The following is a 72,089-nucleotide window of genomic DNA, read 5'->3' as shown; positions in this document are numbered from 1 at the left end:
TAGGAAACGAGTTCGTTGGTTGATTTTATTTATTACTTTAGAAGTCATCTTTTCACTGGAAAGATTAGCTTCAAGGATACATCCTAAGTAAGAGATTTCGTTTTTGCGTGTTATGACCTTGTCACCCACTTTGATTGTGAAGTTATCGACTTTTTTGAGGTTATGATTTGGTCCAAAGAGGATGGACTCGGTTTTTCCTAGGTGAATTGATAATTTGTTGTCATTAAGCCATGTGCAGATCTTACTTAGTTCAGAGTTAAGTGTCTTTTCAACCTGCAAGTGGTCCTTGCCCGAGACTAGGAGAGCCGAGTCATCCGCAAACAGGAACAGGTTGCAGTCACAAGCAGATGCCATGTCGTTCACGTATATTAGGAACAACAGAGGTCCCAGTATGCTACCTTGAGGAACACCACAGCTTACTGGGAGGGGAGGGGGACAGGGTACCGTTAATCTCCACCACCTGTTCCCTCCCCATCAGGTAAGATTGCATCCAACTCACTGCTGCGCTGTCAAGACCGATGGCTTTTAGTTTCTCAATCAGAATAGAATGATTCACGGTGTCAAATGCCTTCTGGAGGTCCATCATGACCATGCCGCTATATTTGCCGTCATCCGCTTCGCGTTTGATTTGGTCAGTCAAATAGAGAAGGCATGTGTCAGTGGAATGAGATTTTCTGAATCCAGATTGGAACTCGTAAATCAGATTATTCTCATCGAGATATCTTGCTATCTGTTCGTAGACTATTTTCTCCATGACTTTGGATATGGAGCTAGGACCCATCCATAGCATAGAGATGTTTTGTCACATGTTCTCTCTCCTACACTTTCTATTGGTGTGGCTTCTCTCTCTTTACCTCCTCTAACTCTTCTCTCAGTGTTGTCACCTCTGTGTTCTTTACCTCAAGTTGTCTCTCAAACTCTCTGTTCTTTACCTCAAGGTGTCTCTCAAACTCTCTGTTCTTTACCTCAAGTTGTCTCTCAAACTCTCTCTGCATCGTTGTGGTTGAGATCGCAAAGTTGCCAACAATCTCAGGCAGGAGAATCTCCATGAAGGATCTCTCTGCCTCCACTCTGGCCTCTCCTTTGTACATCTCTCTCATCTCCTTTATTTCCTGTTCATGTCTCTCCTCCATCTCTCGCTTCTCGTTCTTGCTCTCCTCTTTAAACATCTTCAGTGTTCTCTCAATCTCCTCTCTTCTCTCAGTCTCCCTCAACAGCTTTTGTTTCAGCTGTCTTATCTCCCCTTCATCCCTCTCTTTTTGTTTCTGCAGTTCAGTCAGTTGATCTTGAACATCTCTGATCTTTTGTTCCAGCTCTCTTTTAAACCCTTCATCCATCTCTTTTGGTTTCTTCAGTTCAGTCAGTTGAAGCTCAATCGCACTGATGTTTCCCTCACGCTCACTGATGTTTCCCTCACGCTCACTGATGTTTCCCTCAATCTTTTTGATGTTTCCCTCATGCTCACTGATGTTTTCCTCAAGCTCTTTGATGGTTTTATCTTTCTCTTTCTGAACCTCCTTAACTTTCTTCTCATAATCCTCCTTCATTACCTCTTCCTTGTGTTTCATCTCCTCCTCCTTGATACGCCGACATTTCTCTTCTGCCTGGAGCCTTGTCTCTAACATGCTCCTGTAAAAGGTATGCAGCTCTACACTAAGGTTGCTGTCCAGCTCATTAAAGATCTGAATCATTTCTAAACTCGCGCTATTTCCCTTTTTCCGCACTATGTCAATAATAACCCGTGCCATGTTTGCCCTGTGTTTTTCCTCACTGACTGATTCATATTCATTATAATTGATAACTTTCTTAAACAGGAGTTTGTCCAGTAGACTCCTCAGGTTGGGCTCTGAGACTCTTTCAATGAACGCTGGCCTCACAGTCTCCAGACAATTTTCTGCTTCATCGATCTCAATTGCTGTCAGATTTTTCAGAGATGTGGGAGTACCTTCAAGACAAGATGGAGGATTGATTGGTTACTGATTAATATCAGTATATATTATATTGTATTTAGAACTAGCAGCCTTCTCCCGAGCTCTCTTGTGGCTAATAGGCCAACACATTAGCATGTTTGTTGACGTAACCAGAATAAATTGGTGAAATTTATAAATAATAATGGTAATAAGGGTAATAAGGGTAAGGGTAATAAGGGTAATAATAATAATAATAATAATAATAATAAACAGTAAGATGCCCTAAGGGCGAAAAGTTAGGCGAGGTCACATGGGCGTAATTAATTTGCAAGTTTTTAGAGTTTCGGAATACAGTGTATTCATAATCAAATCGATCTGAGTTAGGGTAACGCGGCTCTCTGCAGGTCCAGGAAATAAAATGGGCAGCCATGAGGTTTTCCTTATGATAAAACTATCTATTAAATACTTGTGTACATATTTTTCCAATGCATGCCAGGCCTTGTTGAGGGATTTAGACGTGGTTTCGAAGCTCTAGGTCCAAAACTGAATTAATATTTAACGTGCAAAAATCCACATTCACTCCAATTTACAATGGAGTGAATGGGGCGTCTATGAATACTGTCGGATATCGGGGCGGAGCCAGCGTTTGCGGGAGGGGTTTTGCAAGCGGTCCATTGTTTTTTCTAGTCTTTAATGTACCGGTATTACCTTCTTTCAGCTGTTGGTCTTTCTCTATCTTGATCCGCTCCAGTTCCCTCTCTCTTTGGCTCAGTGTAGCTGTGAGCTTCTTTACTTGGTCCTCCAAGTCCTCGACATGGGGTTGTAGGTCCTGGCGCATCAATGGCTCTTTTGTAGAACAAAGAACATGTATGTTTAACAGACTTAATACCATATCTATATACTCTGTCTGTCTGTCTGTCTGTCTGTCTGTCTGTCTGTCTATCTATCTATCTAAAAGGAACACCCCAAAACAAGCCCTTAGCAGTCTTGTTTCCGTTGGAGGTCCGTTGGAGGTCCTCAAATTCCTCGACATATAAAATAGAAACAAAAAAACATATATCTATATACCTGTAATACCAGTAAGACACCTAAGGGTGAAAAGCGACCTCGCCCTAAAGGGCCCTTAAAGACGAGGTTGCGCAGGACGGAATTTGCACAGGACGGAATTCATATGCAAGCGTTTCAAGCTAATGTCTGACATCAGGGTTTTCCGGAACCGGCACTGTGTCTGCATAATCTCCATAATGGGCATAATGGACACAGGCAAACAGATGGTCAAAATGGGTCCTATGACAACAGGTATAATGGGGTTTGCATTAGACAGATATCTCCATATATGGGCATAGAGAAAATGGACACAGATAGACAGATACCTCCATATATGGGCATAAAATGGACGCAGTATCACAAAGATCTCCATATACGGGCATAAAAGGGACACAGACAGACAGATACAGAGATCTCCATATATGGTTATAAAATGGACGCAGATAGACAGATATTTCCATATATGGGCATGAAATGGACCCAGAATCACAAAGATCTCCATATACGGGCATAAAAGGGACACAGACAGACAGCTACAGAGATCTCCATATATGGGCATAACATGGACGCAGATAGACAGATATCTCCATATATGGGCATTCTGACATCAAATAATGGACACAGGCAAACAGATGGTCAAAACGGGTCCTATGACAACAGGCATAATGGGGTTTGCATTACAAAGATTTCGGCACACGCGTTCCCCACCGCGGTGCCCAGCCTCGACCCGACCCGATACGCGGTCGGAATCTCTGTATGCGGAGCTGATTGTTGACATCAGGCTGTTCCGGAGGAACCAACACAAGCGCTGACTCATTGTGACATCAATTCATAAAAGGCTCTGACATCACGTACGCCACATGAGTAAAAAAAAATCTCTATGAGTGTGTATGTATGTATTTATGTAATCTGCATATCTCGAGAACCGTTCGTCCCACCGGCTTCAAATGTGGCATGCGCGTTCCCCGCCACAGCAGGTAGTGACAGATACAGATATCTCCATATATGGGCATAAATGGACACAGGCAAACAGATGGTCAAAACGGGTCCTATGACAACAGGCATAATGGGGTTTGCATTACACAGATTTCGGCACGCGCGTTCCCCGCCACAGCACAGAGTGCAGTGCCCGGCCTCGACACGACCTGACGGTTTTCCGGAAACCGGTGGGAAAGGTTCAGAATCTCCGTATGTGGAGCTCATGTCTGACGTCAGTGTTTTCCGGAACCGGCACTGTGTCTACATAGATCTCCATATGGGCATAAAATGGATGCAGACAGACATAGGCCTATACAGCTATCTCCATATATGGCATACATGGACACAGGCAAACAGATGGTCAAAACGGGTTACATTCCCTATTTACATCATTCCCGAGTTGGTTGGCCCCTGACTAGACGCTCGGGCGGCCGAGCTTCTAGTCTTACTATAAATACAAATCTCTTTGAGCGTGCGTGTATCTAATCTGCATATCTCGAGAACCGTTCGTCCCACCGGCTTCATATTCGGCACGCGCGTTCCCCGCCGCGGCGCGGAGTGCAGTGCAGTTCCGGAACCACCGCGAAACGTTCGGAATCTCCGTATGTCGAGCTGATTGTTGCCATCAGGCTGTTCCGGAGGAAACCGGCGCAATCGCTGACTTATTGTGATCACTTCATAAAAGGCTCTGACATCACGTACGCTACATGAGTCAACAAAAAATGCCATGGTTACGTAATGAATGTCATCAGTATGACATGTTCTGATGTTCATATATGGGCATAAATGGACACAGGCAAACATATGGTCAAAACGAGTCTTATGGCAACATGTACCGTATAATGGGGTTTGCATTAAAGGTTAGGGCATTCACAGAGATCTCCATATATGGGCATAAAATGGACATCCGTATGCGGAGCTGATGTCTGACATCAGAGTTTTCCGAAACGTGCACTGTGTCTGCAGAGATCTCCATATGGGCATAAATGGACACAGGCAAACAGATGGTCAAAACGGGTCCTATGACAACAGGTATAAAGGGGTTTGCATTAAAGGGTGGGGCATTCATTCCCTATTTACATCATTCCCGAGTAGGTCCCCGACTAGACATTCGGCCGCCCGACAGACAGATACAGAGATCTCCATATACGCAGGGGAGTGCAGTGCCCCGCCTCGACCCAACCCGATACGTGGTTTTCCATAACCGGCGCAAAAGGTTCGGAATCTCTGTATGTGGAACTGATGTCTGACATCAGGGCGTTCCGGAATCGGCACTGTGTCTACAACACAGTCAGAGGCAGTACACGGACAGATACAGAGATCTCTATAATGGGCATATTGGTCAGTGACGTGACGCCCCAAAAAATGTGTTTTTAAAAAAACTTTAAATTGCAGGCATAAAAGTTATTTACTTTTGTTCTACTCACTCTCAACCTTATGGAAATACATTTTGTTTTTAGATATTTTATTGGAATCAGACTTTATTCAGCAGTTTGTTGTACTTGTGCCTAAAATCGTCATATGGTGTGACATGAAAATAATTGTTCATAAAATGAAAATGGAGTACATCTTTCTTAAGTTACTCACTTTATCAAAGTCCTTTATCATAACTAACCAGTGATCCACTATAGTTTTTTGAAAATTAATTATATCTGTATATTTTTTTCATAATCGACACTCTGTGTGAGGCCCATGTTCATGATATAAACAGACAGTATGTCAGGATTGAAAATTACTTAGTCATTGATACAGCATAATTTTCAATAGCAATTCAGTGACAACCTATATGAACTAATAGCCTACTGCAGGTTTATTGTTCAGCCTATAAGCTTCTCAAAATCAACTAGATGGCTTATTGTTTAGCCTATAGGCTCCCAAAAAATCAGAGTTGCAAGCAATAATCCACTCATGGCGCGTCGGCGTCTAGATATAATTTCCCCCTTGGGATAATAAAGGTATCTATCTATAGATTGGAAAGACGCACATATACGCGAGAGCGCAACAGATAAAAAAAAACAATTTAATAATCATCTAGCAGTGTAACAGTAGGGCTGGGCATGGTAACCTCACGTTAATGCTTTAAACCAGTAAGACTCCCTAATCGGGAGATAAGCGACCGTTGGTCGCTTATCTCCACAAATAGGCCAAAAGTTTGTTTTACCAATTATCAAGACATACGGGCAGTTGACAGTTTGCCATGGTTACTCATTGAAGTTGAATCTCCATATATGGAGATAACCTACGCATCACACTAAGTCTGACCTCACCAGCCCATATTTGGGCATGAGCAACTTATGTCTCCATATATGGAGATATGATGACATCACACAGTCCTCAGCCGATGATGTGGCGTGATGTCATACAATACACAAACGAGCCCTACAGTGTAAAGGGGCAATTCTTGCCAGGAAAGAAGCATTTCTTCGACTCAGACCTTATCGCCAGGGTTGGCTTATAGCAGCTGTCGGTAGGACCATATATGGATTCTGTTAGTGTGGATCTCCTAACAGGGCATCATCTGGGATACAATCCCTTTTATGCCCATATATGGAGATCCCTAACAGAATCCCTTTCATGCCCATATATGGAGATCCCTAACAGAATCCCTTTTATGCCCATATATGGAGATCCCTAACAGCATCCCTTTTATGCCCATATATGGAGATCACTAACAGCTAACAGAATCCCTTTTATGCCCATATATGGAGATCCCTAACAGAATCCCTTTTATGCCCATATATGGAGATCCCTAACAGAATCCCTTTTATGCCCATATATGGAGATCCCTAACAGAATCCCTTTTATGCCCATATATGGAGATCCCTAACAGAATCCCTTTTATGCCCAGTTGGTTGCTAGGGTAAAAAAACATGGTTGCTATGGTAAACAGTTGGTTGCTAGGGTAAACAGTTGGTTGCTAGGGTAAAACCATGGTTGCTAAGGTGGTTGCTAACGTACACTAACAGACCAGCAACAACAGACTGTTGCCACAGCAACGTACACAAAGGTTTGTGTACACATGTGGTGTGATGTCATACTGAAGATATATGACATCACACCGTACACAAACAAAGGTGTGACGTGTGACGTGTGACGTGTGACGGACGGACGGACGGACGGACGGACTGACGGCCGGTGGAGGTTTTCATAGTAAACTGCTCCCTGACGGTCGCAACAATAAGTTACGAGGGGTTAATGAGCTCAGCTACCAGTAAGACTCCCTAATCGGGAGATAAGCGACCGTTGGTCGCTTATCTCCTGTCACACTGCTGACATCAGTATGACATCACACCGTACACAAATGACCCTTATATAAGACCGGCATTATCTACCGACAGATTAGTAACAAGATGTCAAAATCAATGAAGGTTTACCCTACTAACCAACTGTTTACCATAGCAACCATGTTTTTTACCTTAGCAACCAACTGTTTACCCTAGCAACCAACTTTTTACCACAGCAACCATGTTTTTTTTACCCTAGCAACCAACTGTTTACCCTAGCAACCAATTGTTTACCATAGCAATCATGTTTTCTTACCCTAGCAACCAACTGTTTACCCTAGCAACCAACTGTTTACCATAGCAACCATGTTTTTTACAGGGCCTGAGATTGATGACATCAGAAATCTCCATATATGGGCATGAAAGGGATTTTGTTTCTGGAAATATGTCTGTGGGGTGCCACATTTGGAATAAAACACTTACATCACACATCTGGATATCCATACAGCCCATCTAGTTTGCCTGTGTCCATTTATGCCCATATATCTGATGACATTGGGACAATGATCTCCATATATGGGCATAAAACTTATGTTAATTAGTAAAGCCTGGGGATCTCCATATATGGGCATGAGGGGTACCCTAAAAGGGCATCATCTGGGAATAGCAAATATAGTTATCCTAGAAAGTGAAAATCTTACATCAAAGGCCATAACTACCTACCTACCACCATACTGCATTCCTCATTAAACTACCTACCAGTAAGATGCCTAAGGGAGAAAAGCAAAGGGCGAGGTTGCACCATTTCTTGGTCTTCTGGCCAGTGATGTATATCGGACCATTTAACCATATATGGAGACATCTGGTACCCAAAGATATTCACAGATATGGGCTTAATATTGATGACATAAGGGATCTCCATATATGGGCGTAAAAGGGATTTGGTTCCCCTGGCATCACAGGGATCTCCATATATGGGCATAAAATGGATTTGGTTACCCTGGCAACACGGGGATCTCCATATCTCCATATATGGGCATAAAAGGGATTTGGTTCCCCTGGCATCACAGGGATCTCCATATATGGGCATAAAAGGGATTTGGTTCCCCTGACATTACAGTGATGTCAGTGGCTGGTTCTACAGAGGGGATCTCCATTTATGGGCATAAAAGGGAATGTATGTATGATGATGTCAGATATCATAGACGTCATAGGACTTTCACATAACGAATAACTGAGTAAGCATGTAAACCCGTAAAATCTATATTTGGGCATGGCTGATTTATGACCTCATCATGATGACACGAGCAAACACAGCTGAATTGTATAAATGATCAGTGCAGAAACCAACAGAAGTATTTGACCAAGACTCTTCGATTTAAACATCAACAAAGGTGTGACGTTTGTTGATGGTCACGTGTGACGTGTGACGGACGGACGGACGGACGGACGGACGGACGGACGGACGGCCGGTGGAGGTTTTCATAGTAAACTGCTCCCTGACGGTCGCAATAATAGCTGCAGCTGGTGGAACATTATTAAGAGAGGAGAATGCGCTCGCTGGAGAGAAACCCGACATTAGATAAGCAGGTTCTCATAGATAATCCTATCATTTTATCAAATTATTAAACAAATGCCAAGTTAGCTGAAGTAAAATAGCTGATGATGAGCTAAACATATGTGTTTTATTTCGCCGTTTTAATATTTAAATCTTACGATGAAAGGTCCATGGAGACGGCTGTGTCTGCCATGCTTTGCGAGACAGACTGCGGTTTTCCCAACGGCCCTGAGGTGGGGCCGCTCTGCGCGGTCCAAGTGAACACAGCAAAGCGCTCCTGGCCCCCACCATTGTACCGTAGTACGTTGGGAAAAACAACACGGTCGCCGCTGTGTCCGTGCGCAGCGCTCAGCCGCACAGGAGGCACCAGAGAAAGAATGAAGAAAGGAGAAGGAAAGGCCAATATTTGTCGGGCTTGTCATGCATTATAGTGCTTAAAATAAAGATTGTTCACGTCGTGCTCACTCGAGCTCATAAGACTCGTGAACTTTGCGAGTCTTATGAGCTCGAGTCGAGTCAAGTCTCGAGTATTTGAGGGGCGAGTCCGAGTCGAGTGACGAGTCTCCAAAAAGGTCACTCGAGTGACCGGAAGTCGCGAGTCTTTAACTCGAGTCCCCATCTCTGCTATCTATCTATCTATCTATCTATCTATCTATCTATCTATCTATCTATCTATCTAAAAGGAACACCCCAAAAAAGGCCCTAGCGGTCTTGTTTCCGTTGGATGTCCTTGGTAATCAAATTCATCGTCATACGCATAAAATAGCTATATCCCTAGTCAAAAAATCCTATAGGATTCTGATAGAAAAATCCGTTAGAAAATCCCATTAAGAATCCTATAAGAATCCTTTACAGTTTTGGAACAGATCCTATTGGATATTTTCTTATAGGATAATAATCCTTTAGAAAATCCCATTAAGAATCCTATAAGAATCCTTTACAGTTTTGGAACAGATCCTATTGGATATTTTCTTATAGGATCATAATCCTTTAGAAAATCCCATTAAGAATCCTATAAGAATCCTTTACAGTTTTGGAACAGATCCTATTGGATATTTTCTTATAGGATAATCCTATAAGAAAATATCCAATAGGATCTGTTCCAAAACTGTAAAGGATTCTTAATCAGAATCCTAAAGGATATTTTGGCGAGGCATTGTACATCTTTATGGTACTGTAATCTAATGCCTCAGGTGCCTTGCCTGGCTGCCACCCACCAACAGGGGGTGGTGTTGTGCGGACTGATTTATCAGGCTATCAGTGTTAAGACATACAGTATTAGATTTGACATTATCATTGACATCTTGAGTGAGATTCGAACTTACGACCTCCGGTGCTTGAATCCTGCCCTGATCCTCTGCGCCACAGCTCCTGTTAGTAAGGATGGGTTTTTGGTCCTATTTGACATTTTATAGGATCCAATAGGATTTCCCCTACACAAATCCTATTGGATTTTTTCTTATAGGATTATTATCCTATAAGAAAATATCCAATAGGATCTGTTCCAAAACTGTAAAGGATTCTTATAGGATTCTTAATGGGATTTTCTAAAGGATTTTTCTATCAGAAATCCTACAGTTCCAATAAAATCCTATTGGAATTTTGAAAAATCCTATTGGATTTCCAAAGTTCGATATAACCCTATAGGATCCTATTGGATCTAAAGTGCCGATAGAATCCAATAGGACTGTATTGGAAATTTGTAAAAACCAATATGATCCTATAGGATTTTCAAAATCCAATAGAATCCTATTGGAAATTTCAAAGATCCTATAGGATTTTTTGACTAGGGATCCTATTGGAACTTTACAAAATCCAATTGGATTTTGCAAAGCTCCAATAGGATCCTATTGGACTTTCCAAAGTTAGATATAACCCAATAGGATCCTATTGGAACTTTACAAAATCCAATTGGATGTTGCAAAGTTCCAATAGGATCCTATTGGACTTTCCAAAGTTAGATATAACCCAATAGGATCCTATTGGAACTTTACAAAATCCAATTGGATTTTGCAAAGTTCCAATAGGATCCTATTGGACTTTACAGAGTTAGATATAACCCAATAGGATCCTATTGGAACTTTACAAAATCCAATAGGATTTTGCAAAGTTCCAATAGGATCCTATTGGACTTTCCAAAGTTAGATATAACCCAATAGGATCCTATTGGAAATTTGCAAAATCCTATTGGATTTTCTAAAGTACCGATAGAATCCTATAGGACTGTATTGGAAATTTGTGAAAACCAATATGATCCTATAGGATTTTCAAAATCCTATAGGATTATATTGGAAATTTCGAAGATCCTATATGATTTTTTGACTAGGGATACCTGTAATACCAGTAAGACGCCTAAGGGAGAAAAGCAACCTTGCCCTAAAGGGCCCTAAAGGACGAGGTCGCACAGGACGGAATTCATTTGCAAGTGTGATTCGAGTTGCATTTTGTTTGTTTAAGTTGGACAAAATGTGGACAAAATATTTTCCCAAATATGGATATGACTGACGTCTGACATCATAGATGTCTTATGTTATAGACCACATGAGACTCATGCAATATGTCCATATATGGGCATTCCAAGCTATGCGTATAATTGCGACCGTCAGGGAGCAGTTTACTATGAAAACCTCCACCGGCCGTCCGTCGGTCGGTCACACGTCACACGTCACACGTCACACCTTTGCCCTGCTCATATCTCCGCATCAGTATGACATCACACCACATGTGTACACAAACCTTTGTGTACGTTGCTGTGGCAACAGTCTGTTGTTGCTGGTTTGTTAGTGTACGTTAGCAAACACCTTAGCAACCATGGTTTTACCCTAGCAACCAACTGTTTACCCTAGCAACCAACTGTTTACCATAGCAACCATGTTTTTTTACCCTAGCAACCAACTGTTTACCATAGCAACCAGATACGCAGAGCAGGGTTTGTTAGCTGTTAGTGATCTCCATATATGGGCATAAAAGGGATGCTGTTAGGGATCTCCATATATGGGCATAAAAGGGATTCTGTTAGGGATCTCCATATATGGGCATGAAAGGGATTCTGTTAGGGATCTCCATATATGGGCATAAAAGGGATTGTATCCCAGATGATGCCCTGTTAGGAGATCCACACTAACAGAATCCATATATGGTCCTACCGACAGCTGCTATAAGCCAACCCTGGCGATAAGGTCTGAGTCGAAGAAATGCTTCTTTCCTGGCAAGAATTGCCCCTTTATACTGTAGGGCTCGTTTGTGTATTGTATGACATCACGCCACATCATCGGCTGAGGACTGTGTGATGTCATCATATCTCCATATATGGAGACATAAGTTGCTCATGCCCAAATATGGGCTGGTGAGGTCAGACTTAGTGTGATGCGTAGGTTATCTCCATATATGGAGATTCAACTTCAATGAGTAACCATGGCAAACTGTCAACTGCCCGTATGTCTTGTTAGTGTACGTTAGCAACCACCTTAGCAACCATGGTTTTACCCTAGCAACCAACTGTTTACCCTAGCAACCAACTGTTTACCATAGCAACCATGTTTTTTTACCCTAGCAACCAACTGTTTACCATAGCAACCAGATACGCAGAGCAGGGATCTCCATATATGGGCATAAACAGGTGACATCACACTGATGTCAGATACTCAGAGCAGGGATTTCTCCATAATATATGGGCATAAAAGGGATTCTGTTAGGGATCTCCATATATGGGCATAAAAGGGATTCTGTTAGGGATCTCCATATATGGGCATACAAGGGATTCTGTTAGGGATCTCCATATATGGGCATAAAAGGGATTCTGTTAGGGATCTCCATATATGGGCATAAAAGGGATTCTGTTAGGGATCTCCATATATGGGCATAAAAGGGATTCTGTTAGGGATCTCCATATATGGGCATAAAAGGGATTCTGTTAGGGATCTCCATATATGGGCATAAAAGGGATTCTGTTAGGGATCTCCATATATGGGCATAAAAGGGATTCTGTTAGGGATCTCCATATATGGGCATAAAAGGGATTCTGTTAGCTGTTAGTGATCTCCATATATGGGCATAAAAGGGATGCTGTTAGGGATCTCCATATATGGGCATAAAAGGGATTCTGTTAGGGATCTCCATATATGGGCATGAAAGGGATTTTGTTAGGGATCTCCATATATGGGCATAAAAGGGATTGTATCCCAGATGATGCCCTGTTAGGAGATCCACACTAACAGAATCCATATATGGTCCTACCGACAGCTGCTATAAGCCAACCCTGGCGATAAGGTCTGAGTCGAAGAAATGCTTCTTTCCTGGCAAGAATTGCCCCTTTATACTGTAGGGCTCGTTTGTGTATTGTATGACATCACGCCACATCATCGGCTGAGGACTGTGTGATGTCATCATATCTCCATATATGGAGACATAAGTTGCTCATGCCCAAATATGGGCTGGTGAGGTCAGACTTAGTTGTTTACATCATTGTTCATAAATAATGCATTAAAAGTACCAAAACATGACCCCTCACCCCTCGCTGTCCTTGCATATTATTGCGACCGTCAGGGAGCAGTTTACTATGAAAACCTCCACCGGCCGTCCGTCCGTCTGTCCGTCCGTCCGTCACACGTCACACCTTTGCCCTGCTCATATCTCCGCATCAGTATGACATCACACCACATGTGTACACAAACCTTTGTGTACGTTGCTGTGGCAACAGTCTGTTGTTGCTGGTCTGTTAGTGTACGTTAGCAACCACCTTAGCAACCATGGTTTTACCCTAGCAACCAACTGTTTACCATAGCAACCATGTTTTTTTACCCTAGCAACCAACTGTTTACCATAGCAACCAGATACGCAGAGCAGGGATCTCCATATATGGGCATAAACAGGTGACATCACACTGATGTCAGATACTCAGAGCAGGGATTTCTCCATAATATATGGGCATAAAAGGGATTCTGTTAGGGATCTCCATATATGGGCATAAAAGGGATTCTGTTAGGGATCTCCATATATGGGCATACAAGGGATTCTGTTAGGGATCTCCATATATGGGCATAAAAGGGATTCTGTTAGGGATCTCCATATATGGGCATAAAAGGGATTCTGTTAGGGATCTCCATATATGGGCATAAAAGGGATTCTGTTAGGGATCTCCATATATGGGCATAAAAGGGATTCTGTTAGCTGTTAGTGATCTCCATATATGGGCATAAAAGGGATGCTGTTAGGGATCTCCATATATGGGCATAAAAGGGATTCTGTTAGGGATCTCCATATATGGGCATGAAAGGGATTCTGTTAGGGATCTCCATATATGTTCATAAAAGGGATTGTATCCCAGATGATGCCCTGTTAGGAGATCCACACTAACAGAATCCATATATGGTCCTACCGACAGCTGCTATAAGCCAACCCTGGCGATAAGGTCTGAGTCGAAGAAATGCTTCTTTCCTGGCAAGAATTGCCCCTTTATACTGTAGGGCTCGTTTGTGTATTGTATGACATCACGCCGCCACATCGGCTGAGGACTGTGTGATGTCATCATATCTCCATATATGGAGACATAAGTTGCTCATGCCCAAATATGGGCTGGTGAGGTCAGACTTAGTGTGATGCGTAGGTTATCTCCATATATGGAGATTCAACTTCAATGAGTAACCATGGCAAACTGTCAACTGCCCAACAAACTTTTGGCCTATTTGTGGAGATAAGCGACCAACGACCAACGGTCGCTTATCTCCCGATTAGGGAGTCTTACTGGTATTGATGACATCAGGGATCTCCATACCTTTTAAGGGACAAGGATGGAATTCATTTGCAAGTGTGACTCGTGTTGGGGCAGCCACACACCAAGTAACGGGGACGGCCCCCTATTCCGAAACACCACTATTCCAACGGACCCCTATTCCGATTTTTTTTAGAAACACCTCTATTACGAATATAGGATTCTCTCCCCTTCGCTCACCCCCCCCTCTCTCTCAACCCCCCCTCACCCCTCGCGCTCATCTATCTATAAATGCGAGAAGTCTCTGCGTGTGTGTCTGTCTGTCTGTCTGTCTGTCTGTCTGTGTGTCTGTAATCCGCGTATCTCGAGAACCGTTCGTCCCACCGGCTTCAGATTCGGCACGCGCGTTCCCCGCCGCGGCACGGAGTGCAGTGCCGGGTCTCGACCCGACCCGACCCGACGCGCGGTTTTCCCGAACCGGCGCGAAACGTTCGGAATCTCCTTATGCGGGGTTGATTGTTGACATCAGGCTGTTCCGGAGGAAATCGGCGAAAGCTCTGACTCATTGTGACATCACTTCATAAAAGGCTCTGACATCACGTACGCCACATGAGTCAACAAAAAATCTCTGTGAGTGTGTATGTATGTATGTAATCCGCGTATCTCGAGAACCGTTCGTCCCACGGGCACGTGCGTTCTCCATATATGGGCATAAAATGAATGCCCCCATATATGGGCATAAAATAGATTGCAGACAGACAGATACAGATATCTCCATATATGGACATAAATGGACAGAGGCAAACAGATGGTCAAAGATCTCCATATATGGGCATAAAATGGACGCAGACAGACAGATACAGATATCTCCATATATGGGCATAAATGGACACAGGCAAACAGATGTTCAAAACGGGTCCTATGACAACAGGTATAACGAGGTTTGCATTAAAGGGGGAACCGGCACTGTGTCTGCAACACAGTTGGAGGCACAGACAGATACTCCATATATGGGCATAAAATGGACGCAGATAGACAGATATCTCCATATATGGGCATAAAATGGACCCAGAACTATAACTGCAGTGATCTCCACAGAACTATAACTGCAGTGATCTCCATATATGGACATAAAATGGACGCCGACAGACAGACAGACAGATACAGATATCTCCATATATGGGCATAAATGGACACAGGCAGACAGATGGTCAAAACGGGTCCTATGAAAACAGGTATAATGGGGTTTGCATTAAAGGGTGGGGCATTCATTCCCTATTTACATTGTTCCGAGTTGGCCAGGTCGCCGACTAGACGCTGGGCCGCCCGAAGGGCGGCCCAGCTTCTAGTTACTTAAAACACCCATCATGATCACCCATTCCCTCTCTCAATGATTTGTATAGGACTCTCTCCCCTTGCGCTCACCCCCCCCCCCTCTCTCTCTCTCACTTGCTCGCCCGCTCCCCCGCTCTCTCTCTCTCTCTCTCTCTCTCTGTCTCTCTCTCATTTCAGTCTCAGTTTGCGATGCACGCAATGCATGTAAAGCCATGGGAATTAAGGAATGCACGCACGGTCAACAATCAACCCATAAACAAACATGATGATATTGATTTAAGTTCTTTATGAGGAGATGGAGTGGAGACAGTAGGAAGAACACCACCAAAGTCTTTTATTTAAACTCTCCCAAAGTTGCACAACATGCGCATGGATGCACTGTGTCACCACTCGACAGTGAGTACTGAGTAGCCTTTTTAATTCATTGCTGGCCAGATGAATCTATCAACCTTCATATTGTATTGTTGCCATGAAACATGATGCAATAGCCTACAGAAACACCTCGTTGTGAAAGCAGTGTGCCACATGCAGACACAGCCTGCGCGATTGTAGTCCAATTAATTCCCTTATTATGCAAGATTGAAGCTGTTTTTTTTTTTTTGTTTAGCCTACTTTTCATTCAATTCGTTTTCAGTCCCATGCAGTAGGCCTAGGCCTAATACTTTAACTGTTGCTATTGGCTGTTTGTGCACCTGCTTGTAATGTATGCATTACAATTATTATGTCCGGTATTTTTTTCAGATGTCCGGTAAATTTTAATCATGCCGGTCACGGTGACCGGCAGTTTAAAATCCTTGCGCGAAGTCTGATATAGGTCTATATACAAGGAATTCATGCTCATATTATAGCCTACTTCTGCTGCTGACATGACAGTGACATTAGAATCATTAGGAGAGAGAAAGGCCTTCTTCTGAATGTGTGAGTGGCTTATTGGAGGGCTGCATCTTTGATGCGGGCATCCGATAGTTACATTTCAACATATATATTTTATTACATTGTAATCACAAGATTGATACAGAAGTTAAAGAGAGAGAGAGAGAGAGAGAGAGAGAGAGAGAGAGAGAGAGAGAGAGAGAGAGAGAGAGACTTCGGAAGCAGAACGGACTGCGCCTAAACACTGTTCGAACGGTGTGAACGGACTATAGGGACTCATGGACTAAATATTAAATAATAGCCTAAATCAGAGGTCTTCAACAGGGGGTCCGCGACCCCTAGGGGGTCCGCGGAGGAACTGCAGGGGGTCCACGAAATTGTTGCATAAAAAAAAAAGTTTTTTTTTTTTTTTTTGCCATTTTCCACATTTATGTTAAAAAATAAATCATGATTCTATCCATTTTGAATAGCTTGAATACATGATTACTATGCAATTGACAGATTGTTGATATTATTGACATTGGATCTCAGTTAATAAGTAGTATGTTTAGAAATGGTAGTGGTATGGCCACCCTGCTCGCTATAACTTGTATGTTAAAAAATCACACCCGTGTGAACTGAGCGGTGGTCGTGGAGGCTGCGCAACAGCAAAACAAATATATATATATATATATATATTATATATATATATATATGTGTGTGTGTGTGTGTGTGTGTGTGTGTGTGCCCCTCCCTTAACATGTGTGGTCACAACAGGTACTGTAGGCTACATACAGACAGGGATACAGACAGACAGACAGACAGACAGACAGACCCACACACACGGCCACGTATAGGAGCGTTGTGACCACCGCTCAAAAATATGTCGTAGCCCCGACCCCCCCCAACCTACGTGGTGGTAGGGGGTCCCTGCTCCATCTCCCCATCAGTTTGGGGGTCCCCGGCTTGAAAACGTTGAAGACCCCTGGCCTAAATAATAGGCTTTTCGGAATAGCGGGGTCTTATATAAAAATTGGAACCACCGCTACTCCGAATAATGGAAGTCAACGTTCGGAAAAGCGGTATTTCGGAGTAACGGGGTGTAACCCCAAGTAACGTATACAGTTTTCATTTTGTCATCACCTCTACTCACCAAGCTGAGTCTCTGATCCCATTCTTCTGTTCCCTGTCTCATCTCCAGCGTAATGTTCAGCTTTAACTTTAACCACATAAACAGTTAAGATGTGTTTTAATATCAACTCTTCATCAGATTAACATGTCATACTGACTGGAATATACATTTTCATATTACATTCTATTCAAGTCATGGTGTACATGATGAAGAACAGGCAGTTTAAAAAAAATAATAAACCTATTATTGAGGTGAATTGAGGCTTACAACATGTTGCGGTGTATTGTGAGATCTGCTATTTTGGCAAAGAGATTTTATATAGAGGGAGAAAATATGTGGGGAGCAAATGAATAAAGGCTCCCAATCTACAAGTTAATCTTGATTAAATATAGACATTAAATATAGCCATTAAATATAGCCACAGCGAAGCTATCCCCAGAGAAATGTAGCAAACCAAAAAGTGCTGGCAAAAAGTGCAGTCAATTGTTTATTAGCCCTCTGTCTGGCTTTCTGTGTGATCCTTTCCTTTGTTTTAATGAACACTTTCAGGCCTTTATCCCCAAAAAGAATCATATTTGAATTGGGGACCCCCACCCAGACACTTGGAATGTAGGAGTTGAGGCATTATTTAGTTTGACTTTGTTCTACCGATAAGACCGCCTCGCAACGATAGATGGATCACAGGCCGAGCCACGTTGTTCTGTTCCACTCTTTATGTTGACATTAAATGTCAACAGAAACAGTGGAGAGACGTTTTTGTCAGGGGGAGCTCAGCCAGAGCTCTTAATTGCTCCCTTTGAACTTCAAAGGGGTTGTGCACTAAGGTAATTGTTTGGGCCATAAAAGTGTCAAGTCCTCGTTAGTGATCTCTCTAATCAATGAAAGCAACTACCTATTTGAAGCCTGTCATAGAGGGGAGGGGGAGGGGGGGAATGTTTTTGTGAACACACAAGCTTGCATATTTTTCCTTCAAGTGTGAGTTGTCATTTCTAAACCAACTAATCACCATGGATTTTCTCACAGGATTTCTTTTTTCCCTTTTTGCCCACAAAGTTTATATTAGTAACATGTAGCTTTTATGGCTGTCTAACAATGGCTATGCTACAGAAATGGCTATTTGGTTGAAAAGGAGCGACGCTATTGAGAAATGTAGTTAAAGCTAGTAGTGTTGCTATACTCGCTACTTACTGCCCATCACTGATGGTTAATAATGCTGCTGTCGCCGAGCAGATAAATATTCAATCATCTGTACCTTTTTTATTATCTAATAATTCATCGACCAAATGTCTGTTTGTTCGTCCGTCTGTCCGGAACCCACATGCTGACATCGCTGATAGTAAACAGTGCCCAAATGTGGAGATAACTGACCGCACTGATACCGCTGCTGCTGCCTACACACACGCACGCACGCACGCACGCACGCACGCACGCACGCACGCACGCACGCACACACACACACACACACACACACACACACACACACACACACACACACACACACACACACACACACACACACACACACACACACACAGTCCATGTACTGAAGTGGTTCTCACCTTTGCATTGATACAACAGGAGACTTGCTAGAATCACAATCAGAAGTCCGAATATGCCTCCTGCAATCAGTTTGGTTACCACAGGCACAGTGACTGTCACCTCCGCAGTCACTGAACGCGGAGGAGACCCAGTCACTGAAGGTGGAAGTGATCCTGTAGACCCAGTCACTGAAGGTGGAGGAGATCCTGTAGTTCCAGTCACTGAAGGTGGAGGAGATCCTGTAGACCCAGTCACTGAATGTGGAGGAGATCCAGTTGATCCAGCAGATGTAGTCACTGAATGTAAAGTCTCAGCTAGACAACAATGAAAATAGTAGACTCTGGTTACTGACTGAGATATATTGGTCTCAATTATATCTGCCATTGCTATTTTGCAGCAGACATCAATAATTGACGGTACATTTGTCTATTAGAACTTGGAACTGCCATTTTTACTAGAACTACCCAGTACAGGTATAACACAAGCTTTGGAATCTGCTAAAAGTGACTGATCTATTCATACTGAAATATTCTATTTTTTGGAACTGTGGCAAAATGTGTGGCATGTCTATTTGGATAATTGTGTGCAATTACATTTGGAGCTATTATTGTCAGCGTGAAGTTGCTTGCTGGTTTGTTTCATTTGATTAAACATCGTTGCCATACAGTATGGCATTTTGAATACTTCCAGGTGTCTTTTCGACTTCCTTCACAGGTGTTACTGATGATACTAATGAAGGCTCTGTTCCATTCTGGTCAAACTGAGTCAGGCTGCTGATATTGTGCATGTTGGCTCACTGGAAACACTCTGCTACACCAGTGGGTCTCAAAGTGTCCTTGAGTGTCCCCATACAGGTGTGTAACTGAGAGTGTACATAACTCTGAGAGTGTACAGTCCATTTTATTTCATTTGTTGATTCCATTATGGGGGTCCTTGAAATTAAAGAACCACTGTACAATAAATCAAACAGACCCTTCATTAGTATCATCAGTAACACCTGTGAAGGAAGTCGAAAGACACCCGGAAGTAGAACAAAATGGAGTATGTGCATATACCCTATTGTGAGTAGTAGCATGTTTTGATAGTTTGTTTTGTGGATTAGTTATGGTAGGCTACCTGATCTCTGATCCTCAGCTGGCTAGTGATATTGGGGAATTTCTGGTGGCGTTCAGCATATATCGCCATGTGCCATGCTCAGTGTATCCTGAGAAAGTACAAAAAGTGCTTTTCAGCAAATCGGCTTTATATAGCACTGATTGCACAACCTGCTCATTAACTGGTCTATTCCAGACACCATGCAAACTACTTGTGATTAATCGGGGGCCATCAAGCTCTCGCCTGCGCAACTTGTGGCGGTTTTGGCCATTCTGCTCTGCTCTGTCCCAGAGTGCCATTTCAGCCCCCCTCAGCCAAGGCTCCCCAATAACGCCTTATACTCAACATGATGGCCTGGGTTGGCAGGTGCATACTCATAACAGCAAGCCAATCTGCAATCATTTTAATCATTCAGTCTGCTCATATCCAAATTGTAGTGCATGAAGGGACGCACACCCCCGGTCCGTTTGCCGCGGCTTTCTATCCCGCCCCCGTCCTCCTTGGAAAGGGAAATGGGATGGTTCGGAGAACCCCAATAAATGTCAGCGCCCTGGCTGGTGAACTGGTTGAGCATCAAGACAATGCTTTTGTTAATCATTTGATCACTGGCTTGTCTCAGGGTGTTAGAGTTGATGTTCTTTCAGATGTTACTGAATCATTTGTCTGCAAAAATCCGCAGTCAGAATTTAAAGAGAAATTCTTTCCCCAACTGATTGAGAAAGAGCTAAAAAAGGGATATGTGATTTGGCCCTTTCGTGATTTTCCTTTCCCCTGTTCCGCACTAGTCCCGTGGGCATTGCTACAAGAAAATATTCAGGAAAGAAAAGGCTCATTTTCGATATATCCGCTCCCTGTTCAGGCCCAGTGCAGTTCATTTCATTGACCCCCCCCCCCCCCCCCCCCCCGGGCCCTCATCCTGATTGAGCTGAATGAGTGACTGACAGGCGGCGAACTGGGCATATCCCCGAAAGCACAGGAAAGGAAAGAAAGAAAGAAACTCCTTATCACGCAGCCGGAAATGGCAGGTGTGAGAGGATGAATCTATCTTTGCTCACTATGCTCTGTACCCTGGGAGCTGAGAAACAAAGTAGATGGCCTGAGCATTTGCCCGAGCTCCTGCAGGCCTATAATAACACCATACATAGCGCCACAGGTTTCGCCCCGTCGTACCTTATGTTTGGCCGGCACCTTAGGCTCCCAGTAGATGTTGGGTTGGGGGTTGTACAAGACCAGCCAAATTGTGAATTGGGAGGTTGGGTTCGTGAACACAATCAAAAATTGACCTATGCTTACGATTTGGCACGTGATATAGTCCATGGGCCAGACGGGTTGTCGGTATCAAAAAGGTTGCAAAGGTTACCATGCATTTTTGAAAAGCTCTTTATCTGTAGATTATATTTTGGTATGATAACCCTTTTAGTCAGGTTCACTATGTATTTTTGTTGGATTTCTTTGGGGATTAGTAAAACTATACATTTTTGTAATCTTCAGAGCATGGGGAATCCAAAAATCTTTGTTGCCATTTGCACAGACACCTGCAAAGCCACCACTTTGGACGTTCAAAATGGCCGACATTAAATACATAATTTGTGCTATCTTAGCTTCTAGACAACCTAGAAACTTAATTAAACATGCCAATCCTATGTTTTCTGGGTCAAGGAATCAAATTAGTAAATGATGGGTGTAAAATGTTCCGGACCCCCACCCCCTTTCTGAGGGTTATCTATTTTGGGACCTCCAAGAAACGTATGTGAGCCAGTTAATGTCCGATTTTCATAATATTAGATGTTTTGTAGGTTTCTGAGTTCATTTATTACACTTTTAAAACCAGAATAACCTTTCTGACTTTTGGTTGGGTTTTTTCCTCACCTGCGACCCCCCAGACAGACCTTTGAGCCTATCTCAGTAATCGCTCTGCTCCAGAACAATGTTAAATTAGATCATAATTGAAGCATAAAAGTTGTTGTAGCTGGGCTCTGAAAACAAAAATGAGTAGCAGCAAATACCAGGGGTCTTCCATGGGGGGTCCGGAGACCGGGACCCCTGGGGGGTCCTCAGAGTTACTACAGGGGGCCTGCCAAATATGTTTTACATATGAAACTTTGAACGTTTTTATAGTATTCTCATTATTATTTATAACATATAACATATTTGATTTGTATTAGACAGTTAGGGTTGACAGCTGTTACTGCAGGGATTGCAATGAACCCTCAAACCCCCCAAACCCTCACCCTATCCTCTTAAAGAGCCCATGGTAAATTATGCCCAAAGAGATTCACTACAATACAGTAATTCCAGAAACGTCTTCATCATTGTCATCTTCAATGTCCAACCTAATAGTGTTGCAGTCTCCACCATAGCATAGATAGAGTGAAAGGCAGGTTATTTGAGCAGGGAGGGCAAAAGATCCCTGACTGGAACATACCCTCCACTCTCTGAATTCCACCTATTTTCTTCGATTGGTGGAAGATCAGGGCAATTTGTCAGTTATGGTTTATCCTAGCCTAGCTCAGCTATACCATCCACCCATGTTAAAACAAGGAGGGGATGATATGCAGTTAGTTAGCTGCATTAGTATATAGTCTGGCTATGCCAGGCTAGGTTTATCCTGCATTGTGACGTAGTTGACACAGGGGATATATGGTAGCAATGCAGCACGAGTTGGAGGGAGCATCTCACCCTCCAAGTTCATTGACAGGAACAGTTCCCATCTGAGTATTTGCAGGGATGTTGTTGGACCTTTTGAACTGTAAAGATGGCTGCAAAGTTGATGGAAGCTCACCATTAATAAGCTCAGGAGGAATAGACCCCCTGCCAAGGTCCTTGAAGCGGTTAATGACTTTGTCATCATTATCAGGCTTCAAGTAGGCGTTGACCCATGTCTTTTTGGAGATTCCAACAAATGATCTTCCCCAGTCAGCACCAGAAAAATTGCGTAAGCCAAGGAACCCTTGACATTTGTGACATCCAATAACTTGAACTTGCTAGAACAGGGGTCCTCAAATACAAATCTTGAAGGTCCACAAATATTTTTTTTGAAACATATATATATATATATATATATATAATTTATTTATTTATTAAAAGGGTCTTAAGTCCTTAAATTATGACTTCACTTTCATCTGGCCTGGGGACTCCTCCAAAATCATTTGGGGACCTCTTTGATCCACAAGTTGACTCACTTGACTGAAGAGCAACCCGTTGAAGGGAGAACAGAATGTAAAATCAAGGTGGAGCAGAGATATTTATTTTACGAAAATGTGATGTTTGCGCTATTGTTTGTTTCTTTTAACAAACTGGGATAATCTTTGTGTGCTTATGCTTGTGTCGCAACGTGAATATTGATCTGAAAACAAGGTGTTGCGCGTCGGAGACGATGCGGCTCGTGGCTCACTCCTATACTGAGTAATGCGTGTGGCTCGCAGCTGGCTTTGCTGCATGGCTCGCTGGCTGCATATCCATGGAGAAAGAGAGAGGCAGCCATGGCTGTGGCACCTCGCGACAAACTCTCTGGAGAGAAGATTATAATCCTCATCCTGCAAACGTATTCACGTTGATGTTGTGCTTGTGCGCGAATGAAACCCACTGATTTATAACTAGTTTACAGGCTGCAGTTAACCGCTGTTGCTGCCTGCTTAGAAAAGCTTCCGCAGTCTGTGAAATGAACGGAGGTGGTAACAGCCTATCAGCGCGTCGTTGTCATAGAGATGACAACCCATAATACTCTATGGCCCAGCATCAGCCAATCAGCGTGCCGTTCTCTCTCTCTCGCACTCAGACTTCAGAGCGCATGTAATGAAGTGAATGAATACAGCGAGAAGTGGGAACAAAACGTGGAGATATTTTTCCACGTTTTTTTTTTCCTTCTTTTTATATATAATTCGTCCTGGGTCCGGTCGGCGGTGACTCGCGGTCCGAACGTGGACCGCGGTCCGCCTATTGAGGACCCCTGTGCTAGAATCTATTTCCATATTTTTGTACCTTTTTGACTGTTAACAGCAGGGGGACATCAGTGTCAGGTGACTACTGCATGTGCCTCAAGTATTATGCTACCACTACCAATCAGATTGCCTTTTTACACCTGCTAAGATCTTTTCAGTAGTTGAGTGTCTAGCGTCGTTCATCTAAGTAAGTCTATTTACAGCAGTTCTCCCATTATATTCAACTTAAAAAGTTGAATATAATGTTGGTTATGAGACATGCTGCTGAACCTTGTGATCAAACAATGTTTCTAGTTCTTCATGGATTCTCAACCCTACTTTACTTATACTGTACAGTGTCTCACATACAGTATATCACATGCCATTTTAACGTTGCATAGTGTGTTACTAATTCTGCTTCTGTTTCTTTCCATTTTGGCCGCACCCAGCTACATGGTTGCGCAAAGCCACACCACTTCTTCCTTATCGTCAACTGCTATCTACCACAATTGCAACATTTCCTGCCTTACGGGCAAGTTGAATTACAATATCCAAATCTCAGGGACTTTCCACAGCTGCCGTCTAGTAAACATGTTTGTCTTAAAAATGTAAAGTAAAAGTATTTAGAGTAAAAAAGTATGAAAACAGTGCAATAGTTCAGTAGCATTACAACACATTATCATTCACTTAGCCCTTCTTCTCATCTTCTCCTATTCCATCTCCTCGTCCTCCATATCCTCCCTCTCTGAGAATTCTGCTTCCTCCTCCTCTGGGAATCCTGCTTCCCGGGGTTCGTCAGGATCAGTTCCTGTGGGTGATGCTGGATCGCAGGTGGATGACGCGAGAGTGTAGTTGGAAGAGGAGGGAGACCTATTCTGGGTGGATTAGGGAGGGGCTGCTGCCTGAGTTTGGGTTGGGCGTACCTGGGCTTGGGGCCTTACCATGGGCTTCACTGTCACAACAGGTCGTTCGTATACTTTCGTTTACGTGGGCTGCATGCGGGCTCGTTGTTCGCTAAGAACCATTTGTTACTCAAGGGGTCACGTGCGATCCTGACCGTCGAACCGTAGGGTATTGGGAGTCTTGCCCTCCCTGCTCCAAATGCATTTTTTTCATTGATTGAAGTATTTATTAGAGGTTTTGCATAGGTAACCTGCCTTGCACTCCTCCCTGCAAATGCTATGGTGGAGACGGTCAACACTATTAGGGAGCTCTAAGAGGATAGGGTTCGGCTTTTGGGGTGACGATAACAAGTGTGTGTGTTGTGTTGTCAGTGTGAGTGCAGTGCAATAAATGGACACGTTGTTCTGCACGCTCAAAATGAGAAGTTGCAATACTTTCATTATTGCAATCCCTGCAGTAACAGCTGTCAACCATAACTGTCACAACACAAAAATGTTGTGACAGTACATAAACCCAGGATACATAAAAACATTCAAAGTTTCAATATATATATAAAAAAAAGATCCCATCAAGATTTGGCAGGCCCCCTGTTGTAACTCTGAGGACCCCCCAGGGGTCCCGGACCCCCCATGGAAGACCCCTGGTATTTGCTACCAATCCTTTTTGTTTTCAGAGCCCAGCTACAAAAACTTATGATTCAATTATGATCTAATTTAACATTGTTCTGGAGCAGGAGCAGAGCGATTACTGAGATAGGCTCAAGGGTCTGTCTGAGGGTCCCAGGTGAGGAAAGACCCCAACCAAAAGTCAGAAGGATTATTCTGGCTGCTATAAAAGTGCAATAAATGAGCCCAGGAGGTTTTAAAACCTACAAAACAACTCTACTATTATGAAAATAGGACATCAATTGGCTGGCGTACTGTTCTGGGAGGTCCCAAAATAGATAACCCCCAGAAAGGGGGTGGGGGTCCGGAATATTTTACACCCATCATTTACTCATTCGATTCCTTGACCCAGAAAACATAGGATTGGCATGTTTAATTAAGTTTCTATGTTGTCTAGAAGCCAAGATGGCACAAATTATGTATTTTATGTCGGCCATTTTGAACGTCCAAAATGACGGCTTTGCAGGTGTCTGTGCAAATGGCAACAAAGATTTTTGGATTCCCCATGCTCTGAAGATTTCAAAAATGTATAGTTTTCCAAATCCCCATAAAAATCCAACGAATAAACATTTCTTAACATAGCAAACCTGACTATTTCTTAGACACAGCTAAATTGGTGTTATCAGCCGCTGGAGTTGGTGTCCCATTAACTTTACATGGAAAAAAAGGAAAAAAATAATCTGCTTTTAGTAGCATAAGAGGGGTCAAACTAGGGGTTTGTCATGATGCCGAATCCATTGCAAGCATTTGTTTTGCACAAAAAACATTCCTTGGGCTATAAATGGCACTTTTCATCACTAAAACAATGTTTAGTGATGAAAAGTGATGAGTCATCACTTTTCAGAGTTTTGTGGATGTTTTCTGGAGCCCGAAGGTCAACGACTCGGGCGCCCTAGCTAAATCATTAGAGCATGCCCTGGGCTACATCTGTGCAAAATGTGGCGCTTTTAGACTGATTAGCATGAGAAATAAAACCCTAAGGCCTCCGACTAACATGAATGCACACCCATACATGCATCGTCTTCTGAGGCCATTTATAGCCCAAGGAATGTTTTTTGTGCAAAACAGATGCTTGCAATGGATTCGGCATCATGAAAACCCCCTCTTATGCTACTAAAAGCAGATTCATTTTTTGACCTTTTTTCCTGTAATGTAATGTTAATGGGACACCAACTCTAGCGGCTGATAACACCAATTTAGCTGTGTCCAAGAAAGGGTTATCATACCAAAATATAATCTACAGATATAGAGCTTTTCAAAAATGCATGGTAACTAGGGATGCGAAGATATACCGGTACGGATCGTAATCGCGATACAAACGTGCGCGATACGAGTGAATCGGTTCATTCAGGGTGGATCGGTACAATTGACGGCTGGAATTGTGATGTATCGTATCGTGAGTCTCTGGATCGGTACATTCCACGGTTGAATCGGTTTTTGCATAATAGTATTTCATTCTATCCTGTGTTTCCGAGGCGCATTAAATGCCCCATCAGCCCTCCCCCCAAAAAGCACTTGTAGCGACTCTACAGACATGCGTCTTTTACAGCAGCACTGAGCTGCTCAGCGGAGCGCAGTGAACACCCGACCCGACGGAATGCAGAGACAGACAGACAGCACTCGTGAGCCCACTGGTTAAACATGCAAGATTAGTACCACGTTTAGCTTTATAACATCCCTGTCCAATGTTCGCTGATGTGATCCGTTGTTGTGTCACTGGACTGGAGCACGCTGCGTGATATTATGATCCACATTCCACACCCGTTTGTTCTTCTTGTCGAGTCTGCGACGGAATTGATTTAAACAAAGCAGAAGCTTCCACGCTTTAACTACACACACGTATGAACTACAACAACGATACTGGGCGTGCAGCTAGCGATTAAAACAAAGTATTTGACACTGTTTCACAACTTGTTACTGTAGCAGGCAGAACACTCTTCTGCTGCTGCTGTTCCCTCTGCAAAGAGAGGCTGGAGCCTGATTTATACTTGGCAGCTCGACGGTGTCGCGCACGCACCTAAATAGCAGACCTACAAGCTCACAACGCGACGCGTTGTGACTCAAATATCTACGTTTTGAAACATTTTGGCTAGAAATGGCAAAATCCTAGATTATATTCATATACAATATAATAATAATACAGGTCAAGGATCCTTAACTGAGAAGAGAGAGATCAAGCAGGGACCCCCACTGTAGGCTATTTTAGACTACTGTAGGCTATTATATAAAACTGTTGCAGATTAAAACTTGTCAGAGACTTGTTTGACAGCACTATTTCATCAGTGACATTAATACATTACTATGTTGTGTTTATTTGTTCACACATTATCTTTTCTATTAATATGATGGATTTATGTTATTCATTATAATCCATGAATTATTATCTCTTAAACCCTCAATAAGTGTTAATGTATTGGCTAATGTTCCCCCATAGGGTTGCTACTTGCTAGGGTTCAATTGGTTACTGTAAAAACGAACTATTAATATTTGGCCGCCTCACATAACTCTGAGGACCCTAGGGGTCCCTGACCACCTGTTGAGGATGTAATGATATTATAATAATGATATAATGATATAGTATTAATCAAACAATTTTACCAGCCAGCAAGGAGTGTTCTCCCAGATTTCAATAAGTTGGATTGTTAGACAGAGTACTACAGTGAAACAATAAATTGTTTGGAAATTAAATGTAATGCATTTTTAGTAATTTTTTGGGGGGGAAATTTACATGGGCTTTAATATAAATCCTTTGCATTGTGTTGAATCGCACCGAATCGTGAATCGTATCGCATCGTAAGCACCAGGGGTGTATCGCAAAATATCGTGAATCATATCGCATCGTATCGGGGTCAGGGGTGTATCGTGATGTATCGTATCGGCAAGATTTCAATGTATCGCAATTATATCGTATCGCTGGGAGTGTATCGTGATGCGTATCGTATCGCCTCAGTGGTCGAGATTCACATCCCTAATGGTAACCTTTGCCACCTTTTTGATACCGACAACCCGTCTGGCCCATGGACTAATAGAATGACTAAAGCTGCAGACCAGTCTAAACGCCACTACGACCAGCGAGCAAACGCCACCCCACTATTGATTGGTGAACGCGTATGGGTCCATTGTCGAGACAGACAGGGGCAGGGAAAGCTCCACGGGGGTTGGGATCCTGAATCGTACCGCATCTGTGAAACAGTGGGAGACACAGGGCTATTGTACAGGGTGAAGCCAGAGAGGGGAGGGAAAGAAAAGATTTTACATAGGAATTCTTCCCTTAAGCTGTGCACAGGGCCGCCGCTACAACCAAAGCCCACACCCTTACCAGTCCCAAGAGAGAGACTTCCAGAGGTTCCAGGTTTCTATTGCACACCTGGCTACGATACTGATGTTGAAGCGGAACCCGTACGGCTCCCATTTAGACGGAACCGAGGAGTTCCACCAGCCCGTTATGGGATGTAAATGTTGCAGGGACTGCCAACTCAAAGCCGTGGGGGGATGTAATGGGGTCAGTTTTGCACTGAAGTTATGTTTTCCTTTTTTGTGTGCTTATTTGATCAGTTGTGTGTTTTACTTTTGTTGTGTTGATTTGTTTTGGTGCAAAATATTTGTGTTAACTGCCCCTAGAAAAGTTCCCACGCCAATAATGGGCAGCTCCGGACAATTACACTCATCAGCAACGGCTGCGGAAACGCAGCAGGTGCACAGACAGTTAATTCCCCCAGAGCACAACGCCAGACAGAGACGGTACACAGAACACGCCACACGCCCGAACGTGAGCAGAGCAGACAGCACGAAAAGCAGCAGAACCGAAGTGAGAGACGAAACGACAGCCGAGAGACAGAAAGACGGTCCAGTATAGCAGCCAGACAACGGTGCAGCCTGAGCAGTGAAGCAGCCGTGGTTGACGGGCGGACTCGGCCATCTCGTCTCATTCATCGCTTTGACCAGAGGGAGAGAGGGGAGGCCTTACATCCGTAGTAGAGGGGCTAAGTTACGACTTAAGTACCATGCATAGTAATGCATAAACTCCGCAGGAATACACAAGAAACGGAGGGTGAGACAAATTCCGTCCGGTTGATCCGGTCCGTCTCCCAAGCCTCCGTACTCCGGATGATTTAGATCCGTATACGGACGCTTACGGACAGCACCCAACTGGACGGACTGAACGTACATGATGTATATCCGTAGCAAGAAGTACCCACGACCACCGTTATAAAACATAGGCGCAGTAGTGATGAAAATGCTCTAACAGCGGTTCTCAAACTGTGTGTCCCAATAATAAATATATTTTATCAAGAAACGGAAAAAAAAAGGTCGTTACACAACCACTTGAAGAGGACGCCTCGACTCCTCACTCATCACGCATCAACAGTCATCAGCTGAGCACAGACAGCGAGGCACACAAGTCACAAGAAGAGATGATGATGCGGCTCATTTATTACTTGGGAATTATGTTCAATATATGAGCGGTTGTGTACGTGTGTTTTGTTATAATTAGCCTACTCCGGGTCCGCATCCATGTGGTTAAATTTGTACCCTCGCGGAGTTGCATTTTGACAGACAGCAGATCCAGTCCAGACTGTTACCACGTATTTATACTGTATCAAACATCACGGCGGGTCAAAAATCTGTGGTTCTACATATTTTGGCTAAATGCTTCGGTTTTTACACGTGTGAGAACCACCTTCATGTGGCGCACGGACGCAAACGGGAGCAGAATTGGAGCGCGGAGAGCGGGTCGGCACATAAATAACGTGCATGTCTACTATGAATGGCGACGCAGTTACCGTACGTAGTTCCTCACCCAAAACGTACACAAAATCAACCATACGTAACTATAAATGGCCCTTTACCCCTCTCTCAAGTTAAGTCCCCTCTACAACTCGCCTATATCTGCATGTGCTGCCCTGCTTTTAGCCTTCGTTTTGAGTCCTTTTAATTGTCCTTTTATTTTGTTACTTCTCACTGTATAAAGGCTCCGTTTTTGGGACATTTTAGCTAATTTTGTTTACTGGTCCCCACTGTTTTTTTTTTATTAGAAGTTATTATATTTTTAAGTGTGCGGTGTGTTTGTTTTGGAGTGAAACGGCTAATAGGCCATTGGGGACTTAAACAAGCTATTTTGTTTGATCCTTTCAAGGAGGCCTGTGAGAGAGGAGGAGGACATTGACATTGGACAATTGGATAAATAAGTTCCCGGCAGTCCTTTGGACTGAACGTTTGTGTCAGGCCTACTGTAGGGAATCAGAAGAAGCCTGTTCACCTGTTGTTCTGTGAACCTGTTCATTTCACTGTTCATTTTATCTTTTTTGAATAACTCAGTATTTTAGCAATAAAACTATTTATTGCACCACTTTGCTTGATCATTTCTCTGCTCAAACCTGATAAAAAAGAACCTGTTTTGCACACTATTGAGTAGTATTGAATAGAGTTCCTGGGCTCTCCTCCAGGTGGCGTTGTTGGCAACAATAATTTGTATACTTTTTAACCTCGCCACATGTACGGAATAACTAAAGTGGATATGAGGCAAATTTGTGTGTGAGACACGTAGTAGGGCCTACGTCAATTGTATAACTTGATATGGTATTTTACATCGGCAACACATAGCACACCCTAACCCTAACCCATTAGAAATGTATATGACCTGTGTTGTAGTGCTAAATGTAGTGCTAAATTTGGAAGTGCGTGCACGCGTCCGTGCGCGTGCACATAACGTTTTTGCTGGCTTAAAACGGGTCTGCGCGGCGGCAGAAATAGCCTTAGACCAGTGGTTCTCAACCAATAATTTGATGACCGGATCATCCAAATCAGCCAAACTTCCCATGCAAAATAGCTCCACAACTGATATTTCCAATTAATTAATCCATTTTCAAATCTTATATTACCATCTGCTGTTAGTCATGCTCATTTCAGCACGGCTGGCGAGCCTATTTCAACCAATTGCTGGGTTAGAACGACCTGAAAATATAATATCAACTGACTTGACTTGAGAGAAGTGTGGGCACTCCGTACCCCCGCGTTCCCCCCCCCCCCCCCCCCCCCACTACATCCCTGTATATGACATACTGTCCATTATACTTGCACTTTACATGTAGTGGGGGTCCCTGCTTCATCTCTCTCTCCGCTAAGGGGTCCTTGGCATGAAAGATGTTGAGGCCCCCTGGCCTACAGTGAGTTAGGTCCTACAGTGATGTAGCCTATAAGGTTCTATGTGTACGATTCCAGTGAAGGTCTTAGGTAAGAATAACTATAACATAGCCTATCATATCATATGAACATGACACATATTATACATGATATAATAGAATAGTATAACGTCATGACTCACCAGAGGCCAGGTTCAGCAACAAGACTCCTGTTACACACACAAATAGTAGCATTCTGAACACAGACATATGCCTACACAAACACACACAGCAATACTGACTCTGAGTGGGAGAACCTGTGTGTGTGTGTGTGTGTGTGTGTGTGTGTGTGTGTGTGTGTGGTGGCAGAGAGGGGAGGCAAAATCTGAGGAGCGATAAAGGGGTGTGTCGTCTCCTAGAAACTGAAACTAAATTATTTCTTAAGAAATCCAAACTTGTAGACAGAGCATAAACATAACTCCTAATGTATGCAGGACATTGTTGTCAGTACACTGAAAGGTAGAATAAACACATCAGGAATGCATCCATACATGCATGGATCTCACACACACACACACACACACACGCACACACGGCACACACACACACACACACACACACACACACACACACACACACACACACACACACACACAAATTCACATTAAATCTCCTGTCATATTGAGTTAAAGGCATGAGATTGATTTAGCCAAGCTGTGTGATTAATTTCAGGAATAAATAGAGTTTGTGATACCTTTATTTTTCTCTAGTATAATACCGGCCCATATTTATTCATCAGTATATGAATTAAGTACAACACTATTAACTTATTGAAGTTAATATTTTGGTTTATATCAGAGACCTTTCAAGAGTCAGAAATGCAATATTCTGCTGCGTCCATATTCTGAGAACTTTAAATAGCTGAGCTTGTAGATTGGATATTTTCGGCAAGGAGCTTTGGTGTAGAGTGGGAAAAGAGCAGACTAAGTAGAGTGAAAGGAGAGTGAAAGGTCAAGTTTATTAGGTATTGACGGTTCAAGACAAGTGGTTAAATATTTTAAAACACAAATTGCCATGAATCCAAAATACACTGATGATCGTGCTAGCAAACAATGAAACTATGGAATCTGTGAAAAGGTTGTGGGGGTCCCTGCTTCATCTCTCTCTCAACTATAAGGGGTCCTCGGCCTGAAAACATTGAAGATCCCTGATATAGAGCATCGCAGTTGAAGCCCCTCCCCGTCCTCACTCTGGTGTCGGAAGCGTTTTCCGCATTAATTTCTTCCATAGACATTTCATAAAGTATTTATTTAAACGTTTTTAAGCCTTGGACAAAGCCACCTCGGCTGGAGAGGAATCATGACAATATTCAAATTTTTTTGAATGCAAAGATTAATTAGAAAGCTGAAAAAAGGGCAGGGTACAAGACTGTGTACATAATTATTTTTTAAATTGCGGAAACTACACTCCCAGAATGCATTGCGAATGTTGTTGTTGTTTCCTGAAATATAGCCCTTAAATCACGCTCAGTTTAGTTATCCAGGCCAGCATATGGCCTGAAATGTAGTGATTGTCATCTCTGTGGACGCTCTTATCGTCATCCTTAACATAGTGCATCATATTTGTAAAAGAAAGACAATCGCTCACGGAGTTCTGCTGAAGTGCAATAATCCGCCGGGACCCACTAAGCAATTTGGGGGTTAAAACGCGTTCAAATGACGTCTTCGCCGTAACCGGAGGTCTAGCTAGATCCGGTCTGTGACGAGTTTAAATTTTAACGTTTTTTCACCGGCTATACATAGACTAGACATTGTATCACCGTCATTTAAACGCTTACATTTCGCCGTTAGCGGCCGCCGAAAGTAGTGAAAATGATGGCAGCCAGCAGGGTTTAAAATCACTATTCCTTGGTTCTGAGAGCCGTATGCTACCTGAACCACCACAGCTGATCGTATTTGTAATGCATTCTTGCACTGTTATTATTTGACACAGGGAGTCGACGGGGTTCGAACTCGGGAACTTCTGTCAATGAAACCTGTGCCCTACCGCTGGACCACAGCCACAACTTGTTTGCCTGACTGCGAGCGCCAGACTCATCTCACACTACGTTTCACTTCGGGAGAGAGTCTGAGATTACGGACGGAGATTCTACTTCAGCGTGGGCGGGCTAAAGCCTATTGACGTCACACACACACACACACACACACACACACACACACACACACACACACGCGCGACGGCGACGTGGCGTGACATTGCAAAAATACGTTATTTCTCATAACATATTATATGTCTGCATGTTTACGTTAGTGCAAAATGGTATTAAAACGTGATGAAACGGCACTATTGCATAGTTTATTAAAATAATACGAGTCGAGTCTGACTCTGCCATGACAGTTTTCACGGACCAATCAGAGTCCACTAGACTCTCATGTGGGCAGAGGACACCAATCAGAGTCCACGAGTGAATCTCACGTGGGCCTACAAGTGAGATTCACGTACAACTAAACTAGACTATATAGTGAAATTGGCTCTTAAAATTACTTTAGTCCAATATTTGAAAACCAGGTGTGCATATTAAAGCTGTTTTTTTATCAACAAGTATGGAATAATGGATTAAATGTAATCAGCTACAATCGGTCTATAGACAGACTGACGATAGACGGTTCAAATGAGGGCTAACCATAACCATAGGTCTAAATGACGGCTAGTGTTTACTGGAGAAGACAGGGGCAGTAGCTACTTCCGCGGTAACCGCAATATATGTGAAAGAAGAAGAAGCTAGACCAATCACAGACGTCGAATTCACCGGATGTATGTTTAGCAGTATGGGAAATGCAGTTCTTCTCCGTGCGACCTTGATTAAAACGTGTTTTTACTAAAACTAGAGTGATTGCATACATACTCGGGGGTTTTACAGGAGCATATAGAACCATTTTACAACCACCAGCCTAGTGGTAAGTGTACATTGAATTGCTACGACTTTGTGGCTGATAATGAAAAACCCTATGGTAAGAATGAATGGCGAGCTTGCTTCCGACACCTCACTGCCATGCTCTATATATATTTTTTAAACGTCACAGGAACTTACCGGTACAGTAGGTGGCGATATGCAGCTAAAAGCCATTGTGAAAGTAAAAGAAGAAGAATCCACTTCCTGGAAGCCGCCAAGAAGTATCCAAAGAAGGAGAAGTCGCTGGAAGTCACGCCCACACCACGGTCCATGCGCCATGACACTTTGGGTGGCGGAAGTTGCAACGGAAGCTCGATGAATAACATCTATGAGCTTCGGCTGGGACAGCTCATGAACAAAAAATAATTCTGAACGATAGAGACCTTTGTTGTATAATCGCTCCAGGAATATAAAAGAAGACATATCACAGGTATTTTTACAATCACTTGCTTTTTGATGTGCACCCCTGCTGAAAAAAACAGCTAAGACCAGCTTAAGCTGGTCCAGCTAAAACCAGCTACTTTTTGCTGGTCTTAGCTGGACCAGCTTAAGGGTAGGTTTTCACCGCCATCTTGCTTTTTGACCAGCTTTATGCTGGTAGGTTTAGCTGGTCTATGCTGGTTTAAGCTGGTGTTATTAGCTGGTTTTGGTTTAGCTGGTAGCTGGTTTAAGCTGGTATTATTAGCTGGTCAAAGCTGGTTTAGGTTTAGCTGGTCAAAGCTGGTTAAAGCTGGTAGCTGGTATAGCTGGTATTATTAGCTGGTCTAAGATGGTTCAGGTTTAGCTGGTCTATGCTGGTAGATGGTTTAAACTGGTATTATTAGCTGGTGCTGGTCTAGGCTGGTTTAAGCTGGTAGGTACATTAACTTTGCCTGGAAAGGATGCATGGTCATGGTGAATTTCAGCCAGGTTCTCACAGCACATGCCATATAAAAACAGTATATAAAAGTGAGCAAAATCATATATCAATTTCATACATACATACATTTATTTAACACAGCTTACAAAGAACCTCAAAAACAACATTCATAAATAAATAACAAATAAATACATAAACTTCAAGATCTGTGAGAACAGTTGTGCTCGTCAAATTTCATACCTAATTTGGTTTAACCCATTTAGGCCTAACCTCCTAAATCAGAAACTAGCCTACAAAAACAAATATGTTGCAACATACTGTACATGTACTGTAAGCCCCTCCCATACACTAAAATGTGTACCCGGCCTGAATGGGTTAAAGCTTTACGGAGCAGCATCTTCACATACATTTGTCGTTTTATCTTTAAACTACTCCTTTAAGTTACTACCCAGCAGTACATGAGCAGTTATGACCAATGATTATTCCATCGGGAGTTACTTCCACAGCAAGTAAATGAGGACTCTCCCTTTTTTTCCCATGGATCTGTAGCATTTTGCATTCATAGAAGTAGCTATGAGCGTTAAGTCACATACATGAGTTTGTGTGTGGATAGTTGCGGCCCAGTTGTGTTTGTGGGTGGATAGTTCTGGCCCAGGCCTGCTGCAGTCTGCATTCTCTCTGTAGTTCATTGAACTTTGCGGTGATAACGCAACCATTGCCATTGTCCAGGGTGAGATATCTGCAGCGCCTCTACATCTTTTGTCCTTTCTTTAGATGTCCTTTTTTCTGAAATGAATCTCCCCATAGCCGTCTTCCTCTTGTAAGATCTTCTGCATTAATGGTCTTCTCCTGCAGCTACCACTGGAATCAGTCTGAAAGAAAACAAACAACAATCCCCACCAACAAAAAAATATGTAATTAGAGGAAAGAAAAGATGAGTATTAAAATGTTTTCATTTACCTCTATTGTTTTATCGATTTTAGTGCGTACAAGTGGCTAAATATGTAATTTTAGACACAATAAGCTGTCAATTTCTTTGTTACTATTTACACCAGCACCTATTTTTATTTTATTTTTTATTTTATTTAACCAGATAAAAACACATTGAGACATGATCTCTTTTTCGAGTGTGACCTGGCCAAGAGGCAGAAATAAAAAAAATTACACAATCCTTGCTTACATACAACTTACAAGACATCACAACAAAAATAGAACATCCATGATACACAAACAGATACCTAAAAACTCCAAAAATACAAAGTGTACACTAAATAATAAACTAGTTTGCAATTCACAGGTAGCAGTACACGCACAGTGTGCCCAATGTACCCAAAGGAAGAGATCACAGAGCAAATTAATTACAGGTCTGAAAAAGTGCAAGCGTTTGTAGGTCTATAAGTCACATCTGCCCATGAAAAAGTGTAGTTTTTTTTAATGTCCAACATATTTGTATTTAACTTCGTTAAGTTAACATGAGTATAACTAAACACATTTTAAACTAAATCAAAGTGTTACATTTCACGATTCCAATTCAAAAGAAGCAAAAATAGCATATCTACAATAGCAGGCTCAAGTGGTTAAATATCTAAAAAAAAAAAATGTTTTACATGAATCCAAAATACACTGATGATTGTGCTGTCAAATTATGAAACTATATGGAATCTATGAAAAGGTTTGGGGGGGTCCCTGCTTCATCTCTCCCTCAACTAAGGGGCCCTTGGCCTGAAAACGTTGAAGACCCCTGATCTAGTAAGCATAAGCGGTTTTGCATAATAAAACTGTAATCACGATGTTAGTTCAACATGGAATTCCTATGCTATTCTCTCACCTGGAAGACTCCCTGCATGCGTCGGCGGACACGGCGACGTGCAGCGGGGTTCTGCCCATGTGGTCCAGCAGCCTCTTGGCGGCATCTGCGCTCTCCCGTGTGGTCGGTCTGCACCGCCAGCGTGGCACTCTGGGTGATGAGGTCCGAGATGATGCTGGGGCCCGGCTCGTCGCCTCCGCTCTCCTCCTCGCCGTGCAGGCCGCACTCTGAGCTTCCTCCGGTACGCAGAGACGCCAGCATCAGCGGGATGATGCTGTCTGGGGGAGAGGATAACAGAGGGATACATGGTTCAGCCGGGGTTCATCTGGAGGAGTTAAGGTCGTTACACACTGCTGTGTTTTTTCTGCCGAATATAGGAGCGAATTTCAGAGCACTTAAATAAAGAAATCAACCTCACGTTATGTTAATCACGATTGCACACTCCCGCCCAATTCGTATTTATTTTTCGACCACAGGGTCCCTTGCTCTCTCTCTCTCTCTTTGCCCTGAAAAAAAGTATTTCGCAATGAAAAAACGCAGCAGTGTGCAACCAGCTTTACAGTACATTTTCTATTTATTTCCAAACCTTCAAAATGTAAACTATTCTGTTCTCCCCAATTGACGAATTGGGAGTCATTCTCCCAGTTCCCTTTGAACTATGCACTACACCAGGGGTGGGCAACTTTGATGATTGAGAGGGCCACTATATTTCCACTGTCACTCCAGAGGGCCACATTGCATATTGCTACGTCCTACTTTGTCATTCTAGTATCTCATACAAAAGAAGCAAAAATAGCCGATCTACAAGCTCAAAACGCGTCGTGCTGCAACACATTTTGAGCTGTAACACTTTGATTTAATTTAAAATGTGTCGCTGGTTTTCCATGTATGCACTACACACTCCCTGTTGCTTCTAACCCCTACTGTTGGTCTTGCGGAGCACGTATAAAACTACATGCATCCTCCGATGCACATGGAGTCACTGATCGTTTATTTTCACCTGTCAGTGAGGTGTGCATAACGGATGCTATCCCTCATGATTCTACTCCTCTCTGAACTGGTGCCCCAACCAGCAAGGTGGGAGTGCTGAGAGGCATGTAGTTTACCCCTTGCTTTAGTCAGTGTGTCGGACACCCAAATTTACAATAAAATGAACTATCCAAAAACAAATTCAAGGTCATGGCGATTGAGCCAACTGTATTAAAACCAACCAACATCCAAAGTGCTGACAATATCCTTACTGAATGTGTATTCTTTTGTAAATGGCCGTATTAGACCGAGAGAAGAACAACAGTGAAGAAGAAATAAAAAAAGGGGGCAGAATAGACCAGTTCCACCTGATGTGGGAAAGATTTCTTCTCCATGTTAATGGATTGTAATGACAAGTGTTTCTATTTGTATGGATAGCATAGCATAGAAATCCTCCTTCCCTTTTTATTTTTAGCTGTTTTTGTTTTGGACTCTTGTGTAGGTATTTGGTTATGTTGTGTTGTTCAAAAATCCAATAAAATATGAATCACACACTCACACAGTCACACACACACACACACACACACACACACACACACACACACACACACACACACACACACACACACACACACACACACACACACACACACACACACACACACACACACACACACACACAAAAGAAGCAGTCAAAACAATAAGCCATACCCGGTCCTTTGACATTGACACCCAGACAATCTGAGTCCAGGTCGGCCTGAGGTCGGGTGAGGAAGAGGTCAGCAGCCTTGCCTTGCTGCAGCGTCCACTCTCTCCTCCATCCATGCTGGGCAGCAGAGGCCTGTCTTCCATCTGGCAGGGGTTTTAAATACGCTTTAGTACACATGGCTTTGTCTGTTTGTCCTGTGTCTGTCCGGACTGTCATTGGTCAATTGGTGTCTGTTTGTATGGCCAAGGTCAAATTGGCCAAGGTTCGCGGGACGCTAAATGAAATTAACTCACTTCACACTGGGGGTGATTTTGACGTTCTGTATAGTATTTATGGGCTAGAATATATACTGGATGGTTAGCAATGTTTTTGTCCATGGTCATGTTGCGTTTTATTGTCTATTTTTATTTCACTTATTCTACCAATGTGAAGCGAAAGCCAAGTGTTCACAAGTAAAGTTTCTGTTCCATTCTTCTCACCTGTGGTTTCTTGGGTGGAACCTCCTCCTCCAACCATCTCTGACTCCTGCCTCCATCGATAAGGGCCCCGTCCTGGGTCTTAAAGTTCCTAAGCAGAGAGAATCAGCGCTTTCATTTCAAGCTACAACATATACTGTGTGTGTGTGTGTGTGTGTGTGTGCGTGCGTGCGTGCGTGCGTGCGTGCGTACACACACACACAGAGCAACGTGATTGTTTTATCAAAGGAGCCCTCTAAACCAGTGGTTCCCAAACTTTTCAGGCCGCGACCCCCAAATAATCATATCATTTACCTGGGGACCCCTCATCCTGACAAGCACTAAGAGTTGAGGAATTACATTTTGTATGTGAAAATAGCAGATCTATATGCTCTCAACGCTCGAGGCGATGTGAGCATGTAGATCGGCTATTTTCTAAATTTCAGCCTCTTATATTTTACAATTTGACCAATGTTTAATTTGTCATTTCAGAGGTATTAAAAAGTCCTTAAATTGTCACATTAGAAATATACATTAATTTAATCATCTGGGGACCCCCCCAAAATAATTATGGTGGTCCCGACCCACAGGTTGAGAACCACTGCTCTAAACAACAAAGGCGTTCTGTAAGAATAGCAACAGAAACCCCTCATCCATCCATCCATCCATCCATCCATCCGTCCACTCACTTCATTCCAAAGTATAATACAATAGAAACATGGCAAAGGGAGCAATGATATGGTTTGCCCATAGGCTTGTGGATTCAAAGCTTTCTGCTGTTTCTGTAACTATTTCTGTGTACTTCCAGTTTCTGTGTAGAAAAGAAAGCCACTCATTGCATATGTGCTCACTCCATTCTACTTGTGTGGCGTGATGTAGGCATATCTAATTAATATTAATGTTTGTTTTATATAGATTTGTATCAGTGGGCCGTGGTTTCGCTGTACTTGCAGCCAGAGAGCAGACACTTCGTCAGCAGACCACCTGCAGTTACACTCACTGTGGTGTCTGTTATCTGGTTCTCTCTCACAACTTCAAGTCACAAGTCAGACAGTTCTTTAGATTTTAGGGTAGTTACTTTCTTCGTATTTGGTGTTTATCATATTAGTATTTTCAATGGTCGTTGACTCGTTCCGAGCCGAATCACCACCGTGTTTACATGCCGTGGCCCTTGAGAGAACGCTGTTATGCGGCTGCTGATTATTAATCAAACTAATAACAGGCTTCTATGCATGGCTGTAGTTATTTTTTTTAAGGTGACACTGTGACCCGTTTGCCGTTCGGTTTTGTCATAGCTTTGTTTGTTTGGCTCGGCAGCAAATGTGTATTTCTGGTTGAAATATTGTGCAGCCGAGACAACATCATAATGCTGACTTTTTCACCAAACATACCTCTCAGTTTCAGTTGCGTTGGGGTGAAAGCTGATGTTTTTCAGCAAATCCTGTGGTTTTCAGGACAGCTTTCCCAAAAATTTCACCGCTTGCTCCTTGACAAAGAGGGAATATTTTGTATGCAACCCACACCACCACACCCTATGTGGATCAGAAATGAAATAGAATTTTTAGAAATAAGTAAACTATCGTGACTGACACTTTATGGATGACAAACTTGGCACTTAGCTGAAACAGACACATGACAAAATGGCTTATTATGGAAACTCAAGTCATTTTACACAGTTAAATAGCCTAGTTAAGAACACAAAACAAATAATGTATTACCTAAACCAGGGGTCTTCAACGTTTTCAGGCCGGGGACCCCCAAACTGATGGGGAGATGGAGCAGGGAGCCATATTTTTTATTTTATTTTAAACATGTACAAGTTACAGCGAGCAGGGTGGGCCGTACCACTACCATTTCTAAACATACTGAGAACCAATGTTAATAATATCAACAATCTGTCAAATGCATAGTAGTCATGTATTCAAGCTATTCAAAATGGATAGTCATGATTTATTGTAAAAAATAAAAAAAAAATAAAAACTTTTTTTTTTTATTAAAGCAATAATTTCGCGGACCCCCTGGCCCCTGCAGTACCTCCGCGGACCCCCTAGGGGTCGCGGACCCCCTGTTGAAGACCCCTGACCTAAACAAACACAACAGAATGGGTGTATTATTATTATGAGCAAGCTATCAAAGCCACACGATGAAATGCAGTATCTCTCACTCTCTCTCACTCTCTCAGACACTCTCTCACACACACACTCACTCACACACACACACACACTCACACTCACACACACACACACACACACACACACACACACACACACACACACACACACACACACACACACACACGTAATTCAAAGTAGACCTATTATAGTTTGAGTGTATAAATAAACTCAAGACAATTCCAGCATTGTAGCCCCTTTTACGAACTCCCGTTAGCATCGCGCTAGCGCTTTATGCTAGCGAAAAAAGGGGTTCTGCACTGACTGACCGTCATGTTTCAGGGCTATATTAATAGTATTTCTGTGTGTCAAAACTCACCTTAAGATGTCCGCTTCTGTTCTCCTTTCTTCTATCTTCTCTGAATCCGGTTTATTGCTGTGTTTATTGCATCCAGCAGCGCGACGCAACATCACAACTCTGTTGACAATGACTAGAGACAGCAGAGCAGCGCGAGCGAATCTTGGCGCCTCCTCTCGGATAAGCAACCTAGAATGCACCGGGCGTGTCGCGTGCAAAAAAAGAACAGATCTACAAGCTCACAACGCGTCGAATTGCGCAGCGTTGTAGATCTTTAGATCTGTTCTGTCTGTAACCACAGCAACGCAGCTCGCACAGAATGCTCTCCAATGCATTCTTCTGTCCTATGATTCTGTCACTGTGTGACTGCTTTTTTTCTTTTCCTTTTTCTTCTATTGTTCTAAGTTCTGCTTTGGCTTCATCCAGGAAGGGAGTTTTCTTTATAATGAATGGATGGATGCATTAATGGATGCATGTTGTCTTAATGATATTATAATAATAATTATAATAATCATAATTTATTATACATATTTTATGTCACATACAAGAAATGTAAAATAAATACATACAAACAAATACATAATTTCTAGAAGCCTATATAATTTCCCTGAATTAGTGATATGTCTCAAGTCTATCCTTATGTGTAGAGGAAAATAATAAAAAATAAGGGAATGGATCATAGTCATTGAGAAAGTGATGTAAAATACTATTTCCAGCCAGGCCAGTCAGGCTAGATAGATTTTTAGCAGGAGACTCCTGATTGTCTCCACCAGGCCGAAAGGCATGGCCGAGACGTTTTGCACCCTGGCTGTGCAAACGCACTCCCTGGATTTTCGTGTGTGTGTGTGTGTGTGTGTGTGTGTGTGTGTGTGTGTGTGTGTGTGTGTGTGTGTGTGTGTGTGTGTGTGTGTGTGTGTGTGTGTGTGTCCAGAGCAGAACCTCTACCCCAAATGTTTCATATAATATAAATATAATATAATCCCACTACATAATCAGAACTGCACCAAAAAATAGTGTGTTGTGTGTGTGTGTGTGTGTGTGTGTGTGTGTGTGTGTGTGTGTGTGTGTGTGTGTGTGTGTTTCCATCTGTAACTCCACGTTCAGCAGTTTGTCTAAAAAACATAATACAAAAATCAATAACGCATGTACCTTGCCCAACATCAACTTTATCACATTCAGATGTGTCTCTACTTCTCATAATCCCAAAATGTTTACAATTTTTCCCCACATTTTGGCCTGTAGGCGGCATATATTGCGCAATCCTTAGTTGGGAGTGGAGTGTCATTATCATCACCAACGTCTCAGGTTACAAGAGGGAAGGGGGGGGGGGTCAGATGCACACACACACACACAGAGAGAGAGAGAGAGAGAGAGAGAGAGAGAGAGAGAGAGAGAGAGAGAGAGAGAGAGAGAGAGGGGGGGGGGTACAGTAAAGTACAGTAAGGTAAAGTACAGTACAGTAAGGTACAGTACAGTACAGAAAAGTACAGTACAGTAAGGTAAAGTAGATTACAGTAAGGTACAGTAGAGTATGAATGGATGGATGGATGGATGTGGATGGATGGATGGATGTGGATGGATGGATGGATGTGGATGGATGGATGTGGATGGATGGATGGATGGATGGATGGATGGATGTGGATGGATGGATGGATGGATGGATGTGGATGGATGGATGGATGGATGTGGATGGATGGATGGATGGATGGATGGATGGATGGATGTGGATGGATGGATGGATGTGGATGGATGGATGGATGGATGGATGGATATGGATGGATGGATGTGGATGGATGGATGGATGGATGTGGATGGATGGATGTGGATGGATGGATGGATGGATGGATGGATGGATGTGGATGGATGGATGTGGATGGATGGATGTGGATGGATGGATGGATGGATGTGGATGGATGGATGGATGGATGGATGGATGTGGATGGATGGATGTGGATGGATGGATGGATGGATGGATGGATGGATGGATTTGGATGGATGGATGGATGGATGGATGGATGGATGGATGGATAGATGGATGTGGATGGATGGATGGATGGATGTGGATGGATGGATGTGGATGGATGTGGATGGATGGATGGATGTGGATGGATGGATGGATGGATGTGGATGGATGTATGGATGGATGGATGGATGTGGATGGATGGATGGATGGATGTGGATGGATGGATGTGGATGGATGTATGGATGTATGGATGGATGGATGTGGATGGATGGATGGATGGATGTGGATGGATGGATGGATGGATGTGGATGGATGGATGTGGATGGATGTGGATGGATGGATGGATGGATGGATGGATGTGGATGGATGGATGGATGTGGATGGATGGATGGATGTGGATGGATGTGGATGGATGGATGTGGATGGATGGATGGATGTGGATGGATGGATGGATGGATGGATGGATTGATTGCCATTTACACTATTTAGCATTTTGGAAAAAACTGCATATTTAATGTTGAGATATCCTAAATTTGTATTGCTTAGCTGCCCACTGGACTGTATCCATCTCTGGGTACAGGGGACTTTCGCATAGGAAAGGGGCCAGGCCCCCGCAGGGGGCTTTTTTCTAGTATATATTTATATAAATATAGTTAATATATAACTATAATATATAATTTTGAGTTGTATGACTTGAGGCATTACATTTTGTTTAATATGGCTCTTGCAGATCTACATGCTCAACCAGATCGTCTATTTTCACAATTTCTGCCTCTAATATTTGACAACAATGTTTATTTTGTTTTTTATTTTTTAATTTTAAAGGTTGAATAGTCATTTTAGAAATGTTACCCTCTAAATGTCTATACACTTATACTGTATGCTGTTTACTGTTGAGTGAGAAAACAATGTTAACATTGAGCTTAACATCTGGGGAACTCCCAAAATAATGTTGGGACCCCCCCTGGGGGTCCCGACCCACAGGTTGAGAACCACTGATCTAGTAACTTGTGTATGGACTCATCTGGGGTCCCGACCCACAGGTTGAGAACCACTGATCTAGTAACTTGTGTATGGACTCATCTGGGGTCCCGACCCACAGGTTGAGAACCACTGATCTAGTAACTTGTGTATGGACTCATCTGGGGTCCCGACCCACAGGTTGAGAACCACTGAAAACTTGACCAGCCTATCACTGGTCTATCCAGCCTTCTGACCAGTCACCAGCTATGTCCAGCTGCTAAGCTGGTCTTTTGCTGGTCTATCCAGCCTTCTGACCAGTCACCAGCTATGTCCAGCTGCTAAGCTGGTCTTTTGCTGGTCTATCCAGCCTTCTGACCAGTCACCAGCTATGTCCAGCTGGTAAGCTGGTCTTTTGCTGGTCTATCCAGACTTCTGACCAGTCACCAGCTATGTCCAGCTGGTAAGCTGGTCTTTTGCTGGTCTATCCAGACTTCTGACCAGTCACCAGCTATGTCCAGCTGGTAAGCTGCTGGTCTTTTGCCGGTCAGTCCACCCATTTGACCAGCTACCAGCTTTGCTTAGCTGGTCTGTCCAGCCAGCCAGCTGGCTGACCATCAAAGACCAGCTGAATCCAGCTTAGACCAGCTATAACCAACTACACTGACAAACCAGCTGGACCAGCCTGACCAGCTTGTCCAGCCTGGTATACCATCTAAACCAGCCTCAGACCATCTAAGACCAGTTAATACCAGCTTATAACCAGCTAAAACCAGCTACCATCTTAAGCTGGTTTTAGCTGTTTTTTTCAGCAGGGACGGTACATAATGTTATTGAGGCAGCTAAACAGCGGCGGCGGCCGTTTCTGTCTCGGAGCTATCGCGAGATTTGGATTCCAGACAGGGAATGGTGGAGAGTCACGCGATACTATCTCGTTCAGAAACGTAAATTGTGCTCTTTAGATGCCTCTATAATGTTATACAGTGTACTCACCGAAAAGCAACACAGCACAAAACAATGTGTGTCATGTTTTCTTTTATATTCCTGAGCTGAGTGTTTTATAAAGGTCTCTATCGTTCAGAATTATTTTTTGTTCATGAGCTGTCCCAGCCGAAGCTCATAGACGCAATGTTATTCAGCGAACCTCCGGTGCCACTTCCGCCACCCAAAGTGTCATGGTGGATGGCCATGGAGCCTAAAATGACGTCAGTGTCCCTTCCTTCTTTGATCCTCCTTGGAAGCCGCAAGCTGGCTCTGTGAAGTGAGCAGCACTAACGTTTCCGGCCTGTTAGAGAGCAGCAATAAGGCCTTCAAAATAAAATTGCGGTAAATGATGGAAGAGGAGGTCTCCCCGAACACCCCATACGTGCGTGTGTTCGAAGTGCCGAAGCAAATTCCGCCTCCCGTCCACTGCGTCCAGCGCCCACCCGTCCAGCTCCCAAAATGCAGTTTTTTTGTGAGTCTGGTCGCACTGGAAAGGCAACAGCACTTTATTTTACATCTCTCCTGCTTAGCGGAGAGTGTGGTGTGGAAGAGGAGGGGGACCGTACATGTTCCCCAGGTTCTTTGTTCCCCAGGTTCTATGTTCCCCATTTACCCCCCCAAAAAAGGTTCTATGTTCCCTGCTTAACCAAAAAAGGTCCTATGTTCCCCAGGTTCTATGTTCCCCACTTACCCCCTAAAAAAAAGGTTCTGTATGTTCCCCACTCATCCAAAAATGCATTCATTTCTAATTATTAATAACAACTCAAAACACCCAATAATGGGGAGAAATTACGGATACTAGTGGGACAGGGGGCACTAGGGACATCTGGACACCATACTTTTGTTATGACTGGGCATTTGGACAAGTGGGCACATCGATGAGTGGGCACTTAAGGGCAACTGGGCAACTAAATTAGGATTGTCCACATGTTCTTAGTGCCCAGATGTCCCACCATTACCTGCATTTGAGTTGGGACATATACCTTTTTTTTTTTTTTTTTGGTGCTGGGGAAGATACAGTAGATCCTTTTTTTGGTTGAGAGGGGAACATAACCTTTTTGTGGGGAGTGTGGTTGGGGAACATAGAACCTGGGGAACATAGAACCTTTTGGGGGGAGAAGTGGGGAACATCTAGGGAACATAGAACCTGGGGAACATAGGGTGGACCCCCTCTAGGGACGTGTTGCCACTCCGACAATAAGAAGTCACTGTCGGAGTGGCGACATGTCGGAATGGAGAGAGCCCCCCTCCCCATGGCTTCAGGTATACTCTTATTCTGAAGAGATCGGCCACCGGAAGTATTATTGCTGGCTAAGTTAGTGCTGCTCACTTCATAGGTGCTGCCACAGTTTACCCAGCAACCACATGAAAACAACAACCAACACCACGATGAGGTTGTCTTTAAACATAGATACAATAGAGAAGAAGCCTATTAAATTCCAGTTGGAACAAGGCGGAGACTTTTTCATGAAGGGATCAGAGGTTTGTAGCAAATAATGAACTCGTTTCTAATATGTCTCTCCCCAGTGCAAAGATTCAACATGCTAAGCTGCTAATGTTTAGCAATGCCACAATCATTCTAGGTTTGATACACAAACACAGCTATCAATGACGTCAATGTAATAGCAGTAGCATTAATGAAATGTAACTATTTACATCTCTATTTAATGTTATTGGTCTGTGACTCTGGAAACGTTAAGATAGTGAATGAATCAATATCTAAGTCAGGGTTCATCCAACAGGGGGTCCGGGACCATTAGGGGGTCCTCAGAGTTACTACAGGGGGTCCTCCAAATCTTCCAATCCTTTTTATAATAACAACTTGAACCTTCGTGTCCCTATTCTGAGAACTGTATCCAAAAAATAGCAGCTCTACAAGCTCACAAGCTTGTGAGCTTGTAGATCGGCTAATTTTGTCAAAGAGGTTTGGTGTAGAGGGGAAAGAGCAGACAGAGTAAAAGGTAAGGGGGAAGAGTAGACAGAGTAAAAGGTAAGGGGGAAGAGTAGACAGAGTAATAGGTAAAGTTATTAGGTAATGACGGCTCAAGTGGTTAAATATCTGAAAACAAATCGTCATGAATCTAAAATACACTGATGATTGTGCTGTCAAACGAAGAAGGTTGTGGGGGTCCCTTGTGGGGGTCCCTGCTTCATCTCTCTCAGTCTCAGCTAAAAGAAAATCTTTGCATGTTTGTATAATATAGTTTATCGTTAAGTACTTCAATATATACTGTATGTCTCATCAGTTGATTGCTGTACACACTCAATGAAATAATATATTATTATTGTGTTATTATCACTTATTTACTAAAAACATAAAAAGAAAATCATTCAGAATCAGAGCACACGTTTCCATGGCACACTAATGACCTCATAGTCTTGAAATCTTGAAAGCAAAACTTTAGAGACGTTATATTTGTCTGAGACCAGACAGTGGTACCAGACGTACGTACTGCGTACCAGCCAGAGAGAGTGGACTGACTTTCAAGGGACCCTGAATACTCCCTGACCATATACAAAAAATGTAAAGGGGGTCCCGAAAGGGGCTAGAGCCCATGTGGTACATGCTCCTACCTATCAGGTCATACTGCATTGTGATTATAATATCAAATGTGTTGTTTTGCAACGTTATTTGGCTTTGCTGCGGTGTAACGTTTACAGCAAACCTTTTTGTGTGCGTAAACGATTGTCCTAATTTGTTGTTCAGTAATGTCAAAAGTAGCAGATCTACAAGCTCACAGTGCACTCTGATGTGATGCGTTGTGAGCTTGTAGATGTACTATTTTAGCTATTTATGAAGAAAATGTGATACTCTTTCTGTGGGATTTATGAATCAATCAATCAATGAAAGCTGTTAACGAGCTTTTGACAAAATAATACGTTCCCTGAAAAGTAGCTAGGGATGGGACGATATGAAAATTTCATATCACGATTATTATGACAAAATAAATCCTGAGTTATGATATTATCGCGATAATAGAAATTCATTATCCTGGGGCGGAACATGATTTGCCAAAAAAATTGCCGATCTACAAGCTCACAACCCGGTGCGAGCTTGTAGATCGGCTATTTTTTGGCAAAGACATTTGGTAGAGACAAGTGAGAAAAAAGACTGTATCAAGTAGTATTATAAGTACGTTTTACCAATAGAGGGTTAAGTGGTACCGGATATGCACCTCAGCATATAAAAGGTGAATTGATCCCAATGCATGACAGAGGACAATATCACTTTAAATTAAATCTCCAAAATACGATTATCGTGAGTGTTTTTATCACTATAAACGATAATGGCCAAGTGATTTTAGCCCATCGTAAGCCCAACGTAGCTCACACATGGTCGTAGAGACCAAGCCCCGACCGTCATGTTCCCGTGTTCACATGAGTTCGGGCAGAGCGACTTAATTAGCACCCTACAACTTCACCATCATTCAGATTTCACAAACAAAGTGCTTAATAAAGTCTCACACCTGTCTAAATACGGTACAGCTTTTTATTATTATTACCCTTACCCACCGTGTTCTTTAATAAGAAGCCTTTTTATCCAATGGTGTTGGTGCGCATGGGGAATGCCAGGAAATATATGGGGAAACAGAAAGCGATCGGATAAAAAGGCTTCTTATTAAAGAACACGGAGGATACGGGTAATTATAGAATGCCGTACCGTATTTATGTTTAGACAGGTGTGAGACTTTATAAACACTTTCTGAAATCTGAATGTTGGTGTAGTTGTAGGGGGCTAAATAAGTCGCTCTGCCCGCACCCATGTAAACACGGGAACTTGACGGTCGGGGCTTGGTCTCTACGACCATGCGTGAGCTACGATGGGCTAAAATCGCTTTGGGAAACCCGGCCAACATCGCTTATCGTCCCATCCCTAAATTTAACTGTTTTAGACTTCAGTACAAGGTTTCCACCTCCTGACAGTGACGATAGGTTTGTCCCCGTCTCCTCCAGGTGGGAAACTACCTCCAGTTGTTCAAAGGGGCTCTGTACAAACGCTACCCGCTCCTATGGAAGAGGATGGCCTCCGTCCAGGAGAGAAAGAGGATTGTTGATGCATCTCACAGTGAGTTATGGAGCTTTGATTAGATGTAAAATATATATATATATGATTAGATTTCATATATCTACTAAATAATATGACTGGTCAGTCTTGATTAACACATTAAACGCCCACGTGGTGCCCACGCGCCAATCTCTTTGATGTTCGGTGCGCCCACGACGCGTTTGACGCGTTGTACAGTAAACTATACTGTACTGTAGCTACTGCACTTGGCTACCGCGGTGACGAAACAAACTCCATTTCCCAACATGCAGCGCGCAATTACGTCACCCGGACGTGCTGTCTGTCTCGTTGACTTTCTGCTTAGCGGCTGCACAAAAATGCTGTTTTCTCCGGATTCTCTTCCTTTTTTCATTTTTTTCTCAAAACGGCAGCCTCTTCTACCGGCCGTAACACAAACACTGTGGCTTAGAATTGATAAAAAACGGTCCTGACTGAAAGAAAAGATTTTCGTGAAATAAACAGGACATACTCGGATTACATTTACTCGGATTACTTTTCTCGCCAGTACTTCGAAGGTAGGTAAAATGGCGGGTTGCCATGGGCACCAGCAAACACACACGTCAAAAATTCTGGGCACCCGGTGTGTTAAAGGACAACTTTGTTGTCATATTTTAGATGGTCATTAGAGAAAAGAAAAGATGAGTGTTAAACTGTTTTCATTTACTACTTTCTATCGTTTTAGTGATTTTAACGATTTTGTTTTAGTAGCTAAATATGTCTTTTTAGACACAATAATCCCATTCCCAAGATGCACCGCAATCTTTCATGGGCAGATGTGACTTATGGGGGCTGGTGTAAATAGTAACAAAGAAATTGCCGGCTTATTGTGTCTAAAAAGACATATTTAGCCACTTGCCCCCACCCACTGAAATTGAAATACGAAAATCGCTAAAACAATAGAAAGCAGTAAATGAAAACATTTTAATACTCATCTTTTCTTTTCTCTAATTACAACCTAAAATATGAATAATATAAGTTGTCCTATAAGACAAATGTTATAAGCTCAATATCTCGCCTGGTCGTGCATTATTTCCCTCTTAGCATAGCACTGTTTTTGAATCCTTGGCACGACATTATACTTCACATTCATAATTTCAGCTTTAACTAAGAATCTACAGAGAGTGGTATTACCAAGCAAGCATACCATCTTGTCTTAGAGCAAGAAGAAGAAATGCTGGCATTCTGCTTGCTATCATACTGCTTTCACACTAGCGGCCACACAAGCTACAAAACATCCCAGCATGGTCAGCTACATGGTCACTGAATCACTGTTGAAGTGTTGCTCAAGCCACACTGATCGGTAAATCAAAAGGGTTAAATAGCACAGCGAACAGGTCAAGGGCTATTCTTCCATTCACGTAAGGGAGCAGAGATTGTGTGGAAAGAGAAGGGGATTGATTGAAATGTTGAAACAACAATGATTAATTTGTGTTAAATAAATTCAAAGACTCTTATTCCCTTAATTCAAAGAAAGTCAAGGTTGCAATCTGCATGGCATTAGCATGGCACAGTCACAAGCTGGGCCTTGGGGTCAGATGGTCAGTTGGTCATCAATATTAATTGATAAAAATATGATTTCTACCACTTTTTGTGGTCACATGTTCAGATACTGGATTCTGATTGGCTTAAAACAGTGGTAAATCAGTCAACAACCTTGAGTTGGCTCATGGACCCCGCCCACTGTTGTGTTGCAGTTGTAACATTTCCAAGATCTTGCAAGTTACAACTGTGTTTTCTTTCATTTATATGGTAGAAGTGGTAGAAAAGCAATTTACCATTCGAGGGTCGTGGGTTCTTGGCTGATTTACCACTGTTCAACCACTGTTCAGGGTTGTTTCACAACCCTGAAACAGTGGTAAATCAGCCAACAACCCACTCCCTCTCATGGTAAATGGCTTACATAAACCATCACAAAATATTTCCTATCAATTTGATTGCTGAAAGATGTTGGCACTGGCTCAACTTTTTGCGACTGTTGCTGAGTGTGGCTTCATGTCGCTGGCGCCATGACTTGAAGCCTGTTGCTTTGTCACCACTCAGGTGAACATGTGATTCATAGTCACTATAACAACTAAGTAGAACTGTCCGCCCTTTATTCACACCTGAATAAAGGGCTTGAACTTTCTGAGCTGCTCCAGTGTCTTTCTCCTCTGCAAAGTAGAACTGTCATTTAACTGGAAACACAAATGGACATTAAATACGAACGTACAATAATGTTTTTTCTTTCCTATTGTCAATCTACAGTCCCTAAGGTTATTCTGCTGAAGGCATCAGAATGTGAAGAGATCTTCGAGGGAAATGATGAGAAATACAAAGCGTGTTCCTCGCAGCAGCTCAGCACAGAATCTCCAGCGTACCTGAGGTAAGTTTTTTTTTTTTTTTTTTTTTTTTTTTTTTTTTTTTTTTTTTTTTTAAAGATTTGTTTTTTTGGGCTTTTTATGCCTTTATTTGATAGGACAGTAGACTGACAGGAAATGGGGAGAGAGATGGGGAATGACATGTGGCAAAGGTCTTCCGGATCGGGAATCGAACCGGCGACGCCAGCAGGCATCATAGCCTAGTATGTGGTATGCGCCTTGACCACCAGGCCAGCGGGCGCTCCCACCTGAGGTAAGTTCTACTTCATCTGTAGTTTTTCCAAAGCCAGCAGTAGGGTGGCTATTAGGCAGGGACGTGCTGGCAATTGGGAAAAGCGGGACAACTCCCGAACGGCCGGTTCATTTTCATCCTGTATAGAAAGTCGATGGGAGCCCAACTTGATTTGGCCGCTGTGGCGACCCAGAAGGTCGCCGACTCGGGCGCCCTAACTAAATCATTAGAGCATGCCCTGGGCTACATCTGTGCAAAATTTGGCGCTTTTAGATTTCGTGTTAATATAACACGAAATGGCCATGTTATCTCCCTAACGCCCCCGACTAGGGGTGGGTTTTCAGCTTTTGTCAAATGTCAGAAGGGGGGCTCATTATAAGGTTGTCAATTATTGTACTAGAGTACGTAGTTGTATGGTCTTGAGAGTCTAAAGTGTGTATGTTAAAATGTATTTTAAGTGTGACTGTTCCATTTCTACCTCAGCTTGAATGGCCATGACCCTGCAATGAACAGAAACAATGACCAGAAACCTCCAGATAACTTCACATGGAAGATGAACGGTATGAACACGCAACGTCACTGCTTCAACCAGTTTCACAAAAAAAAACAATTCAGTCAGGGCTCAAAATTGCAACAGTTCTGGTTACATTATACGTTCCCGAAATATAGTATGTCCCCTCAAAAGTGGGATAATAATAGTTCATGCAATTAATTAATTAATCACGATCATTTTTATGACAATTAATGGTCATCTAAAATGTCATGATCATGACTGTTCTAGCAGCCTGATCTCGTCAGTTTGTAATGTCACAGCTTTGGAGAGCTTTTTTCGGGACACAAAACTGACAAGCATCAAAGTATAAATTAGGTTTAAAACCAATATTAAACCCATTTAGGCCTAGAATTGTTGAATGCTTTAACCAGTGAAACATAGCAGATATACAAGCTCACAGCGCGCACTTCGAGCTTGTAGATCTGCTATTTTTGAAAAAGTCGTGAAAATGTGTGCAAATCTTTGAATATATGTATTTTCAAAGCGAACGTTTATAACTCAAATTTTCAAATAATCCCTTGTTAGTAACTGTTTGGTCAATGTAAGAAATCATACCTCATTTCGTACATGGAAGATGGTTTTACATGGAAGGAATCCAGTGGTCATGATCATGTTATTCTTCTGCTCCTAGACACCATACAGGTGGTGGTGTGTACGGCAGGCGTCAAGGAGGAGCCACTGCACATTAAAGAGGAACAAGAGCCTCTGCATATTAAAGAGGAACAGCAGGAGATACTTCTAAGACCAGAGGGACCTGATAGATCAATGATGCCATTACTAGCAGTGAAATGTGAAGATGATAAAGCCGACATTTCTTCACGCGGTTCCGCAGTAGAAATTGAAGTTGAAGTTGAATCTGAAGTGACTGAAGACAGTGATGAGTGGGATGAGACCAGCGGAGGTACAGTCAGCTTTAAACTCTGAAATCAACACAAGACACTAAATGTGGGAGGACACATATTATCAATAGGGCATTCACGAATAGTGATTTTTAGTATTCAAATTATTCGACCTCAAAGTATTTGAATAGTCGAATATTCGACAGGACTGGCCAAACTGTCAAATATTAAGTAAGCAAGAGGCGAACATTGTGAAAATAGCCGATCTACATGCTCACAACGTCTCCCGTTGCGAGGCGTTGTGAGCATGTAGATCTGCTATTTTCACAATATTTATCTGCAGAACCGAGTCACATTAAATGTAATACCTACAATTCCAAGTGCTTGTCAGGGTGGGGGTCCCCAGTTCAAATATGTTTATTTTGGGGTCACAGCCTAAAAGGTTTTGAGAACCCCTGGTATAGAGCATTAACAAATTCATCCACCAGGGGCATTGACAACTCATTCTTGACTTCTTATCTAGCCAAGCTTTATAAACTATATATTTTTTAAAGAAAAAAAAAAGCGAATATTCGACTTCGGTGAACAGCGTCTAATAGTGACTTTGATATTCAAATATTCGAATATTTGGTGAATGCCCTAATTATCACTGAGCAACAAGCTGTGCCTTGACGTGAAAATGAATTCATCAAAACTAAATATAATTGTACAGAGTGTGACCACACTTAAATTGTGAATTGGGGACAGATATTTTAATTGTAATGAAAACAACCTGAATCAGTCGGTCAAAAAACAAAAAGAAGAAAAACAAAACTAATCTGAAGAAATACTTAATGAGTCATAAAGGAAAGAAATCCCTTAGTGGAGTATTTGTAGCAAAATATCAAGAGGGTTCATCTTTTGGTTCCAAGAAGTGAGTGATTGATTTTTTTTTTCTTTATTTCTTTATAGATTTTTTCTTTTATAGCTGCACTCGACTGTGGGATTTAAAAAGAAAAACGTAAATAAAAGAAAATCTAAATGACAAACAGGCATAATTAGTTTCGGTAACATAATCCAAGCGATGTCAAATAATTATTAAATCTATATTCACCCTTTTCTATTCTTAGGTGATATAATTTCATTTATTGTTGGAGAAGGCGACAGCAACGACTCCGATTGGTCGTACTCCTGCTCGAAGTCCCGGTCAAAGAAGAAAAATACAGTAAGCAGAAGAAAGGCAGAAAATTCGACAAAGATGTCACTTCAAAGACAGAGACGTCACAAGCCAACACCAATGGTAACTATTAACTTAGGCCAGTGGTTCCAGGCACCCAGTAAAATCATGTTACCGTATACCAGAGATGGCGACTCGAGTTGAGTCCCACTCGAGTCGCAATTTTGGAGACTCCTGACTCGACTCGGACTCGCCCCTCAAAGACTCCAGACTCGACTCGAGCTCATAAGACTCGTGGGCAATCTTCATTTTATGCATTAATGAATGACAAGCCAGACAAATATTGGCCTTTCCTTCTCCTTTCTTTCTTCTCCGGTGTGCGGCTGAGCGCTGCCCGCGGACAGTCTCAGCGGCGACTGCAGTTTTCCCAGTGAACCTAAGTGCAATGGTGGGGGCCAGTGGTGGCCACGGAGCTGATGTCCATCCCCACTTAAGATTTAATGTTAACGTTTTCGTTTTAACATTACGCCGGATAGACGCCCTGGGCGAACGGCCAAACGGAAAAGGAAGAGGATCACCTGTTGCTATGACACCTATGACATGTTCCCTTCATGGATCAGTAAAGGTTTGTTTTATCTCATCACAGTTTTTAGAGACTGTTGACCAAACTGCGGAGGCCTGTCCCTTTGAGACGTCTACAACCAGGGTAATGTATTGATAACATTTACTTTCAACTAGGGCATTAACGAAAAAGTCGACTCAGTCGACTTCATTACACAAGTCGACTCCCGCCAGAGAAAGTCAAAAGTCGAAGTTGAAAAACAAATGTATATATATATACTTTCTATTGTGAAAATAGCAGATCTACATGCTCACAACGCCTCGCAATGCTGGGGACCCCCCAAAATAATTGGGGGGTCGTGTGTGATGTGATGACGTCATCAAACGATAAAGTCGACTTCAACTCAACTTTTTACTGAGTCGAGTCGACTTGATCCGACCGCGTTAATGCCCTACTTTCAACCTTGTTTTCACTGCTTCCGCTTTAACACCTAAATATCCCTCAACAAATCAGTACATTTATGATGTTTTTGTCATATCATACCTAGGTTGCGCAGACCTACAGTATGGGACGAGCTCCCTCTGAGACTTCTATAGCTACAACCAGGGTATGTAAGCCACTCATATACACATGCACACCATTGATAACACTGTACTTTCAACCAGTGTTGGGCAAGTTACTATTAAAAAGTAACTAGTTATAGTTATTAGTTACTCTCTGGAAAAGTAACTAGTTACGTTACTACGAGTTACTAGATTATAAAAGTTACTGGTTACTTTACTAAAGAAAATAAATAAAAACGTTCCAAGGACTTTAATTTGAAGGCAGTCAAGTGTTTACATGCCATAGCTTGACACTACGCTACTGACGTTGGATTGACGAACATTCTAACAGTCACAGCAATAAGACGAACGACAATCCTACGAATGGACATAATCAGTTAAGCTTGCTACATTAAGGACATTTTTACGCCTGGTAATTAAATTTCAATGAAAGGCGAGTGGCTCTATGAAGCAGCCAAGCAGGTAACAGCAGAGCTCTTTCTCTCTCACGCACACACGCACACACACACACACACACACACACACACACACACACACACACAAACACATTCCGTCAATAGGTTGTCCCGCGACATGCAGAGAGAAACAGAGTTTGTTTTATCTTGTACAGTTTCAGTTCCAGCACCAGTTCAGTTGGATCACATGTAACACAATCACATCACAGTTACTATAACGCTGTTACAGAGTAGGAAAAGATAGAAAAGTAGTTTTGTTGCATAATAGGGTTGCAACGGTACTCGGTGTTACCGGTGTTACCGGTGAGCGAGCACCGTACTTTACTTGCACACCGATAACACTGTTAAATAAAAAGAAAATGCATCCGCTGCTCTGCTCTGCCCCGAGGAGCGCAGTAGAGATGTGACGTTCGCCAACGATTCTGCTCTTTTGAACAGCTCTTTCAAATGAACGATGGGATTCGGTTCTCAATCGCGGGAGGCCGGGAGCTGTTCCTTGTGTGGCAGTGTCGAGAACAGATCCAGAATCAACGGATCATCCACGGGGCGAGGCACAGCCCATCAGACTGCATGATGTCTCGTCCCCACTCGCAGGGCACGTTCCAGGCGGCTGGTTGTGGCTTTATAATGTCACAGCGCGCAGTAGGCAGAAAAACAACGATTAGCCAAACAAGAAAACGAGGGGCTATTGTAACACTAACAGTGTTGTTGCTTTTTTACAAAGCTGAATTTTTAATATGGTCGGATGTTTGTTGTTGTAGCTTGTGGTAGCATTGGCTGCTACTGAGTGCTCACAAGACGACAAGACACGCAATGGTGGTTGAAACGGTGTTATCGATAACCGCGGTGTTGACGCAGACTATGTTTTCGGTGTTAAAAATCTCATACCGTTGCAACCCTATTACATAACGATTATTATGTTATTCCCAACGCTGCATTCAACCTCGTTTTCACTGCTGCCGCTTTAACACCCAAATATCCCTCCACAAATCAGTACATTTATTATTTATATTGTTTGTCATATCATACCTAGGTTGCGCAGACCTTCAGCCAATATGGACGTGGCTACAGCATGGGACGGGCTCCCTTTGAGACCTCTGAAGCTACACCCAGGGTATGTAAGCCACTCTACACATCATGTATCGATTACGCTATACTTTCAACCTTGTTTTCCCTGCTGTTGCTTTAACCCATTTAGGGCCTAGAATTATTGAATGCTTTAAGCAGTGAAAAATAGCCGCGCTGCGAGCTTGTAGATCTGCTATTTTTGAAAAAAGTCATGAAAATGTGTGCAAATCTTTGAATATATGTATTTTCAAAGCGAACGTTTGTAACTCAAATTTTGCTTCTGGGTGGTCCTTGGAACTAAATATTTTGAGATGGGTGTCCGTGGCCAAATAAATATAATTTTGGGGGTCCTTCACATGAAAAGGTTTGAGAACCACTGACATACAGTATACTCTCAAGAACAGACTAACTGAGCTCCAGTTAAGTGAAAAGTACCTTTTCTTTGACGATGGCAAGCCAGATTGCTGACATAGAAACATAGGTTTTTCAAAAAAAAAACCTTAGAAGGATTCAAAAGACTTATAGAATCGGGTCAAAATTCAAATTTTCACAATTTTTCAAAAATAGCAGATCTACAAGCTCGCACTGTGAGCTTGTATATCTGCTATTTTTCAAAAGTTAAAGCATAAAATAATGATACGCAAAATGTGTACCCATTCTAAATGGGTTAAGACCCAAATATCCACCAGTAAAGGTTTCTCTCGCGTCATCCTAGGTTGTGGTTGTGGACCCCTTTGCATGGCCTTCAAGTTCCCCATCCACTGCATCCTGGCCTGTGGACCTCTTTACACTGCCTTCCAGTACCCCACCAAATACCAGTGCTATAGACCCCTTTACACGGCCTTCCAGTGCTCCACAAACTACATCCCGGGCTATAGAGCCGTTAACACGGCCTTCCAGTGCCCCACCAACTACATCCCAGGCTGTGGACCCGTTTGCAAGGTACTGTAGATCCCTCAAAACCAAGTTACAGTCAGCTACAGATTGACCATGGTTCGTAAGATCAGATATGGTGAGGTCCCCATACAGGGGTTGACACTGAGGTCTCAGAGGCACTTGCCCATCGGGCAAGTACAGGTCATGTTCTACTTGCCCAAAGGTCATGCCCACTTGCCCAAAAAGTAAATCATCCATTATAAAACGATAGGTAAGATTTTAATTACCGTTCAATTTAACACTTATTTCTTTACTTTCTGGGGCTGTGCAATAAAAAATGTCATACCTCAATACCTACATAGCTATGACTGAATATTTCACACACTTGTTATTTCATATTTAAGTGTAGCAACAGTCAAAACAGCACATTATAGTTAAACAGTGCTCTTATTTTACATTCCACAGTCCAGAAGACAGAGCTGGCCACATTCAGGTGTTTAGACAGATATCTGGTGTTATGTTTATAGATTGCGTTCCCTTCCCTCTCAAATGAGGACTTGCCCGGTCGGGCAACCTGAAAGCAAACTTCACCTGCCCAAAAGTTTTATTTACCTGCCAGGGGAAGGTGGGCAAGCCTTAGTGTCAGTGCCTGCCCATATATTAAAATGCATGTTTTACACAGGTAAACAAAGTGCACAATTCTTTCACCAGAGCCAGTGTAGTAGATGTGAGCCATCCTGCTTTTAAAAGTAAAGTGGGCAAGGAATCCTTTGCTTACATAGGAGCCACACAGTGGAATGACCTTGAAACCAGTACTGTAACCATGTGGTTTTATTGCTTTTCAAATGAATCTAATCTAATCTAACCATCCAACCCTCTACCAGAAAACGTCCAAGACCGGAGATGACAGACTATCGTAATGGACTGCTTGAGGCTAAAGATGAAGACGAATACTTTTGTCTGAGCTTGGTCCCAGCCTGCAAACGAATGACTCCAAGAAACAAGGCACATTTTAAAATAAAGATTATGCAGCTGGTTGCTGAATACGAGTTTGAGCCTCAGGCCTCAAGTGTTGACAGTGACACGGTGGACCCATAATACAAAAAAGCATGTTCTTGGGCAAACTGTCCTGTGTTATACCTGTCATCATCTACCTCTGTTGACGAGACACATTTAACTAGAATTATATGTAATATAAACGAAATATTGGACCAGTTACCCATATATGGAGACCCCTGGTACCCATATATGGAGATCCATGTACTGTATATGGAGATATTAGGTGAGAGCCCAAACATGCTTACTCAGTTATTCGTTATGTAAGTCCTATGATGTCTATGACATCTGACATCATACCCTTTTTTATACATGGAGATCCCTGTCTGTAGAACCAGCCACACAGATATGGGCTGTCTTGGTCTGTCTTGGTACTGCATGCACTGATGACAAATTGTTTCAACACTATTGATTGATTTAGTATGGTATAGTATGTTGAAATGCCATGGTTGTATGAACATAATCTTCACAGTTGATGGAACTGTAGTCCACATCACATCAAATGTGAAGCTCATGTTCATATTTCAACATAGATCACCAATCTTAACCCCCTATATTAGGGGTCTTCAAAAGGCGGTCCAGGACCCTTAAGGGGTCCTCAGAGTTACTACAGGGGGGCACTAAAACGGTTTGATAGAATTGTAGTATTTTCTTTTACATTAAACACTTGAACCCTAGCAACCCTAGCCTGAGAACTTTAGCCAAAAATAGGACATCTACTACAAGCTCCTAGATCGTCTGTTTTCATCAAAGAGGTTTGGTATTGAGGGTTTCATTTAAGTGGTCCCTGGCATCCAGCACCCAGCTTGTCCAAACAGGAGAAAAAAACATTCCACTGTAAACTTTGTGTCATTCAGGTAAAAAAGGTTACTGGAAATTGAATGTAAAATGCTTAGAAAATGTGTGACTTTTAAATTCATCAAATTTAGTTCACTTCCTTCAAAACCATCATTAAAACCTGAAAATCCATCTTTAAGGAGGCCAAAAGGGGGGTCCCCCCCCCCCTTTATTTTACCCCACCCTCACCCTAGTCTGTACATAAATTATACATAATCATATAGTGTTTTATACTTGTGATGATATTGAATGTTTTTGATGCTACTTTATTGTGTTGATGAATTGAATATCAAGGACCCCAATGGAAACAAGACCCCAAGGTCTTGGTGTGTTCCTTTTAGACTGAAGTGTTTTGACTGTATTCAATCAATGAATTGATGTTTTGTTAGTTGGTCATATCTGTGATTGCGATTTGATTCAAAATGCACATCAGTAAAGCCATGTAAGGAAGGTATTCCTGACACAATAACTTTTAGGTTGTGTATATTTTGTAATTGAACCAATAGCTTTCCTTTGTCCTGGGCCAAACCAGTGGCAGCTTCGATCTCAATGATTTAAAGGAAACTATATGGTGCTAAACGCATTAGGTTAATAAAATAATAATACATCTTAACATTAATCATAAAAATATACAGGGTCCCAGTGAATTTAAATTTATATGAAACTAGTCCTTACCCGTTCAAAGATATGAGCTCTGAAATGATGTGCAGTGTGTGGGTTATGGGATGTGTACTGTGCACACAGTATATGAGGGAAGGAAAGTAACTTTAACTGGTGCTTGCATGATAATATGTAGGAGCATCAATGTAAGAAATACCCGTTTCGTTTAATGGCTACAGAGATACTGTGTACCGATCTGCATGATTTTTGGACAAAATCTGTAACAGGGCCAGACCTGTGAGGGTCCAGGTTTCAGCCCAATACAGCAGTATAGTACTGACTCCACTGTAGCTACGAACCAGTTGTGTAAATACATTTTCTTAAGTACTGTACTTAAAGGGACAGTTTTTAATTTGCTTGATTCAATATTTAGACATTTGATGTTCATTTTATCAGACACTCAGGGCCCATTCACATTGTAAATTAGGCCACATTCTCATAATATAATTCGGTTTAGTCGTGCGAATGGGAGGGGTGAAGTTGCCACATTCTTGCATATTTAATTGATACATTTGCGCTCACACTGCACACCCGAGTCATCCGAAACAAGGAATCATCAGTCCACGTCTGTCCATGGGACATGTATGTATCCAAGCTGCATAATAATGCTTCCTCCATCTCCCTATATGTTTATTAATTCTTCAAGTTCAACTCACAATGTAACCGCCCCTGCAAAATTGCGGCACAGGCGTGCGTTAGCCTATTAAAAAATAAAACCAGCGGCGGCCGGAGGGACTTACCAGCAATAAACCAGACAGCAAATACTTAAGCAAGATATAAGATATAAGATTTAACAAGATATAAGATTTAACCTTTTATATATAACTATGGATTTAACCCGCACATCTATATACCACAATGTTTCATTGCCTGTATTTGAGACGGATGGATTCACACCAACAGTGAAGCGTTTGCTGTAGCGAATCGAAACCACAGTTTTTTTGTGGATTTCCATTCGTTTCTTTGATTCGAAAAAGAATACGGATGCGTCTTCACACATGCCCAAACGTTGTGTATTTTCCGACAATACATTACAGGATTTGTTTTAATCGCAATAAAACGTGCCTGTGTGTGAATGCCGCCTTAAACTCCATTTCAACCATGATAGATTCATCAAAAACACCTGTCTTTTTTACTGGTCACTCATACCCTCCTAATATGCAAGCTGGTCATCTTGTCACGATAACCTTTTCTTTTTGTTCTATTTCTTTTTATTGTATTACATATTTTCATTCTTTTCCAAAGACATATTAATAATAATAATAATTAAAGATGCAGGAGATGCTCAGAACAAAGCTTTGAAAGCTTTAAAGCTGGTTTCCATTGAGATTACATTGAATTACCAAGCTAAACGTTCAACTATATATCTGTAGTGTGAATGAGGCATAAGCCTACTTTTTACACCACTGCTCCATGTTCTGGATTACTGTACCTTATGACAAAGGTCAACAAGATTCTACTGAAAAGCATTACCTGAGACAGTGAATGATAACTATAGAGGGATTTGTACTGCATGTGAGAAATTATGTCCGCAGAGAGAGAGAGGGAGGGGTTATTGATATGAGGTAACCTATATGAGTGCTTTAAGGTTGGAGCAGCATGAGGTAGGTATGAGTGCTTTAAGGTAGGAGTATACAGTAGGTTTGATTATACTTGAAACTCAAACGTGTTTCAGTACTTGGTTTCAGTACCTGGTTCTGCAACATTCTCTGTGTTCTAGCTCCCCCTGCTGAACAACCACTGCAAAAACATGTTGTAGTTTTTTTTGTTAATGCATTCAACCCTGTATAAAATATGATTCAACCCAACAAAAAAAGTGTGAGAAAAATGACCTTTTATCCCCTTTTCGACTGCAGCTTTAGCACCACACCACACAACACTGTACCACATACAAATAACTAAATTTTCCATTACACAAATGTACCCCTATCGGTAAGAAACAGCTTTGACCCTTTTAGTGATTATAATACAATATAAATGTGTATTACAACTATCCTAAATTATAATAATACACTATAATGGATTATAACTGTGATTATAATACACTATAATTATAATACACTATAATAGATTATAATAGTGGTTATAACACAATATAATCTATTATCATGTATAACAACTATATCCTGGTGGTCTAAATGAAAAGTCAGTGAGTGATTAGTCATTATGAAGTGCTTGGCCCTGTGTGGCCTAGCTCAGACCTATTAGATTGGATACTTTTTAGTACCACGTTTAGTACCACTTTCACACCACTCTACCCAGGTCCTTGAAGTGGAAAACATGGCACAAGTGGGCGGTGTGGTGTGGAGTGGAGTCGTGTGGTGTTGGGCTTGTGGAAAATTGGCTTTGTTTTGAGGCATCCGTGGTATTCCTTCCTGCTCTGAAACAACCAACCAATCACAAGGATTGGCAGGCGGGGTGTTGAGGACTACTGCTTTGTGATTCGTTTACACATGTGTCTTTCAACCAGCACGCAACAGCGATTGGGGGCAGGTTTAGAAAGGCGCCACTGTCTGTCTACTCTACTCGCTGTGTGTGCAGGAAGCAAACATGGAGCAAAGAGGAAAAGAAAACACAATGCTAAATGGACATTTCACTTTTAAAACTCTCCCAGATGGCACAATAGACAGAACCAAAGTCATATGTAACCACTGCCAGAGACAGTTTAGTTACCATCGAAGTAGTTCGAGCCTCAGGTATCATATATCGGCAAAACATGTCGGCGTCGATGCAGGCGAAACACCAAAACAAACGTTGCGGCAGTCTACGTTGGATATCGATCAGATGAGGAGTCCGAAACTAACAAATGCCATAGAAAGGTGGGTGGCTACAAGCTGCAGACCAGTTTTTATTGTGGTAGATGTCGGCCTGAGGGGTATTAAAGGCTAGATGGCTCAAGGCGGAGTCGGCAGCGTCGCTAACCAGCGGCCATCTTGGATCGGGCTTATGCTCTGTTGTAGTGGATGATCAACACAAACAAAAATACTCTTAGCTCGCTGAAATCTTGACGGATTTACTAACGGTTTGGTTGATTACAAACCGTATTAACGTGGCTATGATTCAGGCTGTTTGGACATGTTGCATTGCAGCGATACTTTTCGAAAAACGGTTTAATCATGCATAGTTGTGTCATGGCTACTACTTGTTATAAAGGCTGGGACCACAATCGAGATTTCATTTATTATACAGGTTTTCCTAAGACCAATAACGATTTTATGACAACCTATTATTTTTGTGGATGTGGTAGTATTCTTTAGCTGGTTAAGAGACAGGAGAGGTGCACCACTAGCAAAGTTAATCTGAGTCCCCAGAAGGTCTTCTCTTTTTTCGCCATTAGGGGGTGGGTGGTCGGGGACGCAGATCCAACAGGTTTGGTTTGCTAAAAAACAACATCTTACATTTAGATACATTATTATGATACAGGAAATTGCTGAATTTGTGTTTACAGAAATATGCCCTACAGAAACGAATGGAGGGGCCAGTTGGTTTTGTTTATTTTGTATTTATTTACACATATTGTATTGTTGTGTTATCTTGTTCCTGTCTTAAAATAAAATAACCGTTAAATAAATTAACCCGCCTGCCCCACAGAACAATATACAAATGAACGAACTCGCCCGCCCCGTTGGCCCGCAGTTTAAGAAAAGATGATAATAATCATCACCACAATAGCTCATCTTTATATACCGCTCTTATAAGTAGCCTATACCCAAAGTCGCTTGCAGAAAGGTCTACAGTAGCACAATATTGTCATGGGCTAAATAAACAAACATGTTGTTCAAAATAGGGTTCTTAACTATTATTCGACAGCCAAAGACATGTTCATTAATTCTCTCTAAATCGGGGGCATCGTCAGGGCATGCCGTTTCAAGTTTTATGTCAATCATGTTTATACAGCGCCTTGCACTTCAAACAGACAGCAAAAGACGGACCGGACAATATTAAATCCTTTTGGTTATTGATTAGCCTAATCACCAGATTCGAGAGATGGGGGCGACTCGAGGTGAGCGTGGTTCATTCAGTCAAAAATCTGTCTCACTTGCGAAAGTTGCGTTTCAAAACGTTGACTGGCTGGTGATATAACTTAACTGACACAAGGCTATTTATAAAAAGACTTGTGTGGAAATCCTGATCAGGGACACACGCTGCTAATTGTTTGTGCATTCTGCTCTGCTCACGTTGAGCGTCTGTCTGTCAGCGAGCGGAGGAGCATTTTAAAACTCATTCGCTCATGCTCAATTCAAGTGTATTCAAACCGTTGTATTCTTATAGGCCTACTCTTATTAAGAATACAAGGCAAATAAGAGCAGGTGATTAATCGTATTTATGTTTTGCACATGAGAGTGGCGATAACTCGCCCGCCCCGCCGACCGCCAATTGAGTCTGAAATCTTGAATGCGGTGTCAACGGGTTGGCCCGCGCATCTTTACAAGGTACCTACTGTAGATCCCTCAAAACCAAGCTACGATCAGCTCAGAATAGATTAACGATGGTTTGTAAGATCAGATATGGCGAGGTCCCCATTTATTAAAATGCATGTTTTACACAGGTAAACAAAGTGCACAATTCTTTCACCAGAGCCAGTGTAGCAGATGTGAGCCATCCTGCTTTTAAAAGTAAAGTGGGCAAGGAATCATTTGCTTACATAGGAGCCACACAGTGGAATGACCTTGAGACCAGTACTGTGGTTTTATTGCTTTTCAAATGAATCTAATCTAATCTAACCATCCAACCCTCTACCAGAAAACGTCCAAGACCGGAGATGACAGAGTACCATAATGGACTGCTAGAGGCTAAAGATGAAGACGAATACTTTTTTCTGAGCTTGGTCCCAGCCTGCAAACGAATGACTCCAAGAAACAAGGCACATTTTAAGATAAAGATTATGCAGCTGGTTGCTGAATACGAGTTTGAGCCTCAGGCCTCAAGTGTTGACAGTGACACGGTGGACCCATAATAAAAAAAAGAAAAGAAAAACATGTTCTTGAGCAAACTGTCTTTGTGTTATACCTGTCATTATCTACCTCTGTTGACGAGACACATTTAACTAGAATTATATGTAATCTAAACTAAGGCAAGGCATGGCTAAGGATGGAGCTTGTTAATCTTTATTGATAATGAGCACCTTATCGATCATACTTATTGAGCCGGGCTTTTATCAAGCCCACTATTGAGTGTTTTCTAATATTTTGTGGAAATTCTAAACAGAACTGGTAACTTTTTTCATTGGCCAGTTGTGAGTTTGTGGCTGACCATCTATGAAGATGACAATAACAAATATTATCATCAAATATCATTAAAACAATCATTCATTAGTGTGCAATAAGGCAAATAGCGTTATATTAATAGTACTGTAATAATTTCTTGATCACCTCTTGACTTGATTGTTTAAACATGATGTCATGGGCCGCTATGCTCGATAACAAGCTTGATAAGCCCAAAGCTTATTGATACCGGGTACTCAATACATTTGTTATCGAGTATGTAGCAGGCTCTTGTATCGAGCTCCATCCCTAGGCATGGCTAGTTTATTTGTGTAGCACATCACACAAAAGGCCATTCAAAGTGCTTTACATAAAGTAAACTGCAGTTTGTATAGAATGTATATAACTGGTGTTAACTCCTACATGCAGCTTTGAGGATATATATATATACTGTAAGTTTTTAAGTGTTTTGCATGCTCTGAGGACAAATTGTTTCAACATAGTATGTTGAAATGGCATGATATTATGAACAATCTTCACAGTTGATGTGAAGGAACTGTAGTCCACATCACATCAAATGTGAAGCTCATGTTCATATTTCAACATAGCTCACCAATCTTAACCCCCTATATTAGGGGTCTTCAAAGGGGGTCCAGGACCCTTAATGGGTCCTCGGAGTTACTACAGGGGGGCACTAAAACGGTGTGATAGAATTTTAGTATATATTTTTTTACATTAAACACTTGAACCCTAGCATCCCTAGCCTGAGAACTTTAGCCCAAAATAGGACATCTACAAGCTCATCTGAGTATGTAGATTGTCTGTTTTCAGCAAAGAGGTTTGGTGTATAGAGTCAAAAACAGCAGATCAAGTAGGCCTACAGAGCTAAGTTTACCAAGTATTGAGGGTTTCATGTAAGTGGTCCCTGGCATCCAGCTTGTCCAAACAGGAGAAAAACCATTCCACTGTAAACTTTGTGACGAGAGTTTGAGACTCTGCTTATTTTAAGAAACACCAGCGTGACCACACAGGAGAAAGACCTTTCCACTTTCTTTCAGGTTAAAAGGCTACTGGAAATTGAATGTAAAATGCTTAGAAAATATGTGACTGTTTTAAATTCATGTGTAAAGAGATTGGTTGATCATTAAAAAAATGTAGTTCACTTCCTTCAAAACCATCTTTAAAACCTGAAAATCCATTTTTAAGGAGGCCAAAGGGGGAGGTAGTTATCGCTTCTCGCAAATTTTGCAATGCCGCCTCTCCCACTTAGCGGAGAGTGTGGTGTGGCAGAGGTCTCCCCGAATACGTGCGTGTCTCAAAAGTTCCGACACGAAGAGCCGTCTCCTGTCCAGTGTCCAATTTGTAAAGGCTATGCACTCCAGTGAACAGCATTTATCTATTTAGATGAATATTTTTTTGTCATTAAATCTTTTACAGAGATACATCATTTTCGTTGTATAGCTTTAATTAAATGCTTAATCTATATTTTTTGTTTATATCATAATCATACCCAAATACGTTTTTCAATGGCTTTAGGGGTACTCTTATTCTGAAGAGATCGACCACCGGAAGTCTTATATTTGCTAGCCTAGATTTGCTCACAGAACATCGTCTACAAACCCAGCGCGCGCACACATAAACAATAACAAACTAACTAAGTAACGACCAGTGGAGAAGAAATGGCGAGTCCCGAGCAATCGGAAAATATAGCTTTCACAAATTGGTGGTACAAGCACTACTTCACCTTTATTGAGAAGAAAGGAAAGAATGTACACGTGAAGTGCACATTGTGTGACGGGGGAAAGCGTTTGTCCACGTCTTTCCAAAGCAACTCCAATTTAACGAGGCATCTCTCCACGGCACATGCTTCCACTAAACTAGTGGCCAAAAACACGAACACCGATAATGACGCCGCCACAGGCACAGATGGACACGGTGCCACGCCGTCCAAGCAACAAAAGCTGGATTTTACTCCTCCACAAAAACGTGTGACACAGGCTGAACTAAACAGTATGAGAGGCAGGTATGTAATTGAGAACATGTTGCCGATAAGTAGGCTACCTGTCTATGCTGTTCTACTCTATGCACCTAGCTTGTGAAACCTGCTCCCAAAAACAATCCAAATGATTTGACATGTTACAACCTTTTTACACAAATAGTTTTAGCTACTTTTCCTAGGTTACTTCTACAATAGAGTAGGCCTAATTCAGTTACTAACTCAGTTACTTTTTTTGGAGAAGTAACTACACCATAAAATAAACAAACACACATGTAGTAGTCACATGGTGTCGAAGTGTGTTGTTATGGATTGGAATGCAAAGTATTCACGTCAAACCTTAGTTTTACAACTGAGATATGCCTTAGTGCAGTGTTTCTCAATCTTTTTTGGCTCGAGTACCCCCTTTCCCTGATCTCTAAATCCAAGTGTCCCCTTTACCCGACAACAACATTTTTCCAATAAATAGTGGTAGGCCTATATGAAGCTATGATAACCCCCCATTTCAAGAATATAAAATCACAAATAAGAAATGGAGTGAAAGAGTTTAAAACGGTGCCTCCTGAACACGGAGCAGATTTATTTTCAACACTGAAACATTCAAGCACATCCCAGCCCACTAAGCAATTTGGGGGTTAAATCGCGTTCAAATGACGTCTTCGCCCTAACCGGACGTATAGCTAGATCCGGTCTGTGACGAGTTTAAATTTTAAAGTTTTTTCAACGGCTATACATCACCGTCATTTAAACGCCTTTAGCGGCCCCTAGCGGCCGCCGAAAGTAGTGAAAATGTAGTGAAAATGATGGCAGCCAGCAGGGTTTAAAATCATTATTCCTTGGTTCTGAGAGCCGTATCCTACCTGAACCACCGCAGCTGATCGAATTTGTGATGATTTTCTTGCACTGTTATTACTTGACACTGGGAGTCGACGGGGTTCGAACTCGGGAACCTCTGTCCTTAAACCTGCGCGCTACCGCTCGGCCACGGCAGCTTGTGATTACGTAGGTGTTCCAGCAGCTATAAGTAGTTGATATCGCCTCCCGCTGTTCGTTTTGGGTCGGTGCATTTTGTTTGACAACACAAACGAACTTTATATTGATGGATAGCTATAAAACGATTTTATTTAATCATTATCGTATGGTGGGGGTGGGAATGTGGCCGGTCTTGTGTGTTTGTGTCTGTTGGTGTCAGAATGAATTATGTAACCATGGTCTGCTATAGAGAGCTTGTGGGTCATTATCTGAGTTTATTTTTTAAGTTTAGTCGACTGTCGAGCGCCGAGGCATTTTTTATTAAAAGGACTAATAGACGTCTGACAGACGCTAATTAGCCAGGAAACTGCTCATGTGGATCCAACTACAACTACGAGGTAGAACCGGGAGATCTAATGATTTCAAACTTTACTGTTAGCATCCGATAATGAACAACTTGATAAAAATGTATTTAAAAAAAAAGATGGTCTAACACACGTTTGTCCAACACGGTGATATATCGTTACATGGAAGCGTTCAGATGACGGCTACAACTCAACTAGACTATATAGTGAAATTGGCTCTTAAAATTACTTTAGTCCAATATTTGAAAACCAGGTGTGGATATTAAAGCTGTTTTTTTAATCAACAAGTATGGAATAATGGATTAAATGTAATCAGCTACAATCGGTCTATAGACAGACTGACGATAGACGGTTCAAATGAGGGCTAAACATAACCATTGGGCTAAATGACGGCTAGTGTTTACTGGGAGGTGCCTGGTACTATGTACAGTAATTTGGGGTGGCAACTATCAGGCTCACCAAGTTTCTCCATGTGTCATCACTAAACATAGCAGTGTTTTTCCCCCCTCCTAATTCAATGGTTTTTGATTATTTAACTATGATTAATTTTCTTCTTTTTGGGGGGGCATTTTCGAGTACCCCCTGTAGTACCTCCGTGTACCCCTAGGGGTACATGTACCCCCATTTGAGAAAAACTGCCTTAGTGTGTGTTAAATAGGCTATTGTTTGCTCAGATGTAGATTCATTTCTCTGACGTCTCTGAAGATAAAACATGATGCTCCTGTCCATTGAAGTCGTCCTCTGTTGCAGATGGCCGGCCTGGAATTATACTGAGGTGGAAAAAGTACTAACATGTCTTATTTGAGTGGAAGTATCAGTACTGCAATATAGAAATACTCTGTTACAAGTAAAAGTTCAGGAATAAAATAAAATGTACTTGAATAAAAGTACAAAGGTATTGGCATCAAAATATACTCAAAGCACCAAAAGTAAAGTACAAAATGTTGAAAATAGCAGATCTACAAGCAATGCGTTGCGATGCGACACGTTGAGAGCATGTCGTGGAGAAGTCTAGAAGTAAAGTACTGAAAACTAGAAATACAAGTAAAGTATAAAATAACCTCAAAATTGTACTCAAGGATACTGTAAGGATAGTACTTGAGTAAATGTACTTAGTTACTTTTACACCACTGGCATAGACCAAATTATCTCACATCCAACCAAATGCTTGTGCAACCAACATGATAAAGAAATAGTCGTGCAATAGTATGAATTGCAGTTTATTTACACATAGGATTGGCAATTACAAATTATTATTAGCAGAGTACGTAGCCTATTATTTGATCATGTTACTCCATTACTCTGCTAGCCTGATTTCAGACTATGCGCTGGAGCTTGAGTCTGAAGTTGTCCCTATTCTATTTGATTTAAAAGGGGAGGGGATTTAAAATTCCCAATCACAAGAGATCTGGTGGGAGGGGTTGTGTTTGACTTGTGTACACACAACATTCCCCTCCCCCTGTATGACAGGCATCAAGTTGTTGTCTTTGATGTTTCATTGATTAGAGAGAAGCACTATTAAGCTAGTATTTACACTTGTATGGCTCAATCAATGACTGCAGTTCAAACCCCTTTGAAGTTCAAAGGGAGCAATTAAGAGAGCTGGTGAGCCACCCCTCCCTCCACTGTTTCTGTTGATTTTCAAAAGTTAGACCCACCCCTCCTCCGTCTTGCATTTATTTAATTGGTCGGTTTCGGTCGGTTTGCCAAGACACCGATAGAAAGAGACGCTTCATATGACAAAACCAGACCAAGAGAAGCAGTCCACTCAGAGAGTGGGCGGGTCTATTGGCTGGAGCCAGGCAATTACTCTGCAGCTGTTGATTCATTTTCTGTAAGTGGCTAGACAACGGCGACACTGTTGTCTGAAAAAGAATGAAACAACAAGAAGTACATTAGTTTAATAGATCGGTAGGCAGGTCACACGTTCACAACTATTTTAGCATGGCATTATTAGGCTAAATGTAAAGATGCTACGCTACGGCAACCGTGAAATTCAACACAATCTGCTGTTGAGCCGTTTACCAATTTGCTACGTACGTCTACACAAACGGTCAGATTTCAAAGATAAATTGCTTAGTGAAGGCTCATGGATGTCACAATATGGTACGCAGAATCTCCCATTATGATCGTATTATTTAATAAGGAGCATTT

The 72,089-nt window shown here is 42.2% G+C and overlaps 3 protein-coding genes and 1 long non-coding RNA gene across 5 annotated transcripts; 3 read left to right on the top strand and 1 right to left on the bottom strand.

Moving 5' to 3' along the window:
- Nucleotides 1-35,733: 35,733 nt before the first annotated feature.
- On the bottom strand, nucleotides 35,734-42,497 carry LOC308309320 (neurogenic locus notch homolog protein 2-like). 2 transcript variants are annotated; one of them, XM_080754870.1, is made up of 7 exons: nucleotides 42,233-42,497; nucleotides 41,461-41,504; nucleotides 41,134-41,274; nucleotides 39,767-39,854; nucleotides 39,290-39,430; nucleotides 37,631-37,887; nucleotides 35,734-36,674 (listed from the first exon to the last, which is right to left on the bottom strand). In XM_080754870.1, the coding sequence occupies exons 4-7, from the start codon at nucleotides 39,801-39,803 to the stop codon at nucleotides 36,573-36,575; spliced, it is 537 nt and encodes a 178-aa protein (XP_080610996.1). In that variant the 5' UTR covers nucleotides 39,804-39,854; nucleotides 41,134-41,274; nucleotides 41,461-41,504; nucleotides 42,233-42,497; the 3' UTR covers nucleotides 35,734-36,572. The 2 variants fall into 2 exon arrangements, with proteins under 2 accessions (XP_080610996.1, XP_080610997.1); XM_080754871.1 differs by lacking the exon at nucleotides 42,233-42,497 and having other exon boundaries at nucleotides 41,461-41,599.
- Nucleotides 42,498-47,467: 4,970 nt separating this feature from the next.
- Nucleotides 47,468-52,681, top strand: LOC308280344 (SWI/SNF-related matrix-associated actin-dependent regulator of chromatin subfamily B member 1-like; the record flags this gene model as incomplete). The annotated part of the gene is made up of 4 exons (XM_080720606.1): nucleotides 47,468-47,600; nucleotides 50,073-50,184; nucleotides 52,429-52,546; nucleotides 52,645-52,681. Exons 1-4 carry the CDS (start codon nucleotides 47,484-47,486, stop codon nucleotides 52,679-52,681), a joined length of 384 nt encoding a protein of 127 aa, XP_080576732.1. The 5' UTR covers nucleotides 47,468-47,483.
- On the top strand, nucleotides 52,659-61,074 carry LOC308280021 (uncharacterized protein). Its single transcript, XM_080720276.1, has 9 exons — nucleotides 52,659-52,794; nucleotides 53,257-53,333; nucleotides 53,958-54,227; nucleotides 55,275-55,444; nucleotides 55,968-56,027; nucleotides 56,431-56,490; nucleotides 57,935-58,015; nucleotides 58,685-58,911; nucleotides 59,730-61,074. Exons 1-9 carry the CDS (start codon nucleotides 52,754-52,756, stop codon nucleotides 59,941-59,943), a joined length of 1,200 nt encoding a protein of 399 aa, XP_080576402.1. The 5' UTR covers nucleotides 52,659-52,753; the 3' UTR covers nucleotides 59,944-61,074.
- Nucleotides 61,075-63,948: 2,874 nt separating this feature from the next.
- LOC308309322 lies at nucleotides 63,949-66,375 on the top strand. Its single transcript, XR_013963329.1, has 2 exons — nucleotides 63,949-64,217; nucleotides 66,142-66,375. It is a non-coding gene; the product is annotated as an uncharacterized lncRNA (long non-coding RNA).
- The last annotated feature ends 5,714 nt before the right edge of the window (nucleotides 66,376-72,089 follow it).

This window comes from Nannobrachium achirus (assembly GCF_963921795.1).
Source record: "Nannobrachium achirus genome assembly, chromosome: 24".
NCBI classification, from domain to species: domain Eukaryota; kingdom Metazoa; phylum Chordata; class Actinopteri; order Myctophiformes; family Myctophidae; genus Nannobrachium; species Nannobrachium achirus.
The sequence above is the reverse complement of the archived record's forward strand: the minus strand, read 5'-3'. Positions and strand labels throughout refer to the sequence as shown.

Bases quoted from the DNA above. Each gene is read 5' to 3' on its own strand.
- LOC308280021 (XM_080720276.1), top strand. From the start codon at position 52,754: ATGCGCCTTGACCACCAGGCCAGCGGGCGCTCCCACCTGAG. The intron at 53,334-53,957 runs GTATGAACACGC...TTCTGCTCCTAG, and splicing joins CTTCACATGGAAGATGAACG to ACACCATACAGGTGGTGGTG. The intron at 56,028-56,430 runs GTAATGTATTGA...TATCATACCTAG, and splicing joins TTGAGACGTCTACAACCAGG to GTTGCGCAGACCTACAGTAT.
- LOC308309320 (XM_080754870.1), bottom strand. From the start codon at position 39,803: ATGGTTGGAGGAGGAGGTTCCACCCAAGAAACCACAG. The intron at 39,431-39,766 runs GTGAGAAGAATG...AACCCCTGCCAG, and splicing joins TTCCACCCAAGAAACCACAG to ATGGAAGACAGGCCTCTGCT. The intron at 37,888-39,289 runs GTATGGCTTATT...CCTCTCCCCCAG, and splicing joins TGTCAATGTCAAAGGACCGG to ACAGCATCATCCCGCTGATG.